At 50.6% G+C, this 72,089-nt stretch overlaps 1 protein-coding gene across 1 annotated transcript; it reads left to right on the top strand.

The window, feature by feature from the left end:
- The first annotated feature begins 14,348 nt into the window (after window positions 1-14,348).
- Window positions 14,349-36,147, top strand: klf15 (Kruppel like factor 15). Its single transcript, XM_086002159.1, has 2 exons — window positions 14,349-15,551; window positions 35,911-36,147. The coding sequence occupies exons 1-2, from the start codon at window positions 14,521-14,523 to the stop codon at window positions 36,077-36,079; spliced, it is 1,200 nt and encodes a 399-aa protein (XP_085858285.1). The 5' UTR covers window positions 14,349-14,520; the 3' UTR covers window positions 36,080-36,147.
- Window positions 36,148-72,089: the final 35,942 nt, after the last annotated feature.

Genomic DNA, 72,089 nt, shown 5'->3' on the forward strand with positions numbered 1-72,089 from the left:
CACCCATTTAATCTCCTCCCACAGCCCATGGACACTCTCCCCTATCACAGACTCTACCCACCCATTTAATCTCCTCCCACAGCCCATGGACACTCTCCCCTATCACAGACTCTACCGACCCATTTAATCTCCTCCCACAGCCCCTGGACACTCTCCCCTATCACAGGCTCTACCCACCCATTTAATCTCCTCCCACAGCCCCTGGACACTCGCCCTTATCACAGACTCTACCCACCCATTTAATCTCCTCCCAGAGCCCATGGACACTCTCCCCTATCACAGGCTCTACCCACCCATTTAATCTCCTCCCACAGCCCATGGACACTCTCCCCTATCACAGACTCTACCCACCCATTTAATCTCCTCCCACAGCCCATGGACACTCTCCCCTATCACAGACTCTACCCACCCATTTAATCTCCTCCCACAGCCCATGGACACTCTCCCCTATCACAGACTCTACCCACCCATTTAATCTCCTCCCACAGCCCATGGACACTCTCCCCTATCACGGACTCTACCCACCCATTTAATCTCCTCCCACAGCCCATGGACACTCGCCCCTATCACAGACTCTACCACCCATTTAATCTCCTCCCACAGCCCATGGACACTCTCCCCTATCATGGACTCTACCCACCCATTTAATCTCCTCCCACAGCCCGTGTACACTCTCCCCTATCACAGACTCTACCCACCCATTTAATCTCCTCCCACAGCCTATGGACACTCTCCCCTATCACGGACTCTACCCACCCACTTAATCTCCTCCCACAGCCCATGGACACTCTCCCCTATCACAGACTCTACCCACCCATTTAATCTCCTCCCACAGCCCATGGACACTCTCCCCTATCACAGACTCTACCCACACATTTAATCTCCTCCCACAGCCCCTGGACACTCTCCCCTATCACAGACTCTACCCACCCATTTAATCTCCTCCCACAGCCCATGGACACTCTCCCCTATCACAGACTCTACCCACCCATTTAATCTCCTCCCACAGCCCATGGACACTCTCCCCTATCACAGACTCTACCCACCCATTTAATCTCCTCCCACAGCCCATGGACACTCTCCCCTATCACAGACTCTACCCACCCATTTAATCTCCTCCCACAGCCCATGGACACTCTCCCCTATCACGGACTCTACCCACCCATTTAATCTCCTCCCACAGCCCATGGACACTCGCCCCTATCACAGACTCTACCCACCCATTTAATCTCCTCCCACAGCCCATGGACACTCTCCCCTATCACAGACTCTACCCACCCATTTAATCTCCTCCCACAGCCCATGGACACTCTCCCCTATCACGGACTCTACCCACCCACTTAATCTCCTCCCACAGCCCATGGACACTCTCCCCTATCACAGACTCTACCCACCCATTTAATCTCCTCCCACAGCCCATGGACACTCTCTCCGATCACAGACTCTACCCACCCATTTAATCTCCTCCCACAGCCCATGGACACTCTCCCCTATCACAGACTCTACCCACCCATTGAATCTCCCCCCACAGCCCATGGACACTCTCCCCTATCACAGACTCTACCCACCCATTTAATCTCCTCCCACAGCCCATGGACACTCTCCCCTATCACAGACTCTACCCACCCATTTAATCTCCTCCCACAGCCCATGGACACTCTCCCCTACCACAGACTCTACCCACCCATTTAATCTCCTCCCACAGCCCATGGACACTCTCCCCTATCACAGACTCTACCCACCCATTTAATCTCCTCCCACAGCCCATGGACACTCTCCCCTATCACAGACTCTACCGACCCATTTAATCTCCTCCCACAGCCCCTGGACACTCTCCCCTATCACAGGCTCTACCCACCCATTTAATCTCCTCCCACAGCCCCTGGACACTCGCCCTTATCACAGACTCTACCCACCCATTTAATCTCCTCCCAGAGCCCATGGACACTCTCCCCTATCACAGGCTCTACCCACCCATTTAATCTCCTCCCACAGCCCATGGACACTCTCCCCTATCACAGACTCTACCCACCCATTTAATCTCCTCCCACAGCCCATGGACACTCTCCCCTATCACAGACTCTACCCACCCATTTAATCTCCTCCCACAGCCCATGGACACTCTCCCCTATCACAGACTCTACCCACCCATTTAATCTCCTCCCACAGCCCATGGACACTCTCCCCTATCACAGACTCTACCCACCCATTTAATCTCCTCCCAGAGCCCATGGACACTCTCCCCTATCACAGGCTCTACCCACCCATTTAATCTCCTCCCACAGCCCATGGACACTCTCCCCTATCACAGACTCTACCCACCCATTTAATCTCCTCCCACAGCCCATGGACACTCTCCCCTATCACAGACTCTACCCACCCATTTAATCTCCTCCCACAGCCCATGGACACTCTCCCCTATCACGGACTCTACCCACCCACTTAATCTCCTCCCACAGCCCATGGACACTCTCCCCTATCACAGACTCTACCCACCCATTTAATCTCCTCCCACAGCCCATGGACACTCTCTCCGATCACAGACTCTACCCACCCATTTAATCTCCTCCCACAGCCCATGGACACTCTCCCCTATCACAGACTCTACCCACCCATTGAATCTCCCCCCACAGCCCATGGACACTCTCCCCTATCACAGACTCTACCCACCCATTTAATCTCCTCCCACAGCCCATGGACACTCTCCCCTATCACAGACTCTACCCACCCATTTAATCTCCTCCCACAGCCCATGGACACTCTCCCCTATCACAGACTCTACCCACCCATTTAATCTCCTCCCACAGCCCATGGACACTCTCCCCTATCACAGACTCTACCCACCCATTTAATCTCCTCCCACAGCCCATGGACACTCTCCCCTATCACGGACTCTACCCACCCATTTAATCTCCTCCCACAGCCCATGGACACTCGCCCCTATCACAGACTCTACCCACCCATTTAATCTCCTCCCACAGCCTATGGACACTCTCCCCTATCACGGACTCTACCCACCCACTTAATCTCCTCCCACAGCCCATGGACACTCTCCCCTATCATGGACTCTACCCACCCATTTAATCTCCTCCCACAGCCCGTGTACACTCTCCCCTATCACAGACTCTACCCACCCATTTAATCTCCTCCCACAGCCCATGGACACTCTCCCCTATCACAGACTCTACCCACCCATTTAATCTCCTCCCACAGCCCATGGACACTCTCCCCTATCACGGACTCTACCCACCCACTTAATCTCCTCCCACAGCTCATGGATACTCTCCCCTATCACAGACTCTACCCACCCATTTAATCTCCTCCCACAGCCCATGGACACTCTCTCCGATCACAGACTCTACCCACCCATTTAATCTCCTCCCACAGCCCATGGACACTCTCCCCTATCACAGACTCTACCCACCCATTGAATCTCCCCCCACAGCCCATGGACACTCTCCCCTATCACAGACTCTACCCACCCATTTAATCTCCTCCCACAGCCCATGGACACTCTCCCCTATCACAGACTCTACCCACCCATTTAATCTCCTCCCACAGCCCATGGACACTCTCCCCTACCACAGACTCTACCCACCCATTTAATCTCCTCCCACAGCCCATGGACACTCTCCCCTATCACAGACTCTACCCACCCATTTAATCTCCTCCCACAGCCCATGGACACTCTCCCCTATCACAGACTCTACCGACCCATTTAATCTCCTCCCACAGCCCCTGGACACTCTCCCCTATCACAGGCTCTACCCACCCATTTAATCTCCTCCCACAGCCCCTGGACACTCGCCCTTATCACAGACTCTACCCACCCATTTAATCTCCTCCCAGAGCCCATGGACACTCTCCCCTATCACAGGCTCTACCCACCCATTTAATCTCCTCCCACAGCCCATGGACACTCTCCCCTATCACAGACTCTACCCACCCATTTAATCTCCTCCCACAGCCCATGGACACTCTCCCCTACCACAGACTCTACCCACCCATTTAATCTCCTCCCACAGCCCATGGACACTCTCCCCTATCACAGACTCTACCCACCCATTTAATCTCCTCCCACAGCCCATGGACACTCTCCCCTATCACAGACTCTACCGACCCATTTAATCTCCTCCCACAGCCCCTGGACACTCTCCCCTATCACAGGCTCTACCCACCCATTTAATCTCCTCCCACAGCCCCTGGACACTCGCCCTTATCACAGACTCTACCCACCCATTTAATCTCCTCCCAGAGCCCATGGACACTCTCCCCTATCACAGGCTCTACCCACCCATTTAATCTCCTCCCACAGCCCATGGACACTCTCCCCTATCACAGACTCTACCCACCCATTTAATCTCCTCCCACAGCCCATGGACACTCTCCCCTATCACAGACTCTACCCACCCATTTAATCTCCTCCCACAGCCCATGGACACTCTCCCCTATCACGGACTCTACCCACCCATTTAATCTCCTCCCACAGCCCATGGACACTCGCCCCTATCACAGACTCTACCACCCATTTAATCTCCTCCCACAGCCCATGGACACTCTCCCCTATCATGGACTCTACCCACCCATTTAATCTCCTCCCACAGCCCGTGTACACTCTCCCCTATCACAGACTCTACCCACCCATTTAATCTCCTCCCACAGCCTATGGACACTCTCCCCTATCACGGACTCTACCCACCCACTTAATCTCCTCCCACAGCCCATGGACACTCTCCCCTATCACAGACTCTACCCACCCATTTAATCTCCTCCCACAGCCCATGGACACTCTCCCCTATCACAGACTCTACCCACCCACTTAATCTCCTCCCACAGCTCATGGACACTCTCCCCTATCACAGACTCTACCCACCCATTTAATCTCCTCCCACAGCCCATGGACACTCTCTCCGATCACAGACTCTACCCACCCATTTAATCTCCTCCCACAGCCCATGGACACTCTCCCCTATCACAGACTCTACCCACCCATTGAATCTCCCCCCACAGCCCATGGACACTCTCCCCTATCACAGACTCTACCCACCCATTTAATCTCCTCCCACAGCCCATGGACACTCTCCCCTATCACAGACTCTACCCACCCATTTAATCTCCTCCCACAGCCCATGGACACTCTCCCCTACCACAGACTCTACCCACCCATTTAATCTCCTCCCACAGCCCATGGACACTCTCCCCTATCACAGGCTCTACCCACCCATTTAATCTCCTCCCACAGCCCCTGGACACTCGCCCTTATCACAGACTCTACCCACCCATTTAATCTCCTCCCAGAGCCCATGGACACTCTCCCCTATCACAGGCTCTACCCACCCATTTAATCTCCTCCCACAGCCCATGGACACTCTCCCCTATCACAGACTCTACCCACCCATTTAATCTCCTCCCACAGCCCATGGACACTCTCCCCTATCACAGACTCTACCCACCCATTTAATCTCCTCCCACAGCCCATGGACACTCTCCCCTATCACAGACTCTACCCACCCATTTAATCTCCTCCCACAGCCCATGGACACTCTCCCCTATCACAGACTCTACCCACCCATTTAATCTCCTCCCACAGCCCATGGACACTCTCCCCTATCACAGACTCTACCCACCCATTTAATCTCCTCCCACAGCCCATGGACACTCTCCCCTATCACGGACTCTACCCACCCATTTAATCTCCTCCCACAGCCCATGGACACTCGCCCCTATCACAGACTCTACCACCCATTTAATCTCCTCCCACAGCCCATGGACACTCTCCCCTATCATGGACTCTACCCACCCATTTAATCTCCTCCCACAGCCCGTGTACACTCTCCCCTATCACAGACTCTACCCACCCATTTAATCTCCTCCCACAGCCTATGGACACTCTCCCCTATCACGGACTCTACCCACCCACTTAATCTCCTCCCACAGCCCATGGACACTCTCCCCTATCACAGACTCTACCCACCCATTTAATCTCCTCCCACAGCCCATGGACACTCTCCCCTATCACAGACTCTACCCACACATTTAATCTCCTCCCACAGCCCCTGGACACTCTCCCCTATCACAGACTCTACCCACCCATTTAATCTCCTCCCACAGCCCATGGACACTCTCCCCTATCACAGACTCTACCCACCCATTTAATCTCCTCCCACAGCCCATGGACACTCTCCCCTATCACAGACTCTACCCACCCATTTAATCTCCTCCCACAGCCCATGGACACTCTCCCCTATCACAGACTCTACCCACCCATTTAATCTCCTCCCACAGCCCATGGACACTCTCCCCTATCACGGACTCTACCCACCCATTTAATCTCCTCCCACAGCCCATGGACACTCGCCCCTATCACAGACTCTACCCACCCATTTAATCTCCTCCCACAGCCTATGGACACTCTCCCCTATCACGGACTCTACCCACCCACTTAATCTCCTCCCACAGCCCATGGACACTCTCCCCTATCATGGACTCTACCCACCCATTTAATCTCCTCCCACAGCCCGTGTACACTCTCCCCTATCACAGACTCTACCCACCCATTTAATCTCCTCCCACAGCCCATGGACACTCTCCCCTATCACAGACTCTACCCACCCATTTAATCTCCTCCCACAGCCCATGGACACTCTCCCCTATCACGGACTCTACCCACCCACTTAATCTCCTCCCACAGCTCATGGATACTCTCCCCTATCACAGACTCTACCCACCCATTTAATCTCCTCCCACAGCCCATGGACACTCTCTCCGATCACAGACTCTACCCACCCATTTAATCTCCTCCCACAGCCCATGGACACTCTCCCCTATCACAGACTCTACCCACCCATTGAATCTCCCCCCACAGCCCATGGACACTCTCCCCTATCACAGACTCTACCCACCCATTTAATCTCCTCCCACAGCCCATGGACACTCTCCCCTATCACAGACTCTACCCACCCATTTAATCTCCTCCCACAGCCCATGGACACTCTCCCCTACCACAGACTCTACCCACCCATTTAATCTCCTCCCACAGCCCATGGACACTCTCCCCTATCACAGACTCTACCCACCCATTTAATCTCCTCCCACAGCCCATGGACACTCTCCCCTATCACAGACTCTACCGACCCATTTAATCTCCTCCCACAGCCCCTGGACACTCTCCCCTATCACAGGCTCTACCCACCCATTTAATCTCCTCCCACAGCCCCTGGACACTCGCCCTTATCACAGACTCTACCCACCCATTTAATCTCCTCCCAGAGCCCATGGACACTCTCCCCTATCACAGGCTCTACCCACCCATTTAATCTCCTCCCACAGCCCATGGACACTCTCCCCTATCACAGACTCTACCCACCCATTTAATCTCCTCCCACAGCCCATGGACACTCTCCCCTATCACAGACTCTACCCACCCATTTAATCTCCTCCCACAGCCCATGGACACTCTCCCCTATCACAGACTCTACCCACCCATTTAATCTCCTCCCACAGCCCATGGACACTCTCCCCTATCACGGACTCTACCCACCCATTTAATCTCCTCCCACAGCCCATGGACACTCGCCCCTATCACAGACTCTACCACCCATTTAATCTCCTCCCACAGCCCATGGACACTCTCCCCTATCATGGACTCTACCCACCCATTTAATCTCCTCCCACAGCCCGTGTACACTCTCCCCTATCACAGACTCTACCCACCCATTTAATCTCCTCCCACAGCCTATGGACACTCTCCCCTATCACGGACTCTACCCACCCACTTAATCTCCTCCCACAGCCCATGGACACTCTCCCCTATCACAGACTCTACCCACCCATTTAATCTCCTCCCACAGCCCATGGACACTCTCCCCTATCACAGACTCTACCCACCCATTGAATCTCCTCCCACAGCCCATGGACACTCTCCCCTATCGCAGACTCTACCCACCCATTTAATCTCCTCCCACAGCCTCTGGACACTCTCCCCTATCACAGACTCTACCCACCCATTTAATCTCCTCCCACAGCCCATGTACACTCTCCCCTATCACAGACTCTACCCACCCATTCAATCTCCTCCCACAGCCCCTGGACACTCTCCCCTATCACAGACTCTACCCACCCATTCAATCTCCTCCCACAGCCCATGGACACTCTCCCCTATCACAGACTCTACCCACCCATTCAATCTCCTCCCACAGCCCATGGACACTCTCCCCTATCACAGACTCTACCCACCCATTTAATCTGCTGCGAGATAATTCTCTATGAAACTTCCCGATCACCAAAGGTAACCAAAAGAAACTCGAGCATGTTTGACCCTGTTTGAAGCTCCGCCAGTGAACTCTGACCTGCGGTCCTCCACACGCTCTATTCCGTTGCTCCGTCCCCAGCCGGAATCACAGCAATCATCGTGTCACAGAATGATGCAGCACAGAAGGAGGCCTTTCGGCCCATCGTGCCTGTGCTGGCCCTCTCAAAGTCTCTTTCCCCAGAGCCCTGCAAATTTCTTCTTTTTAATTATTTAGCCAATTCACTTTTGAAAGTTACTATTGAATCTGTTTCCACCACCCTTTCAGGCAGCGCATTCCAGATCACAACAACTCGCTGCGTAAAAACATTCTCCTCATCTCCCCTCTGGTTCTGTTGCCAATTACTCTGTGTTCTCTGGTTACCGACACTCCTGCCAGTGGGAACAGTTTCTTCCTGTTTACTCTCCTCGTAACCCCTATCAAAACTCCTCATAATTTTGAACGCAATATTCTATTCAATATTTCACCGCCTTAGTCTATACTTGTCAGAGCAACCTTCGTTTCTGGCTCAGAGATCTTGGGTTCGAGTCCCTGTCCAGGACTTGAGCACCGAGTCTAAGCTACCAGCCGACTGCAGTACTGAGGGAGTGCTGCACTGTCGGTGGGTCAGTACTGAGGGAGCGCTGCACTGTCGGATGTACGGTCCTTTGGATGCAACATTAAATGGAAGCCCCGTCTGCCTGTTCAGGGGGATGATAAAGATTCCCTGGCTCTGTTTGAAGAGCAGGGGGTTCTCCCAATGCTCTGGTCAACATTCCTCTCTAACGAGCCGTTCATCTCACTGCTGTTACTGGGATCTTGCTTTGTGAAGATTAGCCTAAATAACAACAATCATTGCACTTCAGAGTAATTCACGGTGAATTGGGTTAAGGTGGTTCAGAGAGGTGTGATTTGGAACTCCAAGTCCTTGGGGGTGATTTTCTCAATGGGAAGCTTTTGGAGGCGGGACTCCCACTTGTCGGGTTTCAGTCCCGCCTCCATCGACTTCTGGCCAACCAGCGGGAGTTTCCCCTGATTGACCTTGTTAAGCCCGCCCGGCGGCCTCAGCAGGCCAATTAGGGGGAAACCGGTTGCAAAGAACATCAACGTGTGACGTGTCATCTGTCCAGAATTTTTGAAAGAACAAATGTCATTGTTTGACAGCTCTGTGAAGCAGTCAAACACTGACATTTTGTGTAGTTTGATGAGGTTTTGCATACAAGACCTCATCAACCTTCTTTTACAGAAATGAGATGTTTGTTGCATCTGAGAATGCAACGGCCATCTCTCATCTGCGACACGGAGGGTGCGAGACTCTCCCTATAGAAACCGACTGAAACCTGCAGGGAGAAACAAAGCTAAGTACACTCTTATAAACACTTAGGACCTACCTCAGATACTCACCTCTACACACTTGCACCCATCACTTACCTTCACAGCACACTAATGCACCTCCCCCCCCCACCCGACCCCCCCAGACCAGTACTCGCCTCGCCTCGCTGGCGGGTTTCGGAGCCTTCGGGAAGCCCGCACTTGTGAGGGCAAAAATGGGATAATCCTATTTTCTGCCTGTTAACTACCTGTTAATGGGCTTTAATCCTTTCCCGCCTCCAAGGAGACGGGGCTCGGCGTGGAATGGCTACCCGCCTCCTGGGAAGAGGGCACGGGGGCTCAGCAGGCCAATTAAGGGCCACCCAGCAACAGGTGACGTCACAGACTGAAATTTAATCTGTCAAGACGTGTTGACAGATGAAATATCAGTGTTTCACAGCTGTTTGAAGCTGTCAAACACTGACAGCCTTACTTCTAACCTGAGTCCTTCTACGCAGACTCAGTTAGAAATCTCGCCGGCACTGAAAGCTGCAGGCTGTCACTTTTGACAGATCGCAGCCATTCTGCTTTCTGTGCCGGCTGAATGATGGACTCCCAAAGTCTAGAGGAAGGAAGGCTGTAAAGGTAAGTACAGGTAATTTAAACTTCTTTACACACTTTAGACACACCAAACACACTTACCTTTTGCACTCATGCACTCACCTGAACACCGACATCTCGAACCCTCCAAGTCCCTCAACCCGACGGCCCGACTCCTCTAACCTGGCGTGGTTTGGAGCCGTCGGGAATCCCACACGACAACCTTCAAAATAGGGATTAGGCTAAAAACTGCCTGTTAACTACCTGTTAACAGGCAGTTAATTGGCACTAATCCCTTCCCGCCTCGGGTCGGCGGGCCCCAGTGCGGGGCGGGTACCCGCCTCCTTTGAAACTTACATGGAGGCGGGTTTTGGGCGGGATGGTGTCGGGACCCCCGAATTCGGGATTTTAGCCCCCCGCACGCCTAAAAGCCCGCCTCACGGCACACTGAAAATTGACCACTTGGCAACTGGGTGGCCGCTGATCAATCAGCCTGGAACTCTCTCCCCCAAAAAGCCGTTGAGGCTGTGGGGGGGGCCAACTGAAAATTCCTCGACTGAGATTGATAGATGTTTGTTGGATTACGGAGCAAGGCGGGTGGGTGGAGTTAAGATCTCATTGAATGGCGGAACAGGCTCGAGGGGCTGAATGGCCTCCTCCTGTTCCTGTGTAACAGGCTCGAGGGGCTGAATGGCCTCCTCCTGTTCCTGTGTAACAGGCTCGAGGGGCTGAATGGCCTCCTCCTGTTCCTGTGCAACAGGCTCGAGGGGCTGAATGGCCTCCTCCTGTTCCTATTGTAACAGGCTCGAGGGGCTGAATGGCCTCCTCCTGTTCCTGTGACCCTTTCTGCGAGGTGCATGTGTGAATGTTGGGTGAGGGCAGGGTTATGCTTGGCCTGCAATTCCCTTCATGGCCAAATATGCTACTGGCGGTCACTGATTCAGCTCACCATAAAGTGTGCACGAGGAGGGATTTCCTGAACTGCAACACAATGAGAAACAGTGAGAGGAGATAGGGAGATTGTAGAACACCAACAACCGCTTGTATTTATACAGCGCCTTTAACATAGTAAAACATCCCAGGGTGCTTCACAGGAGCGATTATCAAACACAATTTGACACCGAGCCACAAAAGGAGAAATTAGGGGAGGTGACCAAAAGCTTGGCCAAAGAGGTAGGTTTTAAGGTGAAGAGAGAGGTAGAAGATTGGTGAGGTTAAGGGAGGGAATTCCAGAGCTTAGGGCCCAGGCAGCTGAAGGCACGGCCGCCAATGGTGGAGCTAATAAAATCGGAGATGCTCAAGAGGCCAGAATTGGAGGCGCGCAGAGATCTCGGAGGGTTGTGGGGCTGGAGGAGATTACAGAGATGGGGAGGGGCGAGGCCATGGAGGGATTTGAAAACAAGGATGAGAATTTTGAAATCGAGGTGTTGTCAGACCAGGAGTCAAGGTAGGTCAGTGAGCACAGGGGGTGATGGGTGAACAGGACTGGGTGTGAGTTAGGACACGGGGCAGTGAGCACAGGGGGTGATGAGTGAACGGGAGTTGGTGCGAGTTAGGACATGGGGCAGTGAGCACAGGGGGTGATGGGTGAACGGGACTGGGTGTGAGTTAGGACACGGGGCAGTGAGCACAGGGGGTGATGGGTGAACGGGACTGTGTGTGAGTTAGGACACGGGGCAGTGAGCACAGGGGGTGATGGGTGAACGGGACTGGGTGTGAGTTAGGACACGGGGCAGTGAGCACAGGGGGTGATGGGTGAACGGGACTGGGTGTGAGTTAGGACACGGGGCAGTGAGCACAGGGGGTGATGGGTGAACGGGACTGGGTGCGAGTTAGGACACGGGGCAGTGAGCACAGGGGGTGATGGGTGAACGGGACTGGGTGCGAGTTAGGACACAGGGCAGTGAGCACAGGGGGTGATGGGTGAACGGGACTGGGTGCGAGTTAGGACACGGGGCAGTGAGCACAGGGGGTGATGGGTGAACGGGACTGGGTGCGAGTTAGGACACGGGGCAGTGAGCACAGGGGGTGATGGGTGAACGGGACTGGGTGCGAGTTAGGACACGGGGCAGTGAGCACAGGAGGCGATGGGTGAACGGGACTGGGTGTGAGTTTGGACACGGGGCAGTGAGCACAGAGGGTGATGGGTGAACGGGACTGGGTGTGAGTTAGGACACGGGGCAGTGAGCACAGGGGGTGATGGGTGAACGGGACTGGGTGCGAGTTAGGACACGGGGCAGTGAGCACAGGGGGTGATGGGTGAACGGGACTGGGTGCGAGTTAGGACACGGGGCAGTGAGCACAGGGGGTGATGGGTGAACGGGACTGGGTGCGAGTTAGGACACGGGGCAGTGAGCACAGGGGGTGATGGGTGAACGGTGTGAGTTAGGACACGGGGCAGCAGAGTTTTGGATGAGCTCAAGTTTACGTCGGGTAGAACGTGGGAGGCCGAAAATGTGGAATGAACAATATTTACCACTGGAAGTGGTGTGATAGGAAAACTATCTCCTGATCAAGCTGACTGCTCGCATGGTTGTGTGACTCGTGAGTTTTGATGGTGAGCCTGATCTGTGGCGTCATTTGTCAACTGCCGCTGCGTCTCCGACCAGTGCTTTTATTTATGGTGCTGTCAAACTGAATGGAAAGTATTCTCCTCTCGCAGTCAGCTGATACAGACCAGATCAAATCCACCCAGATTATAGATCTGTGTAACTGTTCAAGCACTCAAAGCACTTCAGTTAAACAGCTAACCTGTGCTGTACCTCCCCTGGGAGTGTTTGATGGGACAGTGTAGAGGGAGCTTTACTCTGTATCTAACCCGTGCTGTACCTGCCCTGGGAGTGGTTGATGGGACAGTGTAGAGGGAGCTTTACTCTGTACCTAACCCGTGCTGTATCTGCCCTGGGAGTGTTTGATGGGACAGTGTCGAGGGAGCTTTACTCTGTATCTAACCCGTGCTGTCCCTGCCCTGCGAGTGTTTGATGGGACAGTGTAGAGGGAGCTTTACTCTGTATCTAACCCGTGCTGTACCTGCCCTGGGAGTGTCTGATGGGACAGTGTAGAGGGAGCTTTACTCTGTATCTAACCCGTGCTGTACCTGCCCTGGGAGTGTTTGATGGGACAGTGTAGAGGGAGCTTTACTCTGTATCTAACCTGTGCTGTACCTGCCCTGGGAGTGTTTGATGGGACAGTGTAGAGGGAGCTTTACTCTGTATCTAACCCGTGCTGTACCTGCCCTGGGAGTGTTTGATGGGACAGTGTAGAGGGAGCTTTACTCTGTATCAAACTCGTGCTGTCCCTGCCCTGCGAGTGTTTGATGGGACAGTGTAGAGGGAGCTTTACTCTGTACCTAACCCGTGCTGTACCTGCCCTGGGAGTGTCTGATGGGACAGTGTAGAGGGAGCTTTACTCTGTATCTAACCCGTGCTGTACCTGCCCTGGGAGTGTTTGATGGGACAGTGTAGAGGGAGCTTTACTCTGTATCTAACCCGTGCTGCACCTGCCCTGGGAGTGTTTGATGGGACAGTGTAGAGGGAGCTTTACTCTGTATCTAACCCGTGCTGTACCTGCCCTGGGAGTGTTTGATGGGACAGTGTAGAGGGAGCTTTACTCTGTATCAAACTCGTGCTGTCCCTGCCCTGCGAGTGTTTGATGGGACAGTGTAGAGGGAGCTTTACTCTGTACCTAACCCGTGCTGTACCTGCCCTGGGAGTGTCTGATGGGACAGTGTAGAGGGAGCTTTACTCTGTATCTAACCCGTGCTGTACCTGCCCTGGGAGTGTTTGATGGGACAGTGTAGAGGGAGCTTTACTCTGTATCTAACCCGTGCTGCACCTGCCCTGGGAGTGTTTGATGGGACAGTGTAGAGGGAGCTTTACTCTGTATCTAACCCGTGCTGTACCTGCCCTGGGAGTGTTTGATGGGACAGTGTAGAGGGAGCTTTACTCTGTATCTAACCTGTGCTGTACCTGCCCTGGGAGTGTTTGATGGGACAGTGTAGAGGGAGCTTTACTCTGTATCTAACCCGTGCTGTACCTGCCCTGGGAGTGTTTGATGCTCACACTGGTGTCCAAATTGAAAGTGTCCCATTTCCCAGTGCTGCGATCTCTCACCTTAATGAACATGTACAATTTGAAAAAGTTAGTGTATTTCAGAGGTGATTATTGTATATTTCGTAGTTGTAAATATGAACGTGCTTGTGTGTTTATTAGGTGCCGTATCAACTTGGCATACTGTGGATTTGGACCCAGATAGCAGGAGATCTGAGGTAGTCATCCATTGACCCTCATCCCTCTTCAAACCATTTGAAGAACAAACTGCGATGGTGGACCATCTGCTCGCTGTTGAAGAAAGCTTCCTGTCAATGAGCCCCCCTGTGGGTTACCTCCGCGACATGGTGATGGACAGCAGGGGCTATCAGATGCTGCCGTCGCCCCTCTCCGAGGATGATAGTGACTGTTCGAGCTCCTGCTCCTGCTCCAGCCCGGACTCCTTGGTCCTGAGCTCCAGCTACAAGAGCATATCGAGCACCAAGAGCCGAGAGAGCATCATAGATTACCTGCTTTCCCAGGCTTCCATTGGGAGTTTCCCAACTCCGAGTTGGGGCAAGAAGGATTACCATTCAATCATCAAGGGGGAGGCTCTGGAATTTCCCAATTTTGGGACGGAGATGGAGGATTTGGGGTTATTCCAGCCCACTCTGGAAGAAATTGAGGAATTCCTGGAGGAGAATATGGACATGGACTCGAAGGATGAGCCCAAAAGCGAGGCTGAAGAATTGAAAAATGGGGATCGGAGATCAACAAGCAAGGTGCAGGAGAAAGACCAAATAAAAACAAGCCCCGTGCAACCGAAGTCCGAACAGACTGGCAAAATGAAAAGTGTGAGGAGCACTGAAGAGGCGTTGAAGGTTGAAGGAGGCATCCCACTTATTCTTCAACTACAACCCATCGAGGTGAAGCAAGAAGACGGCGGTGTCATTGGTCCACAGCCTCAGCCAGACCTTAAGATGGCACAGCTGGTGGTCAACATTCAGGGACAAACGTTCACCCTCGTGCCTCAATTCGTGCAGTCCTCCAGCCTGAGCTGCTCGCGCCAGTTCGTTCGGATCGCGCCGGTCCCCATCGCGGCCAAGCCCATGGCTGGGGTCGCCGACGGTTTCCAGGGCCAAGGTGGGGTCATCCTGGGCCAGAAGTTCCAAAAGGGGACCCCGGCAGAACTGATGAAGATGCACAAGTGCACGTTTCCAGGCTGCACCAAGATGTACACCAAGAGCAGCCACTTGAAAGCTCATTTGCGGAGACACACGGGAGAAAAGCCATTCGCCTGCACTTGGCCAGGATGTGGCTGGAGGTCAGTTGTTCTGAAAAGAGATGAGATGTTAAGCCGAGGCCCCGTCCGCCCTCCCATGGCACTATTTTGAAGAAGAGCACGTGTGCTGGCCAATATTCATCTCTCAGTCAACATCACAAGAACAGATGATCTGGTCATTGCTGTTTGTGGGAGCTTGCTGTGCGCAAATTGGCTGCCGCGTTTCCCACATTACAACAGTGACTACACCACAAAAGTACTTCATTGGCTGTAAAGCTCTTTGGGACGTCCTGAGGTGGTGAAAGGCGCTATAGAAATGCAAGTCATTTCCTCTTCATAGGGGGAGATTTGGCCACTTTGGCCATCCTGACACACATTGGGTGCACATGTTGGGAAAATTGCACATCCCCAGTCGGTGAATTTCCTTAACGGACAGAAAACAGGGGGCCGGGAGGTGTGAGAAATGGGAAAATGTCACTCTAGCTTCACTACAATGCTGCCTGGAATGAGAAATTACAAATATGAAGAAAGGCTTGAATAGTTGGGCCTTTATTTGTTAGAAAGAAAGAAAGACTTGCATTTCTATAGCGCCTGTCACGACCAGCGGACGTCCCAAAGCGATTTACAGCCAATGAAGTACTTTGGAAGTGGAGTCACTGTAGGAATGCAGGAAACGTGGCAGCCAATTTGCGCACAGCAAGCTCCCACACACAGCAATGTGATAATGACCAGGTAATCTGTTTTTCTTATGTTGGTTGAGGGATAAATATAGAACAATACAGATCACAGGGCGATATGACAAGTGTTTAAAATGATGAAATGATGGGACAGGGTAGATAGAAGCAGACTGCTCCCAGTGGTCGAGGGGTCAGGGACGAGGGGCCACAGACACAAGATTAAATGTCAGAGATTTAGAACAGGGGGCAGGAGGAACCTCTTCACACAGAGAGTTGTGGGGCTGTGGGATTCACTCCAGGGTCAGTGCTGGAGACAGAAACAGTGTCAACATTGAAGCTTGGATTGGAGAGGGGGATGGAGGGAGAGGGGGATGGAGGGAGAGGGGAATGGAGGGAGATGGGAACAGGGCGGGTAAGCGCGATTCGAAGTATCTGCAAGTCTTTTTTTAAAGAAGCAATTCGTGGAATATATTCCAGATTGCGGCCACTTAATATTTCTCCATTTTATGGCACAGATCTCTTTATTTGGAATTCAGTAATTAGTTCACAGTGCAACCGACTCAGCTTCCAAAGTCATCTGAGGTGATGAAATGCTCCGTGGGACACAGGCTGCGGGGCTGGGGGAGCAGGCCATGGTGAAACAGTGGAGATGGTGAATATTCGGGAGTGTTAATTGTTACCTTTCGAGCATCAGTGAATCTTTACTTTCTCTTGGGTGATTAAATGGGTGTGAAGAGTCCGTGATAGGGGAGAGAGTACATGGGCCGTGGGAGGAGATTCAATGGGTGGGTAGAGTCTGTGATAGGGGAGAGTGTCCATGGGCTGTGGGAGGAGATTAAATGGGTGGGTAGAGTCCATGATCGGGGAGAGTGTACATGGGCTGTGGGAGGAGATTAAATGGGTGAGTAGAGTCCGTGATAGGGGAGAATGTACATGGGCTGTGGGAGGAGATTCAATGGGTGGGTAGAGTCTGTGATAGGGGAGTGTCCATGGGCTGTGGGAGGAGATTAAATGGGTGGGTAGAGTCCATGATAGGGGAGAGTGTACATGGGCTGTGGGAGGAGATTAAATGGGTGGGTAGAGTCTGTGATAGGGGAGAGTGTCCATGGGCTGTGGGAGGAGATTAAATGGGTGGGTAGAGTCCATGATAGGGGAGAGTGTACATGGGCTGTGAGAGGAGATTAAATGGGTGAGTAGAGTCCGTGATAGGGGAGAATGTACATGGGCTGTGGGAGGAGATTCAATGGGTGGGTAGAGTCTGTGATAGGGGAGTGTCCATGGGCTGTGGGAGGAGATTAAATGGGTGGGTAGAGTCTGTGATAGGGGAGAGTGTCCATGGGCTGTGGGAGGAGATTAAATGGGTGGGTAGAGTCCATGATAGGGGAGAGTGTACATGGGCTGTGGGAGGAGATTAAATGGGTGGGTAGAGTCTGTGATAGGGGAGTGTCCATGGGCTGTGGGAGGAGATTAAATGGGTGGGTAGAGTCTGTGATAGGGGAGAGTGTCCATGGGCTGTGGGAGGAGATTAAATGGGTGGGCAGAGTCCATGATAGGGGAGAGTGTCCATGGGCTGTGGGAGGAGATTAAATGGGTGGGTAGAGTCTGTGATAGGGGAGAGTGTACATGGGCTGTGGGAGGAGATTAAATGGGTGGGTAGAGTCCATGATAGGGGAGAGTGTACATGGGCTGTGGGAGGAGATTAAATGGGTGGGTAGAGTCTGTGATAGGGGAGAGTGTCCATGGGCTGTGGGGGGAGATTAAATGGGTGGGTAGAGTCTGTGATAGGGGAGAGTGACCATGGGCTGTGGGAGGAGATTAAATGGGTGGGTAGAGTCTGTGATAGGGGAGAGTGTCCATGGGCTGTGGGAGGAGATTAAATGGGTGGGTAGAGTCTGTGATAGGGGAGTGTGTACATGGGCTGTGGGAGGAGATTAAATGGGTGGGTAGAGTCCGTGATAGGGGAGAGTGTCCATGGGCTGTGGGAGGAGATTAAATGGATGGGTAGAGCCTGTGATAGGGGAGAGTGTCCATGGGCTGTGGGAGGAGATTAAATGGGTGGGTAGAGTCCGTGATAGGGGAGAGTGACCATGGGCTGTGGGAGGAGATTAAATGGATGGGTAGAGCCTGTGATAGGGGAGAGTGTCCATGGGCTGTGGGAGGAGATTAAACGGGTGGGTAGAGTCCGTGATAGGGGAGAGTGTCCATGGGCTGTGGGAGGAGATTAAATGGGTGGGTAGAGTCCATGATAGGGGAGAGTGTACATGGGCTGTGAGAGGAGATTAAATGGGTGAGTAGAGTCCGTGATAGGGGAGAATGTACATGGGCTGTGGGAGGAGATTCAATGGGTGGGTAGAGTCTGTGATAGGGGAGTGTCCATGGGCTGTGGGAGGAGATTAAATGGGTGGGTAGAGTCTGTGATAGGGGAGAGTGTCCATGGGCTGTGGGAGGAGATTAAATGGGTGGGTAGAGTCCATGATAGGGGAGAGTGTACATGGGCTGTGGGAGGAGATTAAATGGGTGGGTAGAGTCTGTGATAGGGGAGTGTCCATGGGCTGTGGGAGGAGATTAAATGGGTGGGTAGAGTCTGTGATAGGGGAGAGTGTCCATGGGCTGTGGGAGGAGATTAAATGGGTGGGCAGAGTCCATGATAGGGGAGAGTGTCCATGGGCTGTGGGAGGAGATTAAATGGGTGGGTAGAGTCTGTGATAGGGGAGAGTGTCCATGGGCTGTGGGAGGAGATTAAATGGGTGGGTAGAGTCCATGATAGGGGAGAGTGTACATGGGCTGTGAGAGGAGATTAAATGGGTGAGTAGAGTCCGTGATAGGGGAGAATGTACATGGGCTGTGGGAGGAGATTCAATGGGTGGGTAGAGTCTGTGATAGGGGAGTGTCCATGGGCTGTGGGAGGAGATTAAATGGGTGGGTAGAGTCTGTGATAGGGGAGAGTGTCCATGGGCTGTGGGAGGAGATTAAATGGGTGGGTAGAGTCCATGATAGGGAGAGTGTACATGGGCTGTGGGAGGAGATTAAATGGGTGGGTAGAGTCTGTGATAGGGGAGTGTCCATGGGCTGTGGGAGGAGATTAAATGGGTGGGTAGAGTCTGTGATAGGGGAGAGTGTCCATGGGCTGTGGGAGGAGATTAAATGGGTGGGCAGAGTCCATGATAGGGGAGAGTGTCCATGGGCTGTGGGAGGAGATTAAATGGGTGGGTAGAGTCTGTGATAGGGGAGAGTGTACATGGGCTGTGGGAGGAGATTAAATGGGTGGGTAGAGTCCATGATAGGGGAGAGTGTACATGGGCTGTGGGAGGAGATTAAATGGGTGGGTAGAGTCTGTGATAGGGGAGAGTGTCCATGGGCTGTGGGGGGAGATTAAATGGGTGGGTAGAGTCTGTGATAGGGGAGAGTGACCATGGGCTGTGGGAGGAGATTAAATGGGTGGGTAGAGTCTGTGATAGGGGAGAGTGTCCATGGGCTGTGGGAGGAGATTAAATGGGTGGGTAGAGTCTGTGATAGGGGAGTGTGTACATGGGCTGTGGGAGGAGATTAAATGGGTGGGTAGAGTCCGTGATAGGGGAGAGTGTCCATGGCTGTGGGAGGAGATTAAATGGATGGGTAGAGCCTGTGATAGGGGAGAGTGTCCATGGGCTGTGGGAGGAGATTAAATGGGTGGTAGAGTCCGTGATAGGGGAGAGTGACCATGGGCTGTGGGAGGAGATTAAATGGATGGGTAGAGCCTGTGATAGGGAGAGTGTCCATGGGCTGTGGGAGGAGATTAAACGGGTGGGTAGAGTCCGTGATAGGGGAGAGTGTCCATGGGCTGTGGGAGGAGATTAAATGGGTGGGTAGAGTCCATGATAGGGGAGAGTGTACATGGGCTGTGAGAGGAGATTAAATGGGTGAGTAGAGTCCGTGATAGGGGAGAATGTACATGGGCTGTGGGAGGAGATTCAATGGGTGGGTAGAGTCTGTGATAGGGGAGTGTCCATGGGCTGTGGGAGGAGATTAAATGGGTGGGTAGAGTCTGTGATAGGGGAGAGTGTCCATGGGCTGTGGGAGGAGATTAAATGGGTGGGTAGAGTCCATGTTAGGGGAGAGTGTACATGGGCTGTGGGAGGAGATTAAATGGGTGGGTAGAGTCTGTGATAGGGGAGTGTCCATGGGCTGTGGGAGGAGATTAAATGGGTGGGTAGAGTCTGTGATAGGGGAGAGTGTCCATGGGCTGTGGGAGGAGATTAAATGGGTGGGCAGAGTCCATGATAGGGGAGAGTGTCCATGGGCTGTGGGAGAGATTAAATGGGTGGGTAGAGTCTGTGATAGGGGAGAGTGTACATGGGCTGTGGGAGGAGATTAAATGGGTGGGTAGAGTCCATGATAGGGGAGAGTGTACATGGGCTGTGGGAGGAGATTAAATGGGTGGGTAGAGTCTGTGATAGGGGAGAGTGTCCATGGGCTGTGGGGGGAGATTAAATGGGTGGGTAGAGTCTGTGATAGGGGAGAGTGACCATGGGCTGTGGGAGGAGATTAAATGGGTGGGTAGAGTCTGTGATAGGGGAGTGTGTACATGGGCTGTGGGAGGAGATTAAATGGGTGGGTAGAGTCCGTGATAGGGGAGAGTGTCCATGGGCTGTGGGAGGAGATTAAATGGATGGGTAGAGTCTGTGATAGGGGAGAGTGTCCATGGGCTGTGGGAGGAGATTAAATGGGTGGGTAGAGTCTGTGATAGGGGAGTGTGTACATGGGCTGTGGGAGGAGATTAAATGGGTGGGTAGAGTCTGTGATAGGAGAGAGTGTCCATGGGCTGTGGGAGGAGATTAAATGGGTGGGTAGAGTCTGTGATAGGGGAGTGTGTACATGGGCTGTGGGAGGAGATTAAATGGATGGGTAGAGCCTGTGATAGGGGAGAGTGTAAATGGCTGTGGGAGGAGATTAAATGGGTGGGTAGAGCCTGTGATAGGGGAGAGTGACCATGGGCTGTGGGAGGAGATTAAATGGATGGGTAGAGCCTGTGATAGGGGAGAGTGTACATCTAGAACCCTCAGAGATCTCTGCGCTCCTCCAATTCTGGCCTCTTGAGCATCCCCGATTTTAATCTCTCCATCATTGACGGCCGTGCCTTCAGCTGGGCCCTAAGCTCTGGAATTCCCTCCCTAAACCTCTCTCTCCCTCCTCCATTAAAACCGACCTCTTTGACAAAGTTTCCTGTCCTAATATCTCCTTATGCGGCTTGGTGTCAAATTTTGTTTGATAATCGCTCCTGTGAAGCGCCTTGGAATGTTTTACTACATTGAAGGAGCTGGATAAATGCTGTTGTTGTTGATCAATGGAGGAAGGGGGTCCTTCTTCTTAGGCAGTCCCTCGGAACCGAGGATGATTCACTTGCACATTAAAAATGAGTTCTCAGGTGACTGATGAGTCCGATGCGGGACCTACAGTCTCTGTCACAGGTGGGGCAGCCGGTGGTTGAAGGGGCGGGTGGGTGGGCTGCTTGGGTTGACGTGCACTCCTTCCGTTGCCTGTGCTTGGCTTCCGCTTGCTCCCGGCGAAGAGACTCGAGGTGTTCGACGCCTTCCCGGATGCTTCTCCTCCACTTTGTGCGGTCTTGGGCCAGGGATTCCCAGGTGTCGGTGGGGATGTTACACTTTTTCAAGGAGGCTTTGAGGGTGTCCTTGAAGCATTTCCTCTGCCCACCTGGGGCTCTCTTGCCGTGTCGGAGCTCCGAGTAGAGCGATTGTTTTGGGAGTCTCGTATCAGGCATGCTGAGATGGTGGCGGGTAGCATGCTGTGGGATGGAGTTGAGGACACTCCTGTCGAAGACAGTGTCGTGGTTAAGGAGATCTTCGAAGTGCTCCTTCCAGCGGGCACTGACTGCCTCTCCTTGATGAGTACCTCTCCGTTCTTGGCCCGCAGTGGGGAAGGGCCTTGGGTGCTTGGGCCGTAGATGGTCTTGACTGCGCTAAAGAATCCACGCACGTCGTGGTTGTCGGCTAGCTGCTGGATCTCCTGCGCTTTCTCCACCCACCACCTGTTCTTTAGGTCGCGAGTTTTTTGTTGGACTTTGGCCTTCAGGCGTCTGTAGAGCTGCTTTCTTGCTCTCGAGTTGTGTTGCTGTTTCCAGATCAGGAATGCCTTGCGCTTGCGGCTTATTAGCTCCTGGATCTCCTGGACATTCTCATCGAACCAGTCTTGGTGTTTCCTGGTCGAGTGACCGAGCGTCTCTTCACAGGTGCTGATTAATGCTGCTGTTGTTGATCGATGGGGGAAGGGGGTCCAATACTCTTTCATTGACATTTTTTTTTAGTTCATCAGAAAAAGCTGAATCCAGTTTTGCCGTTAGTTGTTCCCGTTCCTTGGTGCTGTAGAATATCGTCTCCCTCGAACGGGTATAGGAGATCAGGGCAAGGTTCTCCGCACAACCTCCACTATTTGCACTGAAAGAAGGTAGACTGTCATTTCTCCAGCGCCTTTCACAAACTCAGGACGTCCCAAAGTGCTTTACAGCCAATGAAGTACTTTTGAAGTGTAGTCACTGTTGTAATGTAGGAAACGGGGCAGCCAATTTACGCACAGCAAGCTCCCACAAACAGCAATGTGATAATGACCAGATAATCTGTTTTAGTGATGTTGATTGAGGGATAAATATTGGCCAGGACACCGGGGAGAACTCCCCTGCTCTTCTTCAAAATAGTGGCCGTGGGATCTTATACATTCACCTGAGAGAGCAGACGGGGCCTTGGTTTAACATCTCATCCAAAAGACGGCACTTCCAACAGTGCAGCGCTCCCTCAGTACTGACCCTCCGACAGTGCGGCGCTCCCTCAGTACTGCCCCTCCGACAGTGCGGCGCTCCCTCAGTACTGCCCCTCTAACAGTGCGGCTCTCCCTCAGTACTACCCCTCCGACAGTGCGGCACTCCCTCAGTACTGCCCCTCTGACAGTGCGCCGCTCCCTCAGTACTCCCCCTCCGACAGTGCGGCGCTCCCTCAGTACTGCCCCTCCGACAGTGCAGCACTCCCTCAGTTTGTGCTCAAGTCAATATTTGTAGTGAAACCATTCGCACATTTTTTCTACTCCTGCTTATGATTTTGCTACATGTAGCCCCGGGGGAAATGTTGACACTTCCCTATCTGAAGGTGACTATCGCAATGTACAATATTGACTGACATTAAACATTGAGCAGGGAGGGTCACTATCCCAGGACTGGCTCACAGTAGCCATTGGCTCGATTGTGATTGGAGCTGAATTGTCACCAGTAGAGAAAGAACTGATGGCGAGAAGCTGAATTGAGGGAGCAATTTGCCCAATCAATAAATTCCTATTTTAGAATCATCGAAATTTACGGCACAGAAGGAGGCCATTCGGCCCATCGTGTCCGTGCCGGCCGACAAAGAGCTCTCCAGCCTAACCCCACTTTCCAGCTCTTGGTCCGTAGCCCTGTAGGTTACGACACTTCAAGCGCACATCCAAGTACTTTTTAAATGTGATGAGGGTTTCTGCCTCGACCACCCTTTCAGGCAGTGAGTTCCAGACCCCCACCACCCTCTGGGTAAAAACAGTTCTCCTCAACTCCCCTCTGATCCTCCGACCAATTACTTTAAATCTCTGCCCCCTGGTTATTGACCTCTCTGCTAAGGGAAATAGGTCCTTCCTATCCACTCCATCCAGGCCCCTCATAATTTTATACACCTCAATTAAATCTCCCCTCAGCCTCCTCCATTCCAAAGAAAACAACCCCAGCCTATCCAGTCTTTCCTCATAGTTAAAATTCCACAGCCCAGGCAACATCCTCGTAAATCTCCTCTTTACCCCCTCTAGTGCAATCACATCCTTCCTGTAATGTGGTGACCAGAACTGCACGCAGTACTCTAGCTGTGGCCTAACTAGCGTTTTATACAGTTCAAGATTAACCTCCCCGCTCTTATGTTCTATGCCTCGGCTAATAAAGGAAAGTATCCCGTATGCCTTCTTAACCAGCTTATCTACTGTCCTGTGTGCTGTTGGGGAGGATTTAAACTAAAGTGGCAGGGGGTTGGGAACCTGAGCAGGGAGACAGAGGAAAGGGAAACAAGGAAAAAAGCAAAAGACAGGAAGGAGAAAAACAAAATTAGAAGGCAAAGAACTCAACGGTTTAAATCAAACATGGTCACAGTAAATAATAATTCATATAGGTCTGAGAGCGTTAAAAAAACAAGCCTGAAGGCTTTGTGTCTTAATGCAAGGAGCATTCGGAACAAGGTGGATGAATTAGCTGCGCAAATAGAGGTAAACGAATATGATTTGATTGGGATTACAGAAACATGGCTCCAGGATGGCCAAGGCTGGGAACTCAACATCCAGGGGTATTCAATATTTAGGAAGGATAGGCAAAAAAGAAAGGGGGGTGGGGTAGCATTGCTGGTTAAAGAGGGGATTAACACAATTGAAAGGAAGGATATTAACTCTGATGATGCGGAATCTGTATGGGTAGAACTGAGAAATATCAAGGGGCAGAAAACGTTAGTGGGAGTGGTATATAGACCTCCAAACAGTAATACGGAGGTTGGGGATAGCATTAAAAGGGAAATTAGAGAAGCATGCAGTAAGGGCACAGCAGTCATCATGGGTGACTTTAATTTACATATAGATTGGGCTAACCAAATTAGTAAAAATACTGTGGAGGAGGAATTCCTAGAATGTTTACGGGATGGTTTTCTGGAACAATATGTCGAGGAACCAACCAGAGATCAGGCCATCTTAGACTGGGTATTATGTAATGAGAAAGGATTAATTAGCAATCTTGTTATACGAGGCCCCTTGGGTCAGAGCGATCATAATATGATAGAATTCTTCATTAGGATGGAGAGTGAAGTAGTTGACTCGGAGACTAGGGTCCTGAATTTAAATAAAGGAAACTACGATGGTATGAGGCGCGAATTCGGTAGGATTGATTGGGGAATGTCACTCAAAGGGTTGACGGTGGATAGGCAATGGCAAACATTAAAAGACCGCATGGATGAACTACAGAAGTTGTTCATCCCAGTTTGGGATAAGAATAAAACAAAAAGTGTGACTCAACCGTGGCTAACAAGGGAAATTAGGGATAGCATAAGATCCAAGGAGAGGGCATATAAATTGGCCAGAAAAAGCGGTAACCCTGAGGATTGGGAGCAGTTTAGGATTCAACAGAGGAGGACAAAGGGATTAATTAAGAAGGGGAAAATAGAATATGAAAGTAAGCTTGCAGGGAACATAAAAACTGACTGTAAGAGCTTTTATAGATATGTGAAGAGAAACAGATGAGTGAAATCAAGTGTAGATCCCTTGCAGTCAGAAGCAGGGGAAGTTATAATGGGGAACAAAGAAATGGCAGACCAATTAAATGCATATTTTGGTTCTGTCTTCACAAAGGAGGACACAAATAACCTCCCAGAGATGTTGGCGAACATTGGGTCTGATGAGAGGGTGGAACTGAAAGAAATCAGTATTTGTAGGGAAATGGTGTTAGGGAAATTGATGGGATTGAAGGCCGATAAATCCCCAGGGCCTGATAATCTACATCCCAGGGTACTTAAGGAAGTGGCCCTAGAAATAGTAGATGCATTGCTGGTCATCTTCCAGAACTCGATAGACTCTGGAACAGTACCCATGGATTGGAGGGTAGCTAATGTTACCCCACTATTCAAAAAAGGTGGTCGAGAAAAAGCGGGGAATTATAGACCGGTAAGCCTGACATCGGTAGTGGGGAAAATGCTAGAGTCTATTATAAAAGATGTAATAGCAGAGCACTTGGAAAGCAGTGACTGGATCGGACAAAGTCAACATGGATTTACAAAAGGTAAATCATGCTTGACTAATCTACTGGAATTTTTTAGGATGTAACTAGTAAAATAGATAAGGGAGAACCAGTGGATGTGGTGTATTTGGACTTTCAGAAGGCTTTCGATAAGGTCCCACATAAGAGATTAGCGTGCAAAATTAAGGCACATGGGATTGGGGGCAAGGTATTGACTTGGACAGAGAACTGGTTGGCGGACAGAAAGCAAAGAGTTGGCATAAACGGGTCGTTTTCCGAGTGGCAGGCAGTGACTAGTGGGGTACCGCAAGGATTGGTCCTAGGACCCCAGCTGTTCACAATATATATTAATGATCTGGATGAGGGAATTGGATGTAATATCTCCAAATTTGCAGACGACACAAAGCTGGGTGGGAGGGTAAGCTGTGAGGAGGATGTCATGAAACTCCAGTACGATTTGGACAGGTTGGGTGATTAGTCAGAAACATGGCAAATGCACTATAATGTGGATAAATGTGAGGTTATCCACTTTGGTGGCAAAAACAGGAAGGCAGATTATTATTTGAATGGCAATTGATTGGGAGAAGGGGAAGTGCAAAGAGACCTGGGTGTTCTTGTGCACCAGTCGCTGAAGGTAAGCATGCAGGTGCAGCAGGCGGTTAAGAAGGCAAATGGTATGTTGGCCTTCGTAGCAAGAGGGTTCAAGTACGGGAACAAGGATGTCTTGCTGCAGTTGTACAGGGCCTTGGTGAGACCACACCTTGAGTATTGTGTGCAGTTTTGGTCGCCTTACCTGAGGAAGGACGTTCTTGCCATGGAAGGAGTGCAGCGAAGATTCACCAGGCTGATACCTGGGATGGCAGGAATGACGTATGAGGAGAGATTGTGTCGATTGGGCTTATACTCACTGGAGTTTAGAAGATTGAGAGGGGATCTCATCAAAACCTATAAAATTCTGTCAGGCCTGGACAGACTAGTTGCAGGAAGGATGTTCCCGATGGCTGGGGAGTCCAGAACCAGGGGTCATAGTCTAAGGATAAGGGGTAAGCCATTTAGGACTGAAATGAGGAGGAATTTCTTCACCCAGAGAGTGGTGAACCTGTGGAATTCTCCACCACAGAAGGCAGTAGAGGCCAATTCATTAAATATATTCAAGAAATAGTTGGATGTATTTCTTAATGCTAAAGGGATCAAGGGATATGGGGAGAAGGCAGGGACAGGGTACTGAATTTGGATGATCAGCCATGATCTCATTGAATGGCGGAGCAGGCTCGAGGGGCCGAATGGCCTACTCCTGCTCCTATCTTCTATGTTTCTATGGTTTGAGTTATGAGGACAGACTGGTGAGACGTGAGCTTTTCTGCCTTGGAAAGGAGGTGACTGAAGGGGGTAACTTGTACAGAGTGTGTACAAGACCCTAAAAGGTACTGAAAATCTGTAGGGTTACTACGAATAAAACTGTGAGCGGGGAAAGGGGTTCCAGTTCCAAATTGGGGAAAGTCAAGTCTAGCACTGAGGCCAGAAAGGTCTTCTCGCACAAAGAGTGAGCAACACGTGGCATGGAACTCTGTCCTTGTGCACCAGTCGCTGAAGGTAAACATGCAGGTGCAGCAGGCAGTTAAGAAGGCAAATGGTATGTTGGCCTTCATAGCGAGAGGATTTTGAGTACAGGAACAAGGATGTCTTGCTGCAGTTGTACAGGGCCTTGGTGAGACCGCACCTTGAGTATTGTGTGCAGTTTTGGTCGCCTTATCTGAGGAAGGATGTTCTTGCCATGGAGGGAGTGCAGCGAAGATTCACCAGACTGATACCTGGGATGGCAGGAATGACGTATGAAGAGAGATTGGGTCGATTGGGCTTATATTCGCTGGAGTTTAGAAGATTGAGAGGGGCTCTCATTGAAACTTATAAAATTTTAACAGGACTAGACAGACTAGATGCAGGAAGGATGTTTCTGATGGCGGGGGAGTCCAGAACCAAGGGCCACAGACTAAGGATAAGGGGTAAGCCATTTAGGACTGAGATGAGGAGGAATTTCTTTACCCAGAGAGTGGTGAACCTGTGGAATTCTCTACCACAGAGGGCGGTGGAGGCCAGTTCATTAAATATATTCAAGAAAGATTTGGATATATTTCTTGAGGCTAAAGGGATCAAGGGATATGGGGAGAAGGCAGGGACAGGGTACTGAAATTGGATGATCAGCCATGATTGCATTGAATGGTGGAGCAGGCTCAAAGGGCCGAATGGCCTACTCCTGCTCCTATCTTCTATGTTTCTATGTTTTATGTTTCACAGGGGGTGATGGGTGAGCGGGACTGGGTGTGAGTTAGGACACGGGGCAGTGAGCACAGGGGGTGATGGGTGAACGGGACTGGGTGTGAGTTAGGACACGGGGCGGTGAGCACAGTGGCTGATGGGTGAACGGGACTGGGTGTGAGTTAGGACACGGGGCAGTGAGCACAGGGGGTGATGGGTGAATGGGACTGGGTGTGAGTTAGGACACTGGGCAGTGAGCACAGGGGGTGATGGGTGAACGGGGCTGGGTGTGAGTTAGGACACGGGGCAGTGAGCACAGGGGGTGATGGGTGAACGGGACTGGGTGTGAGGACACGGGGCAGTGAGCACAGGGGGTGATGGGTGAACGGGACTGGGTGTGAGTTAGGACACGGGGCAGTGAGCACAGGGGGTGATGGGTGAACGGGACTGGGTGTGAGTTAGGACACGGGGCAGTGAGCTCAGGGGGTGATGGGTGAACGGGACTGGGTGCGAGTTAGGACACGGGGCAGTGAGCACAGGGGGTGATGGGTGAACGGGACTGGGTGTGAGTTAGGACACGGGGCAGTGAGCACTGGGGGTGATGGGTGAACGGGACTGGGTGTGAGTTAGGACAAGGGGCAGTGAGCACAGGGGGTGATGGGTGAACGGGACTGGGTGTGAGTTAGGACACGGGGCAGTGAGCACGGGGTGATGGGTGAACGGGACTGGGTGTGAGTTAGGACACGGGGCAGTGAGCACTGGGGGTGATGGGTGAACGGGACTGGGTGTGAGTTAGGACACAGGGCAGTGAGCACAGGGGGTGATGGGTGAACGGGACTGGGTGTGAGTTAGGACACGGGGCAGTGAGCACAGGGGGTGATGGGTGAACGGGACTGGGTGTGAGTTAGGACACGGGGCAGTGAGCACAGGGGGTGATGGGTGAACGGGACTGGGTGTGAGTTAGGACACGGGGCAGTGAGCACAGGGGGTGATGGGTGAACGGGACTGGGTGTGAGTTAGGACACGAGGCAGTGAGCACAGGGGTGATGGGTGAACCGGACTGGGTGTGAGTTAGGACACGGGGCAGCAGAGTTTTGGATGAGCTGAGGTTTACGGAGGGTGGAAGGTGGGAGTTCGGCCAGGAGTGTGTTGGAATAGTCGAGTCTGGAGGTAACAAAGGCACGGTGAGGGTTTCAGCAGCGGATGAGCTGAGGCAGGGGCGGAGACGGGCGATGTTAGAGAGGTGGAAATGGTGGTCTTAGTGATGGCGAGGATATGTGGTCAGAAACTCATTGCAGGGTCAAATATGACACCAAGGTTATGAACAGTGTGGTTCAGCCTTAAACAGTTGCCAGGGAGAAGAATGGAGTCAGTGGCGGGGCCTGAAGACAATGGTTCGGTCTTCCCAATATTTAATTGGAGGAAATTTCTGCTCATTACGTCGGACAGGCAATGTGACAAATTGAAGACCATGGAGGGCTCGAGAGAAGTGAGGTAGAGCTGAATGTTGTTAGTGTACATGTGATTGAGTGATTAATATTGTCCAGGACCCCGGGGATAACTCCCCTGCTCTTCTTCGAAATAGTACCACCTGAGCGCAGACGGCTCCTTGGTATAAATTCTTATTGAAAGGACGGAACATCCGACAGTGCGGCACTCCCTCAGTACTGCCCCTCCGACAGTGCAGCACTCCCTCAGTACTGCCCCTCCGACAGTGCAGCACTCCCTCAGTACTGCCCCTCCAACAGTGCGGCGCTCCCTCAGTACTGCCCCTCCGACAGTGCAGCACTCCCTCAGTACTGCCCCTCCGACAGTGCGGCGCTCCCTCAGTACTGCCCCTCCGACAGTGCAGCGCTCCCTCAGTACTGCCCCTCCGACAGTGCGGCACTCCCTCAGTACTGCCCCTCCGACAGTGCAGCACTCCCTCAGTACTGCCCCTCCGACAGTGCAGCACTCCCTCAGTACTGCCCCTCCAACAGTGCGGCGCTCCCTCAGTACTGCCCCTCCGACAGTGCAGCACTCCCTCAGTACTGCCCCTCCGACAGTGCGGCGCTCCCTCAGTACTGCCCCTCCGACAGTGCAGCGCTCCCTCAGTACTGCCCCTCCGACAGTGCGGCACTCCCTCAGTACTGCCCCTCCGACAGTGCGGCACTCCCTCAGTACTGCCCCTCCGACAGTGCGGCGCTCCCTCAGTACTGCCCCTCCGACAGTGCAGCGCTCCCTCAGTACTGCCCCTCCGACAGTGCAGCACTCCCTCAGTACTGCCCCTCCGACAGTGCAGTACTCCCTCAGTACTGCCCCTCCGACAGTGCGGCACCCCCTCAGTACTGCCCCTCCGACAGTGCAGCTCTCCCTCAGTACTGCCCCTCCGACAGTGCGGCACTCCCTCAGTACTGCCCCTCCGACAGTGCGGCACCCCCTCAGTACTGCCCCTCCGACAGTGCAGTACTCCCTCAGTACTGCCCCTCCGACAGTGCGGCACCCCCTCAGTACTGCCCCTCCGACAGTGCAGTACTCCCTCAGTACTGCCCCTCCGACAGTGCGGCACCCCCTCAGTACTGCCCCTCCGACAGTGCAGTACTCCCTCAGTACTGCCCCTCCGACAGTGCGGCACTCCCTCAGTACTGCCCCTCCGACAGTGTGGCGCTCCCTCAGTACTGCCCCTCCGACAGTGCAGCGCTCCCTCAGTACTGCCCCTCCGACAGTGCAGCACTCCCTCAGTACTGCCCCTCCGACAGTGCGGCGCTCCCTCAGTACTGCCCCTCCGACAGTGCGGCACTCCCTCAGTACTGCCCCTCCGACAGTGCGGCGCTCCCTCAGTACTGCCCCTCCGACAGTGCGGCACTCCCTCAGTACTGCCCCTCCAACAGTGCGGCACTCCCTCAGTACTGCCCCTCCGACAGTGCGGCGCTCCCTCAGTACTGCCCCTCCGACAGTGCAGCTCTCCCTCAGTACTGCCCCTCAGACAGTGCAGTGCTCCCTCAGTACTGCCCCTCCGACAGTGCAGCTCTCCCTCAGTACTGCCCCTCAGACAGTGCGGCGCTCCCTCAGTACTGCCCCTCCGACAGTGCGGCGCTCCTTCAGTACTGCCCCTCAGACAGTGCCGCGCTCCCTCAGTACTGCCCCTCCGACAGTGCGGCGCTCCTTCAGTACTGCCCCTCTGACAGTGCAGCACTCCCTCAGTACTGCCCCTCCGACAGTGCAGCACTCCCTCAGTACTGCCCCTCTGACAGTGCGGCGCTCCCTCAGTAGCGGCGCTCCCTCAGTACTGCCCCTCCGACAGTGCGGCGCTCCTTCAGTACTGCCCCTCAGACAGTGCCGCGCTCCCTCAGTACTGCCCCTCCGACAGTGCAGCACTCCCTCGGTACTGCCCCTTCGACAGTGCAGCACTCCCTCAGTACTGCCCCTCCGACAGTGCAGCGCTCCCTCAGTACTGCCCCTCCGACAGTGCAGCGCTCCCTCAGTACTGCCCCTCCGACAGTGCGGCGCTCCCTCAGTACTGCCCCACCGACAGTGCAGCGCTCCCTCAGTACTGCCCCTCCGACAGTGCAGCGCTCCCTCAGTACTGCCCCTCCGACAGTGCAGCACTCCCTCAGTACTGCACTATCAGCGTAGATTTTTGTACCCAAGCCTCTGGATTGAGACTTGATCCCATGATCTTCTGACTCAAGCGAGAGAGAGTGCTGCCCACTGAGTCATGGCCAACATTAGAAATAATTAAATAACTTTTTTTGAAGTGTAATCACTTTTGCAATGTATGAACTGCAGCAGCCAATTTGCTGCTCTTCCGTCCACGCCCTCGCCTCTATCTACCCTATCAACTCCTTTGCCAAATACCTTCAATCTGTGTCCTCTGGTTACCGACCCTCCTGCCACTGGAAACAGTTTCTCCTTATTTACTCCATCAAAACCCCTCATGATTTTGAACAACTCTATTAAATGTCCCCTTAACCTTCTCTGCCCTAAGGAGAACAACCCCAGCTTCTCCAGTCTCTCCACATCACTGAAGTCCCTCATCCCTGGGACCATTCCAGTAAATCTCCTCTGCACCCTCTCCAAGGCCTCGACATCCTTCCTAAAGTGCGGGGCCCAGAATTGGACACAATACTCCAGCTGGGGCCGAAGCAGTGATTTGTGAAGGTTTAGCACAAGTTCCTTGTTTTTGTGCTCTGTGCCCCTATTACTGAAGCCCATGATCCCATATTCTTTTTTTTAAGGTTTCTGAACCTCCCCTGCCACCCTCAGTGATTTGTGTAGAGACACCCCCCGGTCTCATTGAAACTTATAAAATTCTGACAGGACTGGACAGACTAGATGCAGGAAGGATGTTCCCGATGGCCGGGGAGTCCAGAACCAGGGGTCACAGTCTAAGGATAAGGGGTAAGCCATTTAGGACAGAAATGCGGAGGAATTTCTTCACCCAGAGAGTGGTGAACCTGTGGAATTCTCTACCACAGAAGGCAGTAGAGGTTAATTCATTAAATATATTCAAGAAGGAGTTGGATATATTTCTTAAGGCTAAAGGGATCAAGGGATATGGGGAGAAGGCAGGGACAGGGTACTGAATTTGGATGATCAGCCATGATCGCATTGAATGGCGGAGCAGGCTCGAGGGGCCGAATGGCCTACTCCTGCTCCTATCTTCGATGTTTCTAGGTCTCTCTGTTAATGCACCCCCTTTAAAACTGTACCATTTAGTTTATGTTGCCTCTCCTCGTTCTTCCTTCAACATTCTGATGCTAAACACGTGTAGCAAACAAACAGAAAATTCTGGAAACACTCAGCAGGCCAGGCAGCATCTGTGGAGAGAGAAACAGAGTCAATGTTTCAGGTCGAGGACCCTTCCTCAGAACTGGAAAAAGTTGGAGATGTAACAGGTTTTTAAGCAAGTGCAGGGGCAGGGAGAGGGGGGAGGGGAGGAAAGAACAAAAGGGAAGGGAAGGCCCCTCGAGCCTGCTCCGCCATTCAATAAGATCATGGCTGATCTTTGACCTCAACTCCACCTTCCCCGCCCGATCCCCATATCCCTCGATTCCCCGAGAGTCCAAAAATCTATCGATCTCAGCCTTGAATATACTCAACGACTGAGCCTCCACAGCCCTCTGGGGCAGAGAATTCCAAAGATTCACCACCCTCTGAGTGAAGAAATTCCTCCTCATCTCAGTCCTGAATGGCCGACCCCTTATCCTGAGACTGTGAACCCTAGTTCTAGACTCTCCAGCCAGGGGGAAACATCCTCTCAGCATCGACCCTGTCAATCCCCCTCAGAATCTTGGATATTTCAATGAGACCGCCTCTGCCTAATTATATTATGGTTTTCTAAGTGCCCTGTCACCACTTCCTTAATAATGGATTCCAGCATTTTCCGGTCTAACTGGACTGTAGTTCCCTATTTTCTCTCTCGCTCCTTTCTTGAATAGCGGGGTTAGATTTGCTAGCTTCCAATCTGCTGGGACCGTTCTAGAATCTAGGGAATTTTGGAAGATCACAACCAATGCATCCAGTATCTACGATTAAATGACTAAAGGGAGGATGGTGCAAAGCAAAAGAAGCGGGGGGGTGGGATTGTGACAAATAAGGAAACAAAAGCTGGGTCTGGAGGAGGTGTAAATGGTTACAAGGTGTTCCAAGAGAGATTTGATGCGGTGGTTAAGATTTAATGAAAGATGTATTGATTAGACTCTCTGTCAAAATTCCTTGTCGTTTATTTTATCAATGCCACTCCAGTCAGTGCTCTCTCTCCATCCTCCTAACTCTTCCATCCCATGCACTCCTTGAATCTTCATTGTTTTGAAATCAAGACTCATTGCACCATAGGAGCAGGAGGAGGCCATTCAGCCCCTCGGGCCTGTTCGATCAACTGCAGATGAAGGAAGAGGGTGTCCTCAAATTCCTCGCTGCTTCTACCCACCTGGGCTTCCAGACGCAGCAAGAGGAAGAACGATGGTATTTATATCATCAATCTGAAAAGATCACCACACAGCTGGTCACCACACTTTAGGAAGGATGTGAAGGCCCTTGAGAGGGTGCAGAGGAGATTTACCAGAATGGTTCCGGGGATGGGGAATCTTCGCTACAAGGACAGGTTGGAGAAGCTGGATTTGTTTTCATTAGAGCAAAGGAGGTTGAGGGGTGATTTGATCGAGGTGTACAAGATTATGACGGGTTTGGATAGGCTAGACGGGGAAAGGCTGTTCCCACTAGTTGATGGTACAAGCACTAGGGGACACAGATTTAAGGTTTTGGGCAAGAGATATAAGGGGATGTGAGGAAAAACGTTTTTACGCAGCCAGTGGTGAGGACCTGGAACTCGCTGCCGACGGAAGTGGTGGAAGCGGAGACACTCAATGTTTTCAAGGGGAGACTGGATAGGCACTTGAGGGAAATAAACTTGCAGGGCTACGGGGATAGAGCGGGGGAATGGAACTGACTGGATTGCTCTACAGGGAGCCGGCACGGACTCGATGGGCCGAATGGCCTCCTTCTGTGCCGTTATGAGACCATGGGGGAAAGATTCAGTTGTTTGTGCCTCCCGTTAGCGCCCTAAGAGGGCGCTAATGGGGCGCAAAGCAACTAGCGCCTGGGCACGGCGATGTTTGCGCCGCTCGTGAAATTAACTAGACATTTTGCGGCGGCGCTAAACACTACCGCCATGATCTTCTGCGCCGGCAGATCGTGACGTCAGTCGAGTGCGCATCGCGCCGTTAGCGCCCCGGACCGGATATTGAGTGGCGCCCCCTGCCTTACCGCCTGCCGCTAGCAATGACAGGTTGAGGGGAGCGTCTTGCAGTCGGGAAGGGACTGGAGGAGCGCCATTTAAAGGCGACCGCTTCCTGCCTTTTTTTGTCGGTGACATTTTTGCACCACGCATTCTGAGAGAGAGAGAGAGAGACTTCTGGAGAGATTCAACGCTGTGTGAAGGAGTTTTGGGTACTGAGCAGCACTTTGCAGGTTCATTTTGATTTGCCCTTCCTTACTTCGCCAGCGCTCTGAGGTAGTGCCTCGCTCCTCGGCCTTTGCGCCTTAAGACAGGTGTGAAGCGCCTGATTTAGTGCTCCAATCGCCTCCAGGGGCGATAAAAGCCAAGTTTGCCGTCGGAGGCGATAATTAGCGCCAGGCGCTAAACTTTACGCACGGCCGATAATTGCGCCCCAAGCGGGGCGATACTGAATTTCTCCCCCTATGACTCTATCCGGGCTGATCTGTATCTTAACTCCATCCACCCACCTTGGTCCCTCAACCCTTAATACCCTTCCCCAACAAAAATCTTATCAATCTCATTTTTAAAATTTTCAATTGACCCCCAGCCTCAACAGTATTTTTGGGGGAGAGAGTCCCAGATTTCCACCACCCTTTGTGTGAAGAAGTGCTTCCTGACATCACCCCTGAACGGCCTGGCTTTAATTTTAAGGTTCTGCCCCCTTGTTCTGGACTCCCCCCACCAGAGGAAATAGTTTCTCTCTAGCCACCCTATCAACTCGATCAGATCACCCCTTAATCTTCTAAACTCAGGGGAATACAAGCCCAGTCTGTGCAACCTGTCCTCATTATTTAACCCTTTTAGTCCCAGTGCCCTTGGAGCCTTAACCCAACAAGAGTCACCGCCTTTGAGTAAGATGGGGACACTGGAAGAGGAGATGGTTGGCCAGCGGTGAGCCAATGGATGACCGGCTAATCTATTGTTGCTTTATTTCAGGTTTTCAAGGTCCGACGAGCTGTCCAGGCACAGGCGCTCGCACTCCGGAGTCAAACCGTACCAGTGTCCAGTTTGTGAAAAGAAATTTGCCCGCAGTGACCACCTGTCCAAACACGTCAAGGTGCATCGGTTCCCCAGAACTGGTCGGACAGTCCGGCCTGTGAACTGACCATCCCGAACACTGACCGAGCAGCAGCCAAGAACTGCACTTGATTTCGAACTAGGGGTGGGGGTGGGGGGCGGGGGTAGGGGTAGAAAAACCAGGAGACCTTCTAAGTCATTGTTGTGTGGCAGACATGCACAGTTTTATCGATGTCCACAACAAGGATGCTGCACTTTGACCTCTTCCAAGACAGGACTGGCCAGCGTGAACAGGATTAACCCTTTTATTTCAATGCTGCTGTGCGGTGATGGATCCAAGATGGCCGCCTCCAGCCACCGAAGGAATTTTTCGCTCTCAGGCCTGTCTCCTAGCAACTCTGCTTCAACTAACACAGCACAGGCCGAGTCTCGCGTGGAAGCATGTCCACTGGTTGTGCTCCTCAGTAAAGCTGCTTTCGTTATCCTGCACAGAAGAATTGGGCCTTTTATAAAGCTCATCATTCAACCTGAGGCCTCGTGCAAGGCCTCATCTTACTACCTGGACTGTGGATTGTGAGGGGCTCTCCACAAAGTACACCTGAGGTTACCGGCTTGGTTATTTGAGTGTGTTGTCTAGAAAATACGTGAATATTACATCAAAAGTCCATATTTTTTCCCTCAATTTTGAACATTCGGCCTGTTTTTTTAAACATACAGGGACATCTCAAATTTGCAGGGCTGTGGGGAAAGAGCAGGGGAGTGGGACTAATTGGAAGCTCGTTCAAAGAGCTGGCACAGGCAGGATGGGCCGAATGGCCTCCTTCTGTGTTGCATGATTCTATTAACTCATTATCGTCGTGTAGTGGTTCTGATTCTGATACTGGGCTAACAACCGAGAGGCCGTGAGTTCAAATCCTACCCTGGCAAGTTGTGAAAATGATTTCAAGAAATCTGGTGGTTTGTGAGCTGGCACCAGACCATGGAACCTGCCGGAATGTTGTAAAAACCCAACTGGTCACTAATGCACTTCAGGGAACCTGCCGGAATGTTGTAAAAACCCAACTGGTCACTAATGCACTTCAGGGAACCAATCAGCCTCACCCAATCTGACCTGCATGTGACTCCAGTGTGAAATTACATGGGTGAAAGAAGAAAGACTTGCATTTCTATAGCGCCTTTCATAACCTCGGGACGTCCCAAAGCGCTTTACAGTCAATGAAGCACTTTTTGAAGTGTGGTCACTGTTATAGGAAGGCTTGCTACAATTGTACAGGGCCTTGGTAAGACCACACCTGGAGTATTGTGCACACTTTTGGTCTCCTTATCTGAGAAAGGACATACTTGCCTTAGAGGCAGTGCAACGAAGGTTCACGAGATTGATTCCGGGGATGTTGATCCCTGGGATGTGAGGGTTGTCCTATGAGGAGAGATTGGGTAGGTTCTAGAGTTTAGAAGAATGAGAGGTGATCTCATTGAAACATCTAAGATTCTGAGGGGGATTGGCAGGGTAGATGCTGAGAGGCTGTTTCCCCCTGGCTGGAGAGTCTAGAACCAGGGGTCACAGTCTCAGGATAAGGGGTCGGCCATTTAAGACTGAGATGAGGAGGAATTTCTTCACTCAGAGGGTGGTGAATCTTTGGAATTCTCTGCCCCAGAGGGCTGTGGAGGCTCAGTCGTTGAATATATTCAAGGCTGAGATCGATAGATTTTTGGACTCTAGGGGAATCGAGGGATATGGAGATTGGGCGGGAAAGTGGAGTTGAGGTTGAAGATCAGCCCTGATCTTATTGAATGGCGGAGCAGGCTCGAGGGGCCAAATGGCCGACTCCTGCTCCTAATTCTTATATTCTTATGTAATATAGGAAACATGGCAGCCAATTTGCACACAGCAAGTTCCCACAACAAACAATGTGATAATGACCAGATAAGCTGTCTTAGTGATGTTGATTGAGGGATAAATATTGTCCCAACTCCTGTTCTCTTCTTCGAATAGTGCCATGGGATTATTTACGTCCACCTGAGAGAGCAGACGGGAGCCTCGGTTTAATGTCTCATTCAAAAGACGGCACTTCTGACAGTGCGGCGCTCCCTCAGTACTGCACTGGGAGTGTTAGCCTGGATTATGGGCTCAAATGTCTGGCGTGGGACTTGAACCCATGAGCTTCTGACTCAGCGGGAGAGAGAGAGAGCGACCCACTGAGCCACGACTGACACTTAACGATTCTCTGAAGTGGCCTAGCAAACAGTTGCTGGAGGACAGGATGACTCAGTCTTTTCAGAGTAACTCAGGATGGTCAAGAATTGTGGCTTTGCCCACATCCCAAAAATAAAAGCTTAGTTCATTGGAATAATGTGCATCAAACCCAACACTGTTGGGACCCCTGCGCTGTTCCTGAATCCCTTCAACACTCGGTCTAGTTAGCGCCTCGTAAAACTTTCCTGGAGTTTGGAAGGTCTGAACAACAACAACTTGTATTTATATAGCGCCTTTAACGTAGTAAAACATCCCAAGGTGCCTCACACGAGCGATTATCAAACAGAATTTGACACCGAGCCACATAAGGAGATATTAGGACAGGTGACCAAGAGCTGGGTCAAAGAGGTCGGTTTTAAAGAGCATCTTAAAGGAGGAGAGAGAGGCGGAGAGGTTTAGGGAGGGAATTCCAGAGCTCGGGGCCCAGGCAGCTGAAGGCACGGCCGCCAATGGTGGAGCGATGGAAATTGGGGATGCTCAAGAGTTGGAGGAGCGCGGAGATCTCGGCGGGTGGAATTGTGGCCTCCGTGACCTCTTCGCATCACGCTGTTGTCCGGGAGACGGGGTTGGTCCTCCCAGTCTCCCATCGTCCTCCAACGGTTGGACTGCTGGCGGGTTTGAAGTCACGCGCTTTCCGTTGCCTCTGCTGACCCTCTCGCCCTCGCTCGCTCTCGCTGATGCAGCTGGGGAATCTGCCAAAGTTCAGTCGGTTTAATTATTAATCCATAAAGCCTTCAAGTGACCTTTCAGAGACTGTAGATTGCAGCCTGACTTAAAAGCATTCACTCACAGGCGAGAGAGCGCCTTACATTTATATCGGGCCTTATCACGTCCCTCAGAAACAGCTTCAAGTGCCTTTACCTACAGTGAATGACTTTGAAGTGCACCGACTTGTTATGCAGGTAGATATGGCTGCCATTTTGCGCACAGCAGGATCCCAGACACAGCAACGAGATGAATGACCAGTTTTTGGTGGTGTTTTGAGGGAGGAATGGTGGGCCAGGGCACTGAGAGAAAAGCAAGAAAGACTTGCATTCATACAGCGCCTTTCACGACCACCAGACCTCTCAAAGCGCTTTACAGCCAAGGAAGTACTTTTTGAAGTGTGGTCACTGTTGTAATGTGGGAAACGCGGCAGCCAATTTGCGCAGAGCAAGCTCCCACAAACAGCAATGTGATAATGATCTGATTTAGTGATGTTGATTGAGGGATAAATATTAGCCCCAGGACCGGGGCAATCTCCCCTGCTCTTTAAATAGTTCCCTGAGATCTTTAAAGTCCACCTAACTCGGGTTTAAAGACTTTCCAACTCTCCCTTCTTTCTGCATTTTATAAGAATATACACACACTTATCATGTTGCTTAGTTTGTCGGTATATTTAGTGTTGAACTCAATAAATGAAGTGTTTGCGGCAAATAAAAGCTTCCGAGTTCCCTGAATCACCCTGTGATGTTCCTGCATGTCGCACCATTGTCTCCTGTGGAATCATTGGCCACCACCAAATCTTCCTGAGATAATGTCGACCGTGACGAGCTGCTTCACCCTGTCCAGTACAGTGGAACCAGAGCGCACGTCCTGAGCTCGAAGGGGGGTAAATTCAAACCTAATCTGTGGAAACAGTATTTCAGTAAGCGAGTGGTCAATCCATGGAACAGGCTCCCCAGAGAGACGGTGGGAGCAGTTAGTATTGATTCACTCAAATGCAAATTAGAGAGATTCCTTTCAGAAAATACCATCCAGTATCTGAATAATTGGAGACATGACGTGAGGTGTGGTGAGTGTAGCGAGCTCGGGAGGAACAGGTGACTTTGGACCTCTGGTTCCCCAAAGCTCTCCACCACTGGGGGTTTTCCTCGCCTCGTGTCTGGGTCTGTTGGAGACTCACTGATAGAGATTGATCGCTGTGATTAGTCAACAACTCCATTATCGTCGTATCGTGTGACTACCAAGGTGGTCGAAGGTGAACTAGATGAACCTCGGTCTTTCATCGTCCAGTAACTCCTATGCTCCAAAGGTTGGGAGTCCTGTAATGTGTTTAGTTGGATATTTTCCTTAATATGAAGGAGTGGAATGCGCTGTAAGGCCTTTGAACTCCAGCCCACTCCTTAGATTTTTGAAGGCGGTAACAGACAATGAGACAGCGTTCTTCCTGCGATAGAGAGAGTTCTGACAGAAATAGATAAACCCGTGTAGATAAAACAATGCAAACCTGCTCCTGACCAGATTAATTCCTGGGACGAGAGGGCTGTCCTATGAGGAGAGATTGAGTAGATTGGGCCGATACTCTCTGGAGTTTAGAAGAATGAGAGGTGATCTCATTGAAACACAAGATTCTGAGGGGGATTGACAGGGTAGATGCTGAGAGGCTGTTTCCCCCTGGCTGGAGAGTCTAGAACTAGGGGGTACAGTCTCAGGATAAGGAGTCGGCCATTTAGGACTGAGATGAGGAGGAATTTCTTCACTGAGAGGGTTGTGAATCTTTGGAATTCTCTGCCCCAGAGGGCTGTGAATGCTGAATCGTTGAGTATATTCAAGGCTGAGATCGATGGATTTTTGGACTTTAGGGGAATCGAGGGATATGGGGATCGGGCGGGAAAGTGGAGTTAAGGTTGAAGATCAGCCCTGATCTTATTGAATGGCGGAGCAGGCTCGAGGGGCCGTATGGCTGACTCCTGCTCCTAATTCATGTGTTCTTAAAATTATTTTAATTTTAATGCCACCTATGATTTTTCTCCTGGGTTTTTTTTGCTCCCGGCCGTGTCTGGGAGATTAATCGTCAATGCCTGGAGGCTCCAGGGCAATCCTGGGGGGTTAGCCCATGGCCTAACTCAAGGCGTTGTGCGGTCCCTTACACACTTAGAACATAGAACATAAGAACATAAGACGTAGGAGCAGGAGTCGGACATTCGGCCCCTCGAGCCTGCTCCGCCATTCAATGAGATCATGGCTGATCATCGACCTCAACTCCACTTCCCTGCCCGCCTCCCATAACCCTCGACTCCCTTACCTTTCAAAAATCTGTCTATCTCCACCATAAATATATTCAATGACCCAGCCTCCACAGCTCTCTGGGGAAGAGAATTCCAAAGATTCACCACCCTCAGCAGAAATTCCTCCTCATTTCCAATTTAAGCTTAAAACATAAAACATCTGTTTAGAATTCCAGTTGAGTATTTCAGTTGCCTAGTTGGGAAAATGTGTTCCCTAGACACTCATTCTATCGTGTGTTTAGTGAGTGACTGGAACTGGAAGCGGCTGCAGTTTTAGAAACACCGATTATCAAGCCGGCTGTGCAGTTCACGCAGTTAAAATCAGAGTCCAGTTTCTTCCGCGTTCTGCTATTGACCTGCGTTTGGAATTGAAAGCACCGCTGCCAGCTGCTGACCTGGCCCAGCGGCGAGGGATGCTTCCTCTTCAGTTTTTAAGCCGAGTGGTTTTGGTGTTGCCTGTCTGGGAGGAGTTTCTAAATCTAACGCCAGGCACTCAACGGTCTGTTTTGTAAAATAGAATGCAGTTTTTCTTTAAAAGAAAGACTTGCACCTTTCATCACCTCAGGACGTCCCAAAGCGCTTTACAGCCAATGAAGTATTTTTGAAGTCTAGTCACTGTTGTAATGTGGGAAACGCGGCAGCCAATTTGCGCACAGCACGATCCCACAAACAGCAATGTGAGAATGACCAGATAATCTGTTTTAGTGATGTTGGTTGAGGGATAAATATTGGCCCCAGGACACCGAGGAGAACTCCCCTGCTCTTCTTCAAATAGTGCCATGGGATCTTTTACGTCTACCTGAGAGAGCAAACGGGGCCTCGGTTTAACATCTCATCCAAGAGACGGCACCTCCGACAGTGCAGCACTCCCTCAGTACTGCACTGGGAGTGTTGGCCTGGATTATGGGCTTAAGTCTCTGGAGTGGGACTTGAATCCACGATCTTCTGACCCTGAGGCGAGAGAGAGAGAGAGTGCTGCCCACTGAGCCATGGCTGACACTGAGGGTTCTGTGTCTCCTGATGTGGGCTGTCGGATCTTAAGATCGACAATGAGTTTCCATCAGAGCAAAGCACGCCCCCTTCTCTGTCTCAGTCATGCCTCGATCGTGGCCCCTGCCCTCTTCCCATCCCCGGGAGAATTGGCAAAAGACAGCAGCCCTCTGACGCGGTGCTGGCAGCTGGCCCTGCTAACTCCCTCGCTCACGGGAATCCACGCAACTTTCACAGTCCAAGAATTAAAATTAATTCAATTAATTCCGCTAGGGACCAGTCCAGAGCCTTTTTGACATTTCAGCCTGATTGGTATCCCTAGGATAGGTGGAATAAAGTTTTTAATTTAGTAACTTATATACGTGTATGGAAACAGAGTATATATGTGTATATATATAATGTGGCAGTGTGGTGATTCTGACACAATACATTATTTTTAATGCAACCAGTCCCGTCTGCATCCTATGAATGTATGTACATAGTCCGTATACAGTTAGGCCCATATATCATTAACCTATTTGAGATGTCTCACTGGTTATGTACATTTTGTGAATTACACTGTAAAACATGTACATACAAAGCAATTCTGTATATTTTCATTGTTCTATAAGATAAATATATATGTACTTTTAAAAGAAATAACATTAAATTCAGAATGAGAATTTCTGCTGAATTGTGCCTGTTTTATTAAAAAATTGAACTTGCCATTTGCATACCGCATGTCCCAGACCGGAATGCTGGGATGTGGTTCTGACTTGTCATCACTCCATTCTACCACTCTCGCCCACATTCCAGACAGAAAAACTCATTTCTCCAGCGCCTTTCACCACCTCGGGACGTCCCAAAGCGCTTTACAGCCAATGAAGTGTAGTCACTGTTGTAATGTAGGAAACACGGCAGCCAATTTGCGCACAGCAAGATCCCACAAACATTAATGTGATAATGACCAGTTTTTTTTATTTTTTAATTCATTGATGGGATGTGGGCGTCGCTGGCTAGGCCTGCATTTAGTGCCCATCCCTAATTGCCCTTGAGAAGATGGTGGTGAGCCGCCTTCTTGAACCGCTGCAGTCCATATGGTGTAGGTACACCCACAATGCTGTTAGGAAGGGAGTTCCAGGATTTTGGCCCAGCGACAGTGAAGGAACGGCGATACAGGTCCAAGTCAGGATGGTGTGTGGCTTGGAGGGGAACTTGTAGGTGGTGATGTTCCCATGCGTCTGCTGCCCTTGTCCTAAGTGGTAGAGGTCGCGGGTTTGGAAGGTGCTGTTGAAGGAGCTTTGGCAAGTTGCTGCAGTGCATCTTGTAGATGGTACACACTGCAGCCACGGTGCACCGGTGGTGGAGGGAGTGAATGTTGAAGGTGGTGGATGGAGTGCCAATCAAGTGGGCTGCTTTATCCTGAATGGTGTCGAGCTTCTTGAGTGTTGTTGGAGCTGCACTCATCCAGGCAAGTGGAGAGTATTCCATCACACTCCTGACTTGTGCCTTGTAGATGGTGGAAAGGCTTTGGGGAGTCAGGAGGTGAGACACTCACCGCAGAATTCCCAGCCTCTGGCCTGCTCTTGTAGCCACAGTATTTATATGGCTGGTCCAGTTCAGTTTCTGATCAATGGTAACCCCCAGGATGTTGATAGTGGGGGATTCAGCGATGGTAATGCCATTGAATGTCAAGGGGAGATGGTTAGAGTCTCGCTTGTTGGAGATGGTCATTCCCTGGCACTTGTGTGGTGCGAATGTTACTTGCCACTTGTCAGCCCAAGTCTGAATGTTGTCCAGGTCTTGCTGCATATGGACATGGACTGCGTCAGTATCTGACGAGTCTCGAATGGTGCTGAACAGTGTGCAATCATCAGCGAACATCCCCACTTCTGACCTTATGATGGAGATTTTTTGTTTTGTTTTGGAGTTTCAGTTGAGGCCAGAACACCGGGGAGAACTCCCCTGCTCTTCTTTGAAATAGTGGCGGTGGGATCTTTTACATCCACCCGAGAGGACAGATGAGGCCTCGGTTTAACGTCACAACCGAAAGACGGCACCTCCGACAGCGCAGCACTCCCTCAGTATTGCACTGGAGTGTCGGCCTGGATTTTGTGCTCAAATCTCTGCAGTGGGACTGGAACCCACAACCTTTTGACTCAGAGGCGAGCGAGAGAGCGAGTGAGAGAGAGAGAGTGCTGCCCACTGAGCCACGGCTGACACTTGGGTGATTTGGATGTGTCATTGGTAGCCGTCTGGTCATATATTACCCATTTTTTGTCTGGGGCCGGTCGCTCTCTCATCTTCCACCCTCCATATACTTGAGCTCATCCAAAGCTCTGCTGCCCATTTCCTAAAACATTTACCCATCACCCCCTGTGCTCGCTGACCTACTTTGGCCCCCAGTCCGTCAACGCCTCTATTTTTAAAATTCTCATCCTCATGTTCAAATCCCTCCATGGCCTTTCCCCTCTCTCTGTAACCTCCTCCAGCCTCACAACCCTCCGAGATCTCTGCGCTCCTCCAATTCCGGCCTCTTGAGCATCCTCCGATTTTAATCGCTCCACCATTGGCGGCCGTGCCTTCAGCTGTCTGGGCCCTAAGCTCTAGGATGTAGGGGGTTTTGGTTTGGAGTTTGTGTCTGGCCAGTCAGGCATATCTGAGCTGCTCCAGCCCCGTGCGGTTCGAATCGCTTCCCCTCTGGTTCTGACCACCGGACTTATTACGAGCAGCGATATAAACAAAACGAGACCAGTGGTTTGGTGCAAAGAAAACCAATGTTTATTAAAAATAGAGAAAAATAAACACTATACAGAGAAAATCACTATGTATTTAACACAATTACACTTAGTGGGGGAGGAGAAACGGACACATCGAGGGGAAAATGACTAAAATGACAATTTTAGCAATCCCCTTAACTCCCACCCTTTACAGCTATCTAAGTTGTCTTGCGATGGGCCAGAAAGTTTATGCTCACCAGTCTCGGATGTTAGAATGCCTGCTCCATGCCTTGTTGCCTGCCGATGTCTTTAGGGTTTTCACCGCCCAGAGCAGAGATACCCCAGTGATTTAAAATGTAACTGCGGGTATCCTGCTTCCCTTGGATGGGCCCTTTGTCGCCGATCTTCTTGATGGTAAGGCAGGGCACCGGAGTCCAGGTGAGAGAGAGAGCGAGAGATGTGGCTTCCTGAGGGACTACTTATACCCTTTTCTGGGAGCCCTTATCACTCGCCAGATCAGCCTGTTTCTCTGTCTGACCTGGACGTGTTGAAGATGATACAAAGGAAACCGATCTGGGCCCATCGACCTGGATGGCCGGTTAATCGGTCTTTAAACGTCCCATAAGTGTTTCCCTTTGTGTAACTGGTGTTGTGATGGGACAATTCCAGTTTTAATGCCCCGTTGATCGTTTCCAAACAGTGTTGAAGTCAACTAACGAAGGTCTGAATGCAGCTATTACCCGTTGATTATCTGTGCAAACGGCCTTGATGGGTTTTAATCAGAGGCCCGAATGTCACTGTTTGCTTCTCATACATGAATGCTGAAGGCCTGTCTGCCTTCTAATTTCTGGAACATTCCTTCTTTGTCAGTCCAAACCTCAACTTTGCAGGCCTTGGCCATCAGGTTGACCGTAGCCATCTTGTTGGGTCCTGGAGCCCTGGATTTTAAACTCAGTCCAGCCAGGGTTTCTCCAATAAGCCAGAAGTAAACCTTCAGGGGAGACATGAAATTTGCGAATCCTTTCAGGGATTCCCTCCCTAAACACCTCTCTTGTCCTTTAAGATGCTCCTTAAAACCTACCTCCACCTGTCCTAATATCTCCACCTTTGGCTTGGTGTCAATTGTTGTTTAATAACACTCCTGTGGAGCGCCTTGGGATGTTTTACTACATTAAAGGTGCTCTGTAAATACAAGTTTAGTGGGAAGTTAGAGGTACAAGAGCCCGAAAGGGAAGAATAAAATAGGAATCAAAACAATAAAGAGACCGAGACAGAGGGATCTGTTCAAATAAAATCAACTTACAAACAGATTATCACCGGAAAGAAAAGACAATTCTTACATATCAACGTTGTAGCTACAAGAGCAGGAAACCTGTGGTGAGAGGCTCATCTCCTGGCCCCTCAAAGGCTCTCCGTACACAAGCCAGGAGTGTGATGGAATATTCACCACTCACCTCCATTTGATGCTGTCACAAAAACCACTCAAGAAGTTTGACACCGTCCAAGGCAAGGCCGCCTGTTTGATCGGCGCTCTGCTCAATGACCTCAATAACTACCCCTTCCACCGGTGGTGCACTGAACCTACGAGCGACAGGAGGCACTGCAGCAACTCACTGAGGTTACTTCGCCGGCAGCTCCTAGCTCTGTGACCTCTACCGCCCAGAAGGACAAGAGCAGCAACACCGTCACCAGCAAGCTCCCCTCCAAGTCACACACACCATCCCAACTTGGCCACATATTGTCACACGGGACTGCAGCGGTTCAAGAAGAAGGTGGCTCACCACCACCTTCTTAAGGGGCAACTAGAGATGGGCATTAAATGCCGGCCTTGCCAGCAATGCCCACATCCTGAGAATGATGAGGCTGGCAGATAACCTCCAGTTCCTTCAGCAATGCATTGATAATTGGTTCATGCTAAATCCCTCAATAGCTCCCACTTCGAATGTGACATTGGTTTTCTACCTTCCCCCTGATACTGTTGAGTAAACATATCAAGGGATATGGAGCAAAAGTGGGTAAATGAATGAAGTGGATATGCAGATCAACCCTGATTTGACTGAGCAGTGGAATAGGCTCGAGGGGCTGAATGGCCTCCTCCTGTTCCTATGTTCCACTCTGGCAGGCATTTCCTAACCTTGTGGCCAGGAGTTTGCAGGTTGTGTGATACCGAGTTCTGTGACCCAGCCTGGCTTTACTTAAATAGATCCACGAACATGGGCCTCAGGTGAATCTCTCTCGCCTGCTCGGGACCAGGGCAGGATTGCAATCCAAGTCCGCAGCAAGCATTTCCATCTTCCCTAACCAAAAGGAGACCGGGTGAAGGGTTTGAGGGGCAGGGAGGAGAGGCAAACATGGGAGACACATGAAACCATTTTTAAACGGGAGTAGGAAAGGAGGTCTGTGCATTGCCCAAGTCAAAGCATGCGTGAGGAGGAAGTCTAACCTGAGTCACAGGAGATCCCCAGCTTTGAAAATAAACCAGCAATTAATCATAGAATCTTACAGCACAGGAGAAGGCCATTCGGGCCATCATACCAGTACTGGCTCTTTGGTCGAGCTCTCCAATTAGTCCCACTCCCCCCTGTTCTTTCCCCAGAGCCCTGTGAATTTTTCCTTTTCAGGTATTTATCCAATTCCTTTTGGAAAGTCACTATTGAATCTGCTTCCACCGCCCTTTCAGGCAGCGCATTCTAGATCACAACAACTCGCCGTGTAAACAAAATTCTCCTCATCTCCCCTCTGGTTCTTTTGCCAATTACCTTCAATCTGTGTCCTCTGGTTACCGACCCTCCTGCCACTGGAAACAGTTTCTCCTTATTTACTCCATCAAAACCCCTCAAGATTTTAAACACCTCTATTAAATCTTCCCTTAACCTTCCCTGCTCTAAGGAGAAAAACCCCAGCTTCTCCAGTCTCTCCACATAACTGAAGTCCCTCATCCCTGGTACCATTCCAGTAAATCTCTTCTGCCCCCTCTCTGAGGGTTTGACATCTTCCCCAGAACTGGACACAATACTCCAGCTGAGGCCGAACCAGGGTTTTATAAAGGTTTAGCTTAGGATCCTTGCTTTTGTGCTCTGCACCTCGATTTATAAAGCCGAGGTACCATGTGCTTCTTTAACAGCTTTGTTAACCTGTCCTGCCACCTTCAAAGTTTGTGTATGTACACCCCCAACTCTCTCTGTTCCTGCACCCACTTTATATTGTACCATTTAGTTTATATTACATGCCCTCAGTTTTCTTCCAAAAAGCATCGGATAATCAGAGGATAGAGAGATGTGATTTAGACACAATTTAAATCTCACACTTTTGCGGGCCCCTCAAGATCATCAGACTCTGAATAAAAACCATCTGGAATCGCAGAGAGTGCAGCTGTTGGTTTGGGTCAGCCAGGCTTCTCAAAGAATGTGCAGGATCAGGGTTCTTCTTCAAACCTCTCCTGCTTGTCGTTGTGGGTAACAAGCAATCTTTTTATATTCTCATGCTTCTCACACTGAGGGAGGTTACTGCTGGTAAACAGTTCCGGCATCCAGGTCAGGTATAGAATGCAGCAAATCAAGACTCCTTTTAGCACTCCCTCTACACTGTCCCAGAAACACTCCCAGGGCAGGTACAGCACGGGTTAGATACAGAGTAAAACTCCCTCTACACTGTCCCATGAAGCACTCCCAGGGCAGGTACAGCACGGGTTAGATACAGAGTAAAACTCCCTCTACACTGTCCCATGAAGCACTCCCAGGCAGGTACAGCACGGGTTAGGTACAGAGTAAAGCTCCCTCTACATTGTCCAATCAAACACTCCCAGGCAGGTACAGCACGGGTTAGATACAGAGTAAAGCTCCCTCTACACTGTCCCATCAAACACTCCCAGGGCAGGTACAGCACGGGTTAGATACAGAGTAAAGCTCCCTCTACACTGTCCCATCAAACACTCCCAGGCAGGTACAGCACGGATTAGATACGGAGTAAAGTTCCCTCTACACTGTCCCATCAAACACTTGGAGGGCAGGTACAGCACGGGTTACATTCAGAGCAAAGCTCCCTCTACACTGTCCCACCAAGCACTCCCAGGGCAGGTACAGCACGGGTTAGGTACAGAGTAAAGCTCCCTCTACACTGTCCCATCAAACACTCCCAGGCAGGTACAGCACGGGTTAGATACAGAGTAATGTTCCCTCTACACTGTCCCATCAAACACTTGGAGGGTGTTAAGTCTGTGTGTTATAATGAGAATTACTACACAGACCACAAGAGTAAATGTTAACAGGTCTTTACTAGTCGAAGGTCAGGGCGGAACTGCCCAATAAATCATTACACAGCACTTATATACCAGTGTGGTCACCACCGGTATTACAGTATACAGCAGCCAAGATAAAGTAGTGCATCTCTTAAAGGTGGAACGGTTACATACACCACAATCCTCCCTTTTTAGTTTAACAGTATATATTCCCCATTAACATAACATACTAACATATATACACAACTTCATGTAAAAACAGTTCACAGATTCAGTCTCTGAGGAGGCCTCCTGATCCGAGACGGATAACACCTTTCAGGGGTCTCTGGTTCTCGTTGCTGGGGTGACTCATCTAATAGTCCTTCACTGGACTTAACAGCTTGAACTTTCGTAACTTCAGAACCAGCATTGTTGACTTCTAAAGGCTCGAGTACCTTGGGAAGTTTTTCTGCTTCCAGACTGATTTGGCTCAGTTCGGAGGGACCACGTGCGTGACCTGGTAGGGGTGATAATGGTTCAGATGAGTCATCATCTTCTGCTTCCTCTCTATTGTCTTCTATTTCCTCCATCACTTCAGCCTTTGCCTCTGCCACCAATTCCCTGAGTGGCTTATTACTGCTGACACTGCTCACAAAAGGGTGCTCTTTCTTCTTAGCTTTCAACTGATCGATGAATTTGACATATTCCCTTTCTTGCTCAGCTTTGATTCGTTTGGCCTCATCGCGCAGACGGTTTGTGTGTTCCTGTTCCATTTTCTCAATCAGCTGCTTCTGCTGTCTTTCCAGATTCTCCAACTCTGTGTCAAAGAACTTTTTCTTTGCATTCATCTCTTGCTCAAAACGGTGAATCATTTGTTCTAATTGCTGTTGTAGTTTGAAATTGAGTTGAGTTCGAGCCCGGTGTTCCTCCTTCTGAAGCAACCGCAACTCTCGCAGCTCCTGCCGCCTTAGGAATCGCATTTCCTCAGCTTTCTTCTCATCCTCACCAATAATCTTTGAAGTAGTGACACTCACTTCCACTCCATCGACAACAAATTTTCTAGGTCGTTTCAGAGTTTTGTTGTATGCTTGGTTACCCCGTATCGATAGAGAGCCACTTTCCTTGTTTAAAGAGAGATCACCTGAAAGGGAAATGTTCAAGTCAACGCTATCGGATGCAGATATGCTACCCGAATCAGAATTTCTCTTTGACTTTCTATTGGTAGAATCTACTGCTCCATTGAGAGTTAATGAATCCGGGACCAGAGTGACTTGTTTATCAGATTTACTTTCCTTTTCATTTCTGGTTAGCAATTCTTTTTCATTCTTTGAATCAGCAGTGCCCTCAGAAATGTGCATGTCTGTAGACTGGACAGACTCAGAATTCTCTGTCAAACTATGTTGTTGTTGTTCAGTGGAATTCTGTTCTGATACTTTGTTCTCTTCTGAAGCATTTATGCACTCCTTCGTTTTTCCATCATTAGTCTGCAAGTCCATTTTAGACTTGTCTTTTGCACATGGGCTGGTCTTACCATCATCAGTTCCAGAGTCTGAGCTGATTGTCTTCACCGAGTTCTCACTCTCTGCTTTGTCACTGTCACTGCTGCATATGCCCTCATCCAATATTCTGGACAATCGTTCAGGTTTGACATCTTTTTTTCCGGAATCTACCGTTATTGCTTTTAGGGAGTGCCAGTCCATATTTATTTTCCTGATCCACTCCCGTCCCAGAAGTGGTGGACCTCCCTCAGGTAGTACATATAAGTCCATTCCTTGGTGTTCTTTGCCCTTGTGTATCACCTTGACTTTTATCTTTCCGATGGGGTATACTCTTTGCCCCGTGTATGTCTGCAATACTATCTCCGTATCCCGTAGGGGAATATGTGTGAATAACCTTTTGTAATCTTGCTTATTCATGACCGTCAACGCCGAACCGGTGTCCAATTCCATCTTCACTTGGACTCCTGCTATCTGCAGTGTGACCCAGATAGTTTGTAGGTCAGCTTCCTTACTCACATTGTGAATTCTCAGACTACCCAGTTCCTTGCTGTTGGAGTCTGAATCCGAATTCTGTTCATCCGAACTCTTCTCAGCCACCTTATGTACCTTTCTGCACTTTTCCTGCGGTGACTTTTTGTTGCTGGTCTTCTTTCTTGACCGGCATACTTTAGCTATGTGACCAAGCTTGCCACATTTTCTACATTCCTGGTTTTTAAACCAGCATTGGTTCTGATCGCGTGTTGTCTTTCCACAACGATAACATTTCGCTGTACCCAAAGCCATTTGATCTACGCTGAGTACCGCTGCCTTCAGCTGCATTTCCGCAGTGCCTCTCGCTGCGGCTTCGTGCGATGCTGCAATAGTGACAGCCTTATCAAGTGTAAGATCATTCTCTTCAAGCAGCCGCTTTTGTGTTCCTTCTTTTGACAATCCACACACGAATTTGTCTCTCAGTGCCTCTGTCAGTCTTTCCCCAAACTGACAGTATTTCGCTAGCTTACGCAGTTCAATTAAATACTCCGCGTTGCTTTCCTCTTTCAGTTGCGTTCTCGCATAAAATTTAAATCGTTCCGCTAACATCAGCGGTGTGGGGTTCAAATGATTTCTCAGGACAGCAACAATATTAGCGAAAGCCTGATCCGCCGGTTTAGCTGGTGATAGAAGATGCTTCAATAGCCCGTATGTCTTCGCACCCATTGAGTTTAGTAAGGTTAGTGTTTTATCTTCATCGGATATTTTATTTGCCTTACAATAAATCTCTATGCGTTCTACATACGTGGCCCAATCTTCAACATCGGGATCGAAATCGTTGATGTTACCACGCTTAGGCATCCTCGCAATCTTCTTGAGAAACAAAAAGAAATTTTTCTTTAATTTTTTTTTAAAATGGCGGTTTCCCGCGCTTGTCTTCTTCCCCCGCCTACGAAAATGGCGGCTTCCCGCGTTTGCCTTTCTCCCCCGCTGGCTGTAATGGCGATTGCCGTATTGCTGCGTTCGTCCTCCCCAGCGGTTCTCAAATCGTGCCTCCCAGCCCCTCTTGCAGTCCGGTCCTTTCCCCCGGCTGCGGCTGAGTTCTCCGCGGTTTTTTAAAAAAATTTTCTCCCGCGCCTTACGCTGACCCAGTCGCTGCGCCTCGCGGCCTCGGTAGCTGCCCGGCCTTTTTCACCGGTCGCGGTCGAGCTCTCTCTCGATGCTGTTGCGTCTCCCAGCCCGCTTGCAGCCCGGTCTTTTACACCGGCTGCGTTTGCATTTACCGCGGCTCCCGTGCCTTACGCTGCCCCAGTCTCAGCGCCTCTGGCTCCGACTTCTGTCCGGCTCTTTTCCCCGGCCGTGGTCGAGTTCTCCGCCCTTATATCCTCCGTTTTTCCCTCCCCTACTTCACGCCAACGTGGCCGACTTGCTGCTCGTCGCTGATCGGCTTACCCACCACCGTGATAGAAGGGATGATCACTGCCTGTTGCTGATGGAAGGCTTCGTGTCAGAATTCTTCCTTTGCTCTGCAGACCCGAGTCTTTTCTCAGCAGGATGATGAGGGCGGATGCCTCCTCTCAACGTCCGTCAAACTGCCTTGGATGTATCTCTGCCGCAGGGTAAGATCGTACTCGTCGCCACTGTTAAGTCTGTATGTTCCAGTTATGGTTAATATGAATCACTGCACACAGACCACAAGAATAACTTTAACAGGTCTTTACTAGTCGAAGGTCAGGGCTGAACTGCTCAATAAATCATTACACAGCACTTATATACCGGTGTGGTCACCACCGGTATTACAGTATACAGCAGCCAAGATAAAGTAGTGCATCTCTTAAAGGTGGAACGGTTACATACACCACAGAGGGCAGCTACAGCACGGGTTAGATACAGAGTAAAGCACCCTCTACACTGTCCCATCAAACAATCCCAGGGCAGGTACAGCACGGGTTAGATACAGAGTAAAGCTCCCTCTACACTGTCCCATCAAACACTCCCAGGGCAGGTACAGCACAGGTTAGATACAGAGTAAAGCTCCCTCTACACTGTCCCATCAAACAGTTCCAGGGCAGGTACAGCACGGGGTTAGATACAGAGTAAAGCTCCCTCTACACTGTCCCATCAAACACTCCCGGGCAGGTACAGCACGGGTTAGATACAGAGCAAAGTTCCCTCTACACTGTCCCATCAAACACTCCCAGGGCAATTACAGCACGGGTTAGATACAGAGTAAAGCTCACTCTACACTGTCCCATCAAACACTCCCAGGCAGGTACAGCCCGGGTTAGATAAGGAGTAAAGTTCCCACTACACTGTCCCATCAAACACTTGGAGGGCAGGAACAGCACAGTTTAGATTCAGAGTAAAACTCCCTCTACACTGTCCCATGAAGCACTCCCAGGGCAGGTACAGCACGGGTTAGATTCAGAGTAAAGCTCAATCTACACTGTCCCATCAAGCACTCCCAGTGCAGGTACAGCACGGGTTAGGTAAAGAGTAAAGCTCCCTCTACACTGTCCCATCAAACACTCCCAGGCAGGTACAGCACGGGTTAGATACAGAGTAAAGTTCCCTCTACACTGCCCCATCAAACACTTGGAGGGCAGCCACAGCACGGGTTAGCTACACAGTAAAGCATCCTCTACACTGTCCCGTCAAACACTCCCAGGGCAGCTACAGCACAGGTTAGATTCAGAGTAAAGCTCCCTCTACACTCTCCCATCAAACACTTGGAGGGCAGCTACAGCACGGGTTAGATACAGAGTAATGCACCCTCTACATGTAATAATATCAGCAAATAGTGATGTTATTTGCCTGTTTGATTATGATGCCTGACCAGCATGTTTGCCTGATTGATTACTTATGCCTGACCAGCAGAGGGCATGTGACAGAGACAAGCAGTTTAGTTTTAGTTTCGCTTTTAGACGGATCTCTAGCATGGTGTCTCATGTAAGGCTGTTAAAAGAGCTGAACAGACTTTAGATTAAAAGACATTCTCTTTCATAAATGTCTCGTCATTGAACCCACATACAAATCGATACATGGTGTCAGAAGTGATTGAAAGAGATGAAGAGGAAAAATCTGAAGTTAAATCAGCTCTCCACATATTAGCAAGCCAAAAGAGAACATCGTTACTTACCATTGGAGAATAGCTAACGAAGTGAGAAAAATGGAAGGCTTACTCCCACCGGCGAAGCTTCAGTTGACAGGTAATGTGGCTGAAAATTGGAGCAGGTTCAAACAACGTATAGAGTTGTATTTAGCGGCAATCGGAGCTGATGAGAAAAGTGATAAACAGAAATCGTCAGTGTTCTTACATGTCGTGGGTGATGAAGCGCTGGAGGTGTATAATAACTTCACATTCGCTGCTGATGGAGACAATATGAAGCTAGATAAAATAATGGAACAGTTTGAGGCCTACTGCATACCTAAACGTAACGTGACGTTTGAGAGGCACAGATTTTTCACATGTGTACAGAAAACGGGAGAGACTATTGATCAGTATGTGACTGAACTGAGAAACCGAAGCAAAACATGTGAATTTGGGGGACTGACAGACTCGCTGATAAAAGACAGACTGGTGTGTGGTATTCCAGATAATGGTCTAAGGGAAAGACTGCTAAGAGAGCAAGATCTAGACCTGGGAAAAGCCATAGCACTGTGTAGGGCTACAGAGACTGTGAAGTCACAGGCAAAGGAGCTGTTCAGTGACAATAGCTGCAACGTGGATGCAGTGAGAATGAACGGACACAAACCGTTTAACAAAAAGAGCGCCAATGTGAAAAAAGAGGCGTGGCCAGCGAACGAAAATGAAAGGGACAATCGAAAGTCATGTAGTCGATGCGGTACACAGCACACACCAAAAAAGTGTCCAGCATATGGTAAAACATGCAATAGTTGCAACAAAAACAACCATTATGCCCGTTGCTGTAAGAACCAAGCGCAACAAAGCAAGGTCCATGCAATAGATGAAAGTGACATAGAGGAGTTCTATGTGGATGTTGTGTCTGAAAACATAAAAGAAAAAAGAGACTGGATGTTGACACTAAAAGTGAATGACATACACATTCCATTTAAATTGGATACTGGAGCACAAGTTAATGTGGTATCAGAGACTGATTTTAAGAAAATTAGACCCAGACCAAAGATACATGGAATAAAAGTGAAAGTGACAGGATACTCAGGTACTGATATACCAGTGAAAGGAAGATGCATTGTCAAAGTAACACACAAGGACAGAGAGCACACGCTAGCATTAATCGTGGTGCCAAAGGATGTGCAAGCCATACTAGGTTTAAAAGCCTGTGAGAGACTGAACCTGGTAAAGAGAGTCCTCGTTGTGGAAAGCGAAGGAGAGACAGTCTATGATGAACTCACGAAAGAGTACAACGACCTATTTAAGGGTCTAGGCTGCATTCCAGGAGAACACACGATCAGAGTAGATAAAAGTATGACACCAGTCATACATCCATGCAGAAAAGTTCCGTTTGCTCTTCAAAAGCAACTGAAGGCAGAGTTGGACAGGATGGAAAGCCTGAACGTGATTCGGAAGATAGATGAGCCAACTGAGTGGGTGAGTTCCCTCGTCGTAGTGGACAAAAAGAATGGAAAGCTCAGAATTTGCCTGGATCCAAGAGATCTAAACAGAGCAATAAAGAGAGAGCACTTCAAGCTTCCTACACGTGAGGAAATCATGTCACAGTTTGCAAATGCAAAGTATTTCAGCAAGTTAGATGCATCATCAGGATTTTGGCAGATGAAATTGGACGAGGCAAGTTCAAGACTGTGCACGTTCAACAGTCCATTTGGCAGATACAGATTCCTAAGGTTACCATTTGGCATTGCCTCAGCTCCTGAAGTGTATCACAAAACTATCCATATGATCTATGAGCACCTGGAGGGAGTTGATACATCAATGGATGACATCATAGTATAGGGAACCACGAGAACTGAGCATGACGAGAGACTGAAAAAAGTGCTGGAAGCAACAAGGAAAACAAACCTGAAGCTGAATAGAGAGAAATGCCAGCTCGGGGTGACAGAACTGACATTCGTGGGAGATATCCTTAGCAGTGAGGGCATCAGACCAGATCCCAGAAAGGTGTCCGCCATTGAGAATATGCCAAAGCCACAATGCAAAAAGGACATGCAGAGGTTTAATGGAATGATCAACTACATGGGTAAATTCATATCCAACCTCTCAGAAAAGATGGTGCCACTGAGAAGACTAACTGAAAAGAACATAGAATGGGAATGGAATCATGAGCATGAGAAGTCATGGAGTGATCTAAAGAAACTGCTCACAGAGGAACCAGTTCTGAGGTTTTATGACCCAGCGAGACCCATCAAGATATCATCAGATGCATCACAGAGTGGGCTCGGTGCCGTTCTTCTGCAACAATATGACTACTGGCAACCTATTGCATATGCATCGCGCTCAATGACAGACGCGGAGACGCGATATGCTCAAATAGAAAAGGAGCTGCTCAGCATCACATACGCCTGTGAAAGATTTCACCAGTTTGTGGCAGGACAAGCAATCAGTGTAGAGACTGACCATAAGCCCTTGATTGCATTGTTCCAAAAGCCACTAAATAGCTGTCCGCTTAGAATACAAAGAATGATGATCAGGCTGCAACGCTATACACTGAATGTTGCGTACACACCGGGTAAGCTGAGGTATACAGCAGACACGTTGTCCAGAGCTGTTGACCCAAGTGAGCCCGCAAACACCAAAATGGATGAAAAAGTGAACGCCTACGTGGACATGATCACAAGTGCACTGCCCATAGCAGATGTAAAAATGGAGCTCATAAAGACTGAAACAAACAAAGATGAAACAATGAGACGACTGAGGAAAAGCATCTTGGATGGATGGCCCAACATGAAGCAAGACTGCTCACCTGACATGGCAGAGTACTGGAACTGCAGGGCGGAACTATCACTGGTCGAAGACATCATCTACAAAGGAAGTAAAATAGTTATCCCAAAGAGTCTGAGAAAAGAGATGCTAAAAAGGATCCATGGAGGACATCTGGGAATCGAAAAGTGTAAGAAAAGAGCACGAGAGGTGATGTACTGGCCACGAATCAACCAAGATGTGACAAATGAGGTGTCAAACTGCACAATATGCCTGAAATATCGAGCAAGCAATCCGGTAGAACCACTAAAGCCACACCCAGCACCAAACAGACCTTACCAGAAGGTAGGCGCTGACCTATTTGTATGTCAAGGGAAGGACTATCTTGTAGTCACAGACTATTACTCCCTGTATCCAGAGGTTTGTAGACTGTACACCACCACTGCAGATGCTGTGATAACATGTATGAAAGCCATATTCTCCAGGCATGGCGTGGCAAGCGAGGTCTTCGCAGACAATGGACCCCAGTTTTACAATGCAAGTTTCCGACACTTTGCCAAAGAGTGGGACTTTGTCCACACAACGTCAAGTCCTCACTTTCCACAGTCCAATGGATTAGTGGAAAAATCGGTCCAGACAGTGAAAAGACTGATGTACAAGGCAAAAGACAGTGGAACTGACTTCTACCAGAGCATGCTTGTATACCGCACAACGCCGCTCGAGTGTGGTATGTCACCAGCCCAACCCCTTATGGGACGTCAGCTAAGGTCAAACCTACCCATCCCGGAGAACCTCCTGAAAACAAAAGAGGGGGAGAAAGTGAGGAAGTTCAAAGAACAACAGAAAGAAAAGCAAAAGTACTACTATGACAGAGGAACACAAAACCTACCTGAACTCCACACTGGTGACCAAGTAAGGTTCAAAGACAAAACAAACATATGGACTCAGAAGGGAACTGTCCTGAGTGAAGTTCAACGAAGATCATACACCATTCAGACAGATGAGGGCGCTGTTCTGAGAAGAAATCGTCGGGATCTTCTCATGGGACCAGCCACAGCAAGTCAAAAGACTGATACTGTTGAACAACCTGATCACACAGCAGGTCAAAAGACTGATACCGTTGAACAACCTGATCACACAGCTGAGAAACCATCATCTGAGGCAACAACTCAGATTCAAGGACAATCAATCAGAAAATCCTCAAGACACGTGAAGCCTCCTGAGAGACTTATTGAGCAAATTTAAGGACTCTTGTTATAGAAGGAAGTAATGTTATCTTATTCTTTCTTCAAGTTCTAGTGTATTTACATATTTCATGTGAACACACAAAGCAAGGTTAAAAAACCTTGATAATGAAAATGTTAATGTAAGTTCATTAAGTGTTACAGTTAAAATGCAGATTAATACAAAGAAAACATGTTGTTAGTTAAAAGTAAAATACTTTTGTTTTAAGAAAGGGAGATGTAATGATATCAGCAAATAGTGATGGTATTTGCCTGTTTGATTATGATGCCTTACCAGCATGTTTGCCTGATTGATTACTTATGCCTGACCAGCAGAGGGCATGTGACAGAGACAAGCAGTTTAGTTTTAGTTTCGCTTTTAGACGGATCTCTAGCATGGTGTCTCCTGTAAGGCTGTTAAAAAGAGTTGAACAGACTTTAGATTAAAAGACATTCTCTTTCATAAATGTCTCGTCATTGAACCCACATACAAATTGATACACTACACTGTCCCATCAAACAGTCCCAGGGCAGGTACAGCACGGGTTAGATACAGAGTAAAGCTCCCTCTACACTGTCGCAACAAACACTCCCAGGGCAGGTACAGCACGGGTTAGATCGAGAGTAAAGCTCCCTCTACACTGTCCCATCAAACACTCCCAGAGCAGGTACAGCACGGGTTAGATACAGAGTAAAGCTCCCTCTACACCGTCCCATCAAACACTCCCAGGGCAGGTACAGCACGGGTTAGATACAGAGTAAAGCTCCCTCTACACTGTCCCATCAAACACTCCCAGGGCAGGTACAGCACGGTTTAGGTATAGAGTAAAGCTCCCTCTACACTGTCCCATCAAACACTCCCAGGGCAGGTACAGCACTGGTTAGATACAGAGTAAAGCTCCCTCTACACTGTCCCATCAAACACTCCCAGGGCAGGTACAGCACGGGTTAGGTATAGAGTAAAGCTCCCTCTACACTGTCCCATCAAACACTCCCAGGGCAGGTACAGCACGGGTTAGGTATAGAGTAAAGCTCCCTCAACACTGTCCCATCAAACACTCCAGGGCAGGTACAGCACGGGTTAGATACAGAGTAAAGCTCCCTCTACACTGTCCCATCAAACACTCCCAGGGCAGGTACAGCACGGGTTAGATACAGAGTAAAGCTCCCTCTACACTGTCCCATCAAACACCCCCAGGGCAGGTACAGCACAGGTTAGATACAGAGTAAAGCTCCCTCTACACTGTCCCATCAAACACTCCCAGGGCAGGTACAGCACGGGTTAGATACAGAGTAAAGCTCCCTCTACACTGTCCCATCAAACACTCCCAGGGCAGGTACAGCACGGGTTAGATACAGAGTAAAGCTCCCTCTACACTGTCCCATTAAACACTCCCAGGGCAGGTACAGCACGGGTTAGGTACAGAGTAAAGCTCCCTCTACACTGTCCCCATGAAACACTCCCAGAGCAGGATTCGAGCAGGTGTACGGCGGTGCTCCTTTTCTCCAGGATGTCCCTCAGTTCCAGCCTCAGTGAGTGCGCTGTATTGCTCCAATGTGACAGTTTTACCTTCCCCCCATCAGCTGTCCCGTGGCCTTCATTAGCATGACTGGCAGTGCTCATTGAATTAGCGGTTTGCACTGTGGGTCGATGCCAATTAGAAATTCGATTTTGCCTTCCTGAATCCCGTATCACATTGAACCCCATTCCGTTCTGCTCAGAGCTGCGACTTTTGCTGGGCTTCCTTTCCACATCCAGGATGTGCCCAGTGCTCACCGGCCCAAATGGCCATTGCCTCTGGGCAGCCTGGGCAACAAATAGTGAGGAGGACTTCGGGGCATCTGGGCCAAGCTCAATCCACAAGTAGAAACACTCACACCTAAACACACGCACACACAAACACACACTCACACTCACACACTCACTCACACCTAAACACACACACACACAAACAAACACTCACACTCACTCACTCACACACACCTAAACACACACACACACAAACACTCACACTCACTCACTCACTCACACCTAAACACACACACACACAAACAAACACTCACACTCACTCACTCACACGCACCTAAACACACACACACACAAACACTCACACTCACTCCCTCACACGCACCTAAACACACACACACACAAACACTCACACTCACTCACTCACTCACACCTAAACACACACACACACAAACAAACACTCACACTCACTCACTCACACACACCTAAACACACACACACACAAACAAACACTCACACTCACTCACTCACTCACACCTAAACACACACACACACAAACAAACACTCACACTCACTCACTCACACACACCTAAACACACACACACACTGACGCAATAAAACTCACTACACACTTGGTTTGAGTATAAAGCAAGGCTTTAATCAACTTGTTTCAGAACATGGAGGTCTAGTTGTACTTCACTAGTTCCTTGTCTTACAAAATGTCCCTGGAAAGCTGGGCCCACCCCCGAGTATTTATACTCCTTGGACGGCGCCACCAGCTGGCCGTCCAGCGTTATTTCATGAGTAGTTTCTTGATGAATGATGAGATTTGTAACACACACTCGCACAAACACTCACACTCACACACTCACACTCACTCACACACTCACACTCACTCACACACTCACACACACACACACACACTCACACTCACACACACACACACTCAAATACTCACACACGCACTATTAAATGAGACATGTCACTACTATAGACATAAGTAAAACACAGAGACATAAGATTATCAAGTTAAACATTAATCTTCTACAACCTGAACAAATATAGTGTTGGCCTTCACAGTTAACATTTAAAGGGTTGCGTGGATCTCCGTAGCAACGCCAGTGAAAGAACTTTGAAGTTTAATTGAAGAAAAACTGGAGTCAAATTTCCAAAGGCCAATCAATAAGTGTCTGTATTTGTGTAACATTGCACGTAGACACACAGGTTTGATCATTCTGCAGTGCACTGATCTCTGGTTATTGATTCTGCAACTCCAATATCGCGACTTGTTAGAGTTCAGTGGTTGCAGCCATTGTCCGTGCGTTTCCCACTTCTCCTCTCCTCTCCTGAAGGCACTGTCACCTTGGCCAGGGTAGGAGATCCACCAGCAATGACTGCCCTCCAAAACCTCGCCCAACAGGCCTACCTTCAAGCGTGACCCTGGACCCGCGCCAAGGGCACAACGAGAGGCCAGCCCAATTCTGTCCTCGCCCACTGCCCACACATGCCCACCGCCCAGCAATGGGCAGCCAACAAAGGGGGAAAGACAGCCAATGTCTCCTTTCTCCAGCCCAGGGACGCTGAGGGCAAGTGTGGTGTCTGCACCCATTGCTTCGGGCTGAGGTCTGTTCACTCAACACAGCCTCAGAAGCTCAGAGCAGCATTGCTGTCAGTGTAAGGATAGAAAGACTTGCATTTCTATAGCGCCTTTCATGAACTCAGGACGTCCCAAAGCGCTTTACAGCCAATGAAGGACTTTTTGAAGTGTAGTCACTGTTGTGACGTAGGAAACGCGGCAGCCAATTTACACACAGCAAGATCCCACAAACAGCAATCAGATAAATGACAAGATAATCTGTATTAGGTGTTGTGTGAGGGACTTCATTGAATGTAAAGCGCCTTGGGACTCCCTGAGGACGTGAAAGGCACTATATAAATGCAAGTTCTCTCTGTCTTCTTCCTGTCCCATGGTGCTATTTGAAGAGCAGGGAGTACTCCTGTTGTCCTACATAGAGATTACTCCAAGGAGCCGCCTCACACTTACTGCCTTGGACTCCATCTGATATATGCTTGAACATTCCACCATCTTATCAATATCCCCTTCCTTTGCTCCTCATTATGATTTACTGTGTTTCCTATTTTAGTACTGTCTGTAAATATGCACCCCACTCTCTCTAACCCTAAATCCAAATCTTTGATTTCCTGCCCAACATTACACTTTAGGCCAATAATATGGCTCAATACTCGAGATTTCTACGGGGTAGTTAGAGAATGGAGATTCGAGACACCGGTTGGTCAGGAGTTTTGGCAGAGTATATACCCAGAGCTGGACTTCAACAGGATTTGGAAGGGAGTGTGGGGGAATTTTAAATGTCCAGCGTGGATTGAACTGGATTTCAAATTGGCTCGTAACCGGATTTTTACCGTGACTGTCTTATGTAAGGTTGGGTGAGTGCAGGTGGCAACTTGCCCAGTGTGTGGGACAGGGGATGAGACTCTGTCCCATTTTATCTCCACAGTTGAAGGATTTTAATTACTACGTTCGACAGTTGTGTGAGGTTTTTTTGCTGGGTGGGGACCGAAGAGCGGGAATGGGAGTCCCGTGGGAATCAATTTTGAGATGGGGGTTGCAGGAGAGTCTGCCTGAGTCCAGCGGAGCGGCGATTAATTTAATGTTCAGTTTGGCTAGATTCGTGATTGTGCAAAGAAGGAATACTCTGTTTTTAAGGCGAGGAGAATAAACCTAAAAAAGTATTTTAAATATAAGCTAAAGGTCATTATAAGACTCTGTGGATGTTCCATTCAGAATGGAATTGAAGATAGTATTTTATGATCTGTTCTTAAAGTACAATCGATTAGTATATGTCACGGGAAACAAATTAAACTTCAGGTTTTGATGTTATTATGTGGTGGAGGAATGGCTGTGCAGAGTGGCGGAATGGATTTGTATGATACAATGGAATGATCACCATGTTGTAAATGTTTTTAATGTTAAATAAATCCAAATTTTAAAAAATTGGGTAGCACTCTCGCCTCTGAGACAGACTGGAGCGCAAAATCTAGGCTGACAATCCAGTGCAGTGCTGAGGGAGCGCTGCACTGTCAGAGGGGCAGTACTGAGGGAGCGCCGCACTGTCGGAGGGGCAGTACTGAGGGAGCGCCGCACTGTCGGAGGGGCAGTACTGAGGGAGTGCAGCACTGTCGGAGGGGCAGTACTGAGGGAGCGCTGCACTGTCGGAGGGGCAGTACTGAGGGAGCGCCGCACTGTCGGAGGGGCAGGACTGAGGGAGTGCAGCACTGTCGGAGGGGCAGTACTGAGGGAGCGCCGCACTGTCGGAGGGGCAGTACTGAGGGAGCGCTGCACTGTCGGAGGGGCAGTACTGAGGGAGCGCCGCACTGTCGGAGGGGCAGTACTGAGGGAGAGCCGCACTGTCGGAGGGGCAGTACTGAGGGAGCGCTGCACTGTCGGAGGGGCAGTACTGAGGGAGCGCTGCACTGTCGGAGGGACAGTACTGAGAGAGTGCTGCACTGTCGGAGGGGCAGTACTGAGGGAGCGCTGCACTGTCGGAGGGGCAGTACTGAGGGAGCGCTGCACTGTCGGAGGGGCAGTACTGAGAGAGTGCTGCACTGTTGGAGGGGCAGTACTGAGGGAGTGCTGCACCGTCGGAGGGGCAGTACTGAGGGAGTGCTGCACTGTCGGAGGGGCAGTACTGAGGGAGCGCTGCACTGTCGGAGGGGCAGTACTGAGAGAGTGCTGCACTGTTGGAGGGGCAGTACTGAGGGAGTGCTGCACTGTCGGAGGGGCAGTACTGAGGGAGTGCTGCACTGTCGGAGGGGCAGTACTGAGGGAGCGCTGCACTGTTGGAGGGGCAGTACTGAGGGAGTGCTGCACTGTCGGAGGGGCAATACTGAGGGAGCGCTGCACTGTCGGAGGGGCAGTACTGAGGGAGCGCTGCACTGTCGGAGGGGCAGTACTGAGGGAGCGCTGCACTGTCGGAGGGGCAGTACTGAGGGAGCACTGCACTGTCGGAGGGGCAGTACTGAGGGAGCGCTGCACTGTCGAAGTTGCTGTCTTTCGGATGAGACGTTAAACCGAGGCCCCGTCTGCCCTCTCAGGTGGACGTAAAAGATCCCGCGGCATTTTTCAAAGCAAAGCAGGCGCGTTCTCCCCGGTGTCCTGGGGTCAATATTTTACCCACAACCAACAGCACTCAAAAACAGATTATCTGGCGAGTTATCTCATCGCTGGTTGTGGGACCTTGCTGTGCGCAAATGGGTTTTGCCTATAACAATAGTGACCGCATTCCAAAAAGAACGTGACTGGCTCCAAAATGCTTTGGGACGTCCTGAGGATGTGATGATGTGCTGTATAAAAGGGGAGTTCTTTGTTTTACTGCATGTGGCAAGAGACCGTTTATGGAAGCAATTTCCTGAAATCTGAGATCCCAGTGAGGCCGAAAAACGTTAGAAGGAGAATGAATTTACAATCGGGGGAATGTTCGTTCCCGTACAAATTGAATCAGCGCCTTACAATTCGACAATTGCAGACACAGTGTGGGTTGTTATCGAGTGCAATCAGCTTGCAGCCTGGCCATCGAACCTTTCCTCGCTTCTTCAAGTTGTGCTCCGTCCAACAAGAACATCTGGGATAGTTGGCCGGGACTCAAAGCCATGAACAGTATGGTTCAGTTGGGAACATTTCCCCTTATGTGAAGCAGAACAATGGCTGTACGGAGCGAGGCTTCATCTGGGAAATGTTACATGTTAATAATCAAACACTGATTGACTCGACAAACCAATTGAAAAGATGATCCAATCTCATGTCCTGAGAGCAGACTGACGTTAGATGCCTTGGTTTGTTGCAATGTGATTTTTAAAGTTTAAGTCATTTTTTTTTTACTCTGCCTGTCTCTGTATCCTCCTCCAGCCCCGCAACCCTCCCAGATCTCTGCGCTGCTCCAATTCTCACCTCTTGTCCATCCCCAATTTCCTTTGCCCTGCCACCTGGGCCCTAAGCTCTGGAATTCCCTCCCTAAACCTCTCATATATTCAAGAAGGAGTTGGATATATTTCTTAAGGTTAAAGGGATCAAGGGATATGGAGAGAAGGCAGGGACAGGGTACTGAATTTGGATGATCAGCCATGATCTCATTGAATGGCGGGGCAGGCTCAAGGGGCCGAATGGCCGACTCCTGCTCCTATCTTCTATGTTTTGATGTTTCTCCGCCTCTCTCTTCTCCTTTAAGATGCTTCTTAAAATCTACCTCTTTGACCCAGCTTTTGGTCACCTGTCCTAGTATCTCCTTACGTGGCTCGATGTCAAATTTTGTCTGATAATCGCTCCCGTGAAGCACCTTGGGACGTTTTACTAGGTTAAAGGCGCTGTATAAATGCAAGTTGTTGTTGTTTATTTTATTTTTTTAAATCTCGGGATGTGGGCATCGCTGGCAAGGCCGTCATTTATTGCCCATCCCCAGTTGCCTGGAGAAGGTGGGGGTGGGCCTTCTACTTGAACAGCTGGGAGCGGGTTTGATACAAACTGAGGGTCTCACTCGGCCAATTCAGAGGGGCAGTTAAGACTCAACCACGTTGGTGAGGGACTGGAGTCGCCTACAGGCCCAGACCGGGTAAGGACGGCAGGGAAGGTGAGGGTGGGGTGGGGGTGGGGGGAGGTGAGGGTGAGGGTGGGGGTGGGGGGGTGGGGGAGGTGAGGGTGAGGGTGGGGGTGGGGGTGGCGGGGAAGGTGGGGTGGGGTGGGGGTGGGGGGAGGTGAGGGTGAGGGTGGGGGTGGGGGGGTGGGGGAGGTGAGGGTGAGGGTGGGGGGTGGGGGTGGCGGGGAAGGTGGGGTGGGGGTGGGGGTGGGGGGAGGTGAGGGTGAGGGTGGGGGTGGGGGGGGTGGGGGGGGTGGGGAGGTGAGGGTGAGGGTGGGTGGTGGGGGTGGCGGGGAAGGTGGGGTGGGGTGGGGGTGAAGGTGGGGTGGGGGAGGTGAGGGTGGAGGTGGGGTGGGGGAGGTGGGGGCGGGGGGGGAGGTGGGGGAGGTTGAGGGCGGGGGGGAGGTGGGGGTGGTGGGGGGCTGGGGGGTGAAGGTGGGGTGGGGGCAGGGGTGGCGGGGGGCAGGGTGTGGGGGAGGTGAGGGTGAGGGTGGGGGTGGGGGAGGTGGAGGAGGTGGGGGTGGCGGGGAAGGTGGGGTGGGGTGAGTGGGGAGAGAAATCTGAACTTTGACATATGCTGAGCGGCTGTCAACGTAATCAGTGCTATTCACCAATATACAAACACTGGCCATTAACAGCATGTTTCCCAACTGTTTGTGGGACCTTGTAAGGTGACACGAGAAATGCTGGAAACAAAGCTCCTGTCAATATCACCGTCGTTGGGAAATTCCAGACGGATCAGAGTTGGAACCTCACTCAGCAGTGAGCAATCGCAGGTTACCACATTGCTTGGAATCGTGGATATTCTAACGGTATCCCGCTTTCTCCAACTCAAATGGATTAATAAAGAAATAAAGAACTTGCATTTATATAGCACCTTTCACCACCTCAGGACGTCCCAAAACGCTTTACAAGCCAATTAAATACTTTTTTTGAAATGTAGTCACTGTTGTAATGCAGGAAATGAGGCAGCCAACTTGCGCACGGCAAGCTCCCACAAACAGCAATGTGATAATGACCAGATCATCTGTTTTTAGTGATGTTGATTGAGGGATAAATATTGACCCAGGACACCGGGGAGAACTCCCCCTGCTCTTCTTCCAAATAGTGCCATGGGATCTTTTACATCCTCCTGAGAGAGCAGATGGGGGCCTCGGTTTAATGACTCACCTGAAAGAGGGCACCTCTGACAGTGCAGCGCTCCCTCAGTACTGCCCCTCCGACAGTGCAGCACTCCCTCAGTACTGACCCTCCGACAGTGCGGCGCTCCCTCCAGTACTGCCCCTCTGACAGTGCAAGCGGTCCCTCAGTACTGCCCCTACCGACAGTGCAGCACTCCCTCAGTACTGACCCCTCCGACAGTGCGGCGCTCCCTCAGTACTTGCCCCTCCGACAGTGCAGCACTCCCTCAGTACTGGCCCCTCCGACAGTGCAGCGGTCCCTCAGTACTTGCCCCTCCGACAGTGCGGCGCTCCCTCAGTACTGACCCTCCGCCAGTGCGGCGCTCCCTCAGTACTGCCCCTCCGACAGTGCGGCGCTCCCTCAGTACTGACCCCTCCGACAGTGCAGCACTCCCTCAGTACTGCCCCTCCGACAGTGCGGCACTCCCTCAGTACTGCCCCTCCGACAGTGCGGCGCTCCCTCAGTACTGCCCCTCCGACAGTGCGGGCACTCCCTCAGTACTGACACTCCGACAGTGCAGCGCTCCCTCAGTACTGCCCCTCCGACAGTGCGGCGCTCCCTCAGTACTGACCCTCTGACAGTGCAGCGCTCCCTCAGTACTGACCCCTCCGCCAGTGCGGCGCTCCCTCAATACTGCCCCTCCGACAGTGCGGCGCTCCCTCAGTACTGCCCCCTCCGACAGTGCAGCACTTCCCCTCAGTACTGCCCCTCCGACAGTGCGGCGCTCCCTCAGTACTGCCCCTCCGACAGTGCGGCGCTCCCTCAGTACTGCCCCCTCCGACAGTGCGGGCGCTCCCTCAGTACTGCCCCTCCGACAGTGCAGCACTCCTCAGTACTGCCCCTCCGACAGTGCGGCGCTCCCTCGGTTACTGCCCCTCCGACAGTGCAGCGCTCCCTCAGTACTGCCCCCTCCGACAGTGCGGCGCTCCCTCGGTACTGACCCTCCGACAGTGCGGCGCTCCCTCAGTACTGCCCCTCCGACAGTGCGGCGCTCCCTCAGTACTGACCCTCCGACAGTGCGGCACTCCCTCAGTACTGCCCCTCCGACAGCGCGGCACTCCCTCAGTACTGCCCCTCCGACAGTGCGGCGCTCCCTCAGTACTGCCCCTCCGACAGTGCGGCGCTCCCTCAGTACTGCCCCTCCGACAGTGCGGCGCTCCCTCAGTACTGCCCCTCCGACAGTGCGGCGCTCCCTCAGTACTGCCCCTCCGACAGGTGCGGCGCTCCCTCAGTACTGCCCCTCCGACAGTGCGGGCGCTCCCTCAGTACTGCCCCTCCGACAGTGCGGCGCTCCGTCAGTACAGCCCCTCCGACAGTGCGGCGCTCCCTCGGTACTGACCCTACCGACAGTGCAGCGCTCCCTCGGTACTGCCCCTCCGACAGTGCGGCGCTCCCTCAGTACTGCCCCTCCAACAGTGCGGCGCTCCCTCAGTACTGCCCCCTCCGACAGTGCGGCGCTCCCTCAGTACTGCCCTCCGACAGTGCGGCGCTCCCTCAGTACTGCCCCTCCGACAGTGCGGCGCTCCCTTCAGTACTGCCCCTCCGACAGTGCGGCGCTCCCTCAGTACTGCCCCTCCGACAGTGCGGCGACTCCCTCAGTACTGCCCCTCTGACAGTGCGGGCGCTCCCCTCAGTACTGCACTGGAGTGTCAGCCTGAATTATGGGGCTCAGTTGTGTGGTGCGGGATTTTGAACCCACAACCTTCTGATTCAGAGGTGAGAGAGAGAGAGACAGAGAGAAGAGAGAGAGAGAGAGAGAGAGATTTCAAGGAATTGGATGACCTGTCAAAATTAAGATTAGTCCTGGGAGAAGGAGACAGACCATACCTTGTGCCAAATATGTAACAACATGTCACAAACCTGAGGACTGTTTAAAATTAATACTGAATGTACCCAACGATGTACAACGACTGTTTAAATTAATATTGTTTAAAGTATTATTGTATGTACCCAACGAAGGTCAGAATTGTTTGACACCTACAGAATGCTGGAAAACTGTACTTTTTGTTATGTAAGCTTTGGCAATATGGTTCCCTGTAAACTTTCATGCCAATAAAGCATTTGAATTGAAAAATTGAATTGAATTGACAAGAGAGAGAGAGAGAGAGAGAGACAGAGAGAGTGAGAGAGAGAGAGAGAGAGAGAGAGAGACAGAGAGAGAACGAGAGAGAGAGAGAGACAGAGAGAGAGACAGAGAGAGAGAGAGAGAGAGACAGAGAGAGTGAGAGAGAGAGAGAGAGAGAGACTGAGAGAGAGAGACTAACAGTAAATCTAAAGAAAACCAACATCATGATTTTTCAAAAAAGGCCCAGATGTCAGGAAACAAATACCAGTTTACCCTCAGTGATACCACTATAGGACACACTATGAGCTACACCTACCTTGGTCTAACTATTACAGCATCAGGGAGCTTCAGCATAGCAGTGAATGCACTAAAAGAAAAAGCACAGAAGAGCCCTATATGCAATAAAAAGAAAATCCACAACATCCAAATCCCAATCAAAATCTGGCTCAAAATATTTGACAGCATAATCCTGCCCATTGCACTGTACGGTAGTGAAGTATGGGGCCCGCTAAATCACCAAAGCTACACTAAATGGGAAAAACACACAATAGAAGCCCTACATGCAGAATTCTGCCGAAGCATCCTTCGCACCCAAAGAAAAACGCCAACAAATGCATGCAGAGCCGAACGAGGCAGATACCCACTGATAATAAACATCCAAAAACGAGCACTAAACTTCCTAAATCACCTCAAATCTAGCTCCCCAGACACCCTTCATTTCAAGCCTTTCAGACCCAAGAGCTAAACCCAGAAAAAAGTCCCCTGAGTCAGCTGCTACTGAAACTAAGTACTCAGCCGGACCCTGACCAGCCCCAGACCAACACAGCCGTCCAAACACCAATCCGAGTGAACCAAATCATTAAAAATGCAAAGAAACCTACCTGGAACATTGGAACAAAATAACCGAAAGCCAAAGCAGATTAGAATGTTACCGGGCCCTAAAAAGAGAATATAAACTGGCAGACTACCTCACGACCATCAGAGACACAAAACAGAGACAGACCCTCACCAGGTACAGATTAAGCGACCACCAACTGGAAATTGAAAAAGGCAGATACAAGAAATCCTGGCAGCCTAGAGAGAATAGAATATGCGATCAATGTCTGGCCGGCGAGGTTGAAACAGAGATGCATTTCCTCCTAAAATGCGAAAAATTCAACACATCAAGAAACATATTATTCAACAAGCTAAGCCAAACAACCCCAGATTTCAAGGAATTGGATGACCTGTCAAAATTGAGATTAGTCCTAGGAGAAGGAGACAGACCATACCTAGGAGCCAAATATGTAACAACATGTCACAACCTGAGGACTGTTTAAAATTAAGACTGTTTAAAATTAATATTGAACGTACCAAATGAAGTACAAAGACTGTTTAAAATTAATATTGTTTAAAAGTAATATTGTATGTACCCAACAAATGTCAAATCGATTGACACCTACAGAATGTTGGAAAACTGTACCTTTTTGCTATGTAAGCTTTGGCAATATGGTTCTCTGTAAACTTTCATGCCAATAAAGCATTTGAACTGAACTGAACTGAACTGAGAGAGAGTGCTGCCCACTGAGCCACGGCTGACACCTATCCTTACGGTCAGTGCGCCTCTGAATCTTCCACTTATGCTCCTCCTAAACTCCCAATCGCCCCCACCCTGTGTCACCACCCCCTGCACCATTCCACACGCTCTTCCACCTCCCTCAACCCTCACTATGTTGAAATCAGGGCCCATCTCGTCTCTTACTCAAACACACTCTGGTAAGTTTCTGTGGCTTCTTGAGCTCGACCACATTTCTGGCAGAGTTGAACACCCTGAAACAACATCACTTCCCAAAGAAAATTCCCTAATTTAAGTTCCAGCTGCCAATATTTGGAATCCAAATCATATTCAGAATTTTTCCAAATAAATCACTGCATCTTGACAGATGGTGAGAAAAACAACAATCGCAAAGTATCACAGCACGTTCTGCCCTGTGGCCTGTTCAGTGAGTCTTACTCGTGTACTTTGCAAATAGTCTTCAGCTGATTACACTCATCTAGGGCTTTGTCTGTCTTTGCTCAGGGGCAGCGCTCTCTCTCTCTCTCCCCCTCTCTCTCTCTCTCGCCTCTGAGTCAGAAGGTCGTTGGTTCATGACTTGAGCACAAAATCCAGGCTGACACTCCCAGTGCCAGTACTGAGGGAGTGCCGCACTGTCGGAGGAGCAGTACTGAGGGAGCGCCGCACTGTCGGAGGGGCAGTACTGAGGGAGCGCCGCACTGTCGGAGGGGCAGTACTGAGGGAGCGCTGCACTGTCTGAGGGCAGTACTGAGGGAGCGCCGCACTGTCGGAGTGGCAGTACTGAGGGAGCGCCGCACTGTCTGAGGGGCAGTACTGAGGGAGCACCGCACTGTCGGAGGGGCAGTACTGAGGAGAGCGCCGCACTGTCGGAGAGGCAGTACTGAGGGAGCGCTGCACTGTCGGAGGGGCAGTACTGAGGGAGCGCTTGCACTGTCCGAGGGGCAGGACTGAGGGAGCGCCGCACTGTCGGAGGGGCAGTACTGAGGGAGCGCTGCACTGTCTGAGGGGCAGTACTGAGGGAGCGCCGCACTGTCGGAGGGGCAGTACTGAGGGAGCGCTGCACTGTCTGAGGGGCAGTACTGAGGGAGCGCTGCACTGTAGGAGGGGCAGTACTGAGGGAGCGCCGCACTGTCTGAGGGGCAGTACTGAGGGAGCGCTGCACTGTAGGAGGGGCAGTACTGAGGGAGCGCCGCACTGTCGGAGGGCAGTACTGAGGGAGCACCGCACTGTCGGAGGGGCAGTACTGAGGGGGTGCTTGCACTGTCGGAGCGGCTGTACTGAGGGAGCGCCACACTGTCGGAGGGGCAGTAATGAGGGAGCGCTGCACTGTCGGAGGGGCAGTACTGAGGGAGCACTGCACTGTCAGGGGGCAGCACTGAGGGAGCACGGCTCTGTCGGAGGTGCCACCTTTCGGATGAGATGTTAAACCGAGGCCCCGTCTGATCTCTCAGGTGGATGTTAAAGATCCCACGGCCACTAATCAAGAGAAGAGCAGGGGAGTTCTCCCTGGTGTCCTGGGGCCAATATTTATCCCTCAATCAACATCACTAAAACAGATTATCTGATCATTTTCACATTGCTGCTGTGGATCTTGATGTGCGCAAATTGGCTGCCGTGTTTCCTACATTACAACAGTGACTACACTTCAAAAAGTACTACATTGGCTGTAAAGCACTTTGGGATGCCCTGAGGTCAT

Source organism: Somniosus microcephalus, chromosome 11, assembly GCF_052327205.1.
Source record: "Somniosus microcephalus isolate GS21.2 chromosome 11, FLI_Smic_1.0, whole genome shotgun sequence".
Lineage (NCBI taxonomy): Eukaryota > Metazoa > Chordata > Chondrichthyes > Squaliformes > Somniosidae > Somniosus > Somniosus microcephalus.

Bases quoted from the DNA above. Each gene is read 5' to 3' on its own strand.
- klf15 (XM_086002159.1), top strand. From the start codon at position 14,521: ATGGTGGACCATCTGCTCGCTGTTGAAGAAAGCTTCCTGTCAATGAGC. The intron at 15,552-35,910 runs GTCAGTTGTTCT...GCTTTATTTCAG, and splicing joins TGGCCAGGATGTGGCTGGAG to GTTTTCAAGGTCCGACGAGC.